This window comes from Rhamphochromis sp. 'chilingali', assembly GCF_963969265.1.
Source record: "Rhamphochromis sp. 'chilingali' genome assembly, chromosome: 13".
NCBI lineage: Eukaryota > Metazoa > Chordata > Actinopteri > Cichliformes > Cichlidae > Rhamphochromis > Rhamphochromis sp. 'chilingali'.
In genome coordinates this window covers 26,392,900-26,453,847 of record NC_137940.1, presented here as the reverse complement: position 1 = coordinate 26,453,847, position 60,948 = coordinate 26,392,900, and the positions used below count along the sequence as shown (strand labels likewise).

Sequence of the window (60,948 nt, the reverse complement as noted above, 5' to 3'; positions counted from 1 at the left end):
CATTTATTGACAAACCAGCAAGGCTCTACTTTATTGCATCATTAGCTAGCTGACTCTTTAAGCACCTCTGGAATATGTAACACAGAACATGTCAGACAATGCCTTTTTGCGTTTTTTGTAATTTTATTTATTTAGATGAAAACACACAAATAGAAATACTGAAATTGTCTTCTTTGAATGACAATAGAAGCAGACATATAGATTAAAAGCAACAATCTTTTACCCCGTTTAGGAATCCATTGTTTGGAAAAGCACAACTCTTAATGCATTGTATATACAGCAGCAATACTGGAAAGCATTCAATATATAGAATCCACCTAATGTTCCCTTTGTAATGCAACTTCTTATCTCAAAATACTGATTTTTTTCATGAACCGAGATAATAACAATATATGTCTATATTACAATATTAAAATTGTCAGATGGCTCAACATGTAGATTTTTTCATATTTTGATTTGAATATTTTTATGTGCAAGAATATTTGTGTTGCTGTTAGGCTACTGTGTAACTCCAACAAAACCAAAGTCTATTGCAGTTGTGAGAGAAGGTTCCTGCAGTCCCTGAGCTGGTCCAGGTCCTCCACCACTTCAATCAGCCGCTCGACCTTCTCTGAGGGAAGCACCACCTCTGCGTTGCTCCTGAACTTCTTCCTCAGGCTGTCGTTGGACAGTGGATTGCGCCAGTGACCGTAGAAGGTGTTGCAGCGTCCCTTCACAGTGTCGCCCCCAACCAGGGTTAGCTGGACTTCACCGTACATGCGGTTGAAATTAGCGGGGTTGTCATTGGGATGCTCCAGGCGAACACGGCTCAGCAGAGCGTGCAGGTCAGGGCGGTTCATGGCAGCGGGGGTGAAGGACTGCACAGTCACTTCTCCATCCAGGAGAGCAGTGCAAGCATTGAACTGGAAGGAGTGGCGTGCCTCGTGCTCAGACTCTGGAAAAGGTCTGTTTATGTACTTCGATTTGGGGACTCTGAGCAGGATGTCCTCCACCTGAGCTGGGGAGACAGTGCCAGGGCCAACTCCAACGAGAATCTTATGGACTGAGGCTGCAGCATCTGCCACCCAGTGCATCCCCAGATGAGCAGGGAAGCGTTTGAAGCCTATGTCCTGTTCCTCCAGCAGGAACATATGGCTGTCATTACCGGGCGATTGTAAAGGCTGTGGTACATAATCTTCATAAAAAGCACTGAAGCCGGCTACCCCTGCAACAGCATCTAGGACCAAAGGACTTGCCTCTAAGCCTCTGGAGGCCAGCAGAGCTGCTTCTAGGCCCAAACGGGAGGCATTGCCAATGTGGAGGGGTTTGGACTGAGTGGCAGCATTAGCCATTGGGGCTCCTGCTAGAGAAGCAGCTATAGCCAATGCATGACTGCTCTGGATGGGGTCCAGAGATAAGAGGCGTGCACACGCAGCAGCACTTCCCATGGTGCCTACCACACTAGGAGGGTGGAACCTGTTGGGAAATTCATCAGAAAGAAACAGAAACGTTGGTTAGATGTTTTTAAATTTTAAATGGGTGCTACATATCGTAATGGTCATAATAGAGCTCCTGTGTGAAAGCTTGTTTTTCCAAACAGCCTCTCACTTGTGTAACTCAGCTCATTTCATGAGTGGTAAGAGGTTTTTAGTGATTTTAGTCATCAACAAGCACATAATGTGGTGACACATTTGAGGGTGTAAGCACATGGCAAAAAGAGTCCTCTGTCATATTCTGCTCCACATGGCTAAGCAGTGCTAAAACTACACACAGAGTCTCAGCTGTCCCCGCATGAGCATGAAAAGACGCCTTTTAGAGCTTGTTGACACAATTCATAGAGCATGCATTACACCTCCGCAGCCTGCTTGGAAATTGCAGGGTAGAGATCAGCAGAGCCAGAGTCATTTATGCAGAATCGTCAATGAGAAACTAACCTAATATCAATGATGCAATCAGTTAAGGGTAGCATACTGTAATGTAGCTATAGAGCTCTAAAGCACTCACCTCTTGGGGATATTGTGGGCCTCATTAGAGAACCTCAGTAGTCGGCCTTGAATCTCAATGCCAACATTGAAAGCCAGTAAGAAGTCCAGGCCACTGGGCTTATTGTTAGCTGGCATCATGTCACTGAGAGCTAACACAGCAGGAAGGACAGCTCCGGAGGGGTGAGTGGCAGGGTGCCACGTATCATCAAAGTCCATGGAGTGAGTCTGAACCAAAAAGATTTTAATGATCAAATGATAGGACATCAAAGCCCAGCACAGCATTAGTTTAATGTTAAAATTAATTAGATGGCTACTGATACATTTCCTGAGCTGATGGCAAAAACAGGTGCTTGCTGTTAGAGATATGACCCAGTACCAAGCATCGTGTTTGTGCTTAAATGATGTAATTTAGCTCTCTACACCCAAATTATTATTTTTAGTGCGCATACTCTTCCTGGCTAAACTCAGTCACAGGCGGTTTTTCATTAGAAAATCCTCTCACTTTACAATCTTTTACTGTCTGAGACTAACACAGGCTATAGAAATGAGCTTGGCACCCTGATGGCATCTTTAAAAAGCAATGTTTGCAGATGTCCTGATGTAATGATGGAAATTTTTGGGATTTTCCACCAAGTCCTGCTTTTGTTTACCGTCCAGGATTGGACCAAAAACTGAGCTCACACACAGGCAACTTTTTAGGAGTGGTACGGGTTTCTGTGCACGTGAAATTGTCTGGTGCATGCTGACACATCTGTTCCACTTATTCATACTCACCGCCACTCCGTTGACAAAAGCTGCCAGTATCGGGGAGAGTCTGATGCCCCTGTGTCCATACACAGAGCTACTGTCACCAGGAGCGTACATGTTCTGAGGGGAAGCGACGGAGACAGGTAAGCACAATGCAACATTTGACACTCTCAGTGTACACAGTCACACACACAAACACACACAAACTAAACGTTTAAAAGCTTTAAATAACGATGGGACCTCAACAGGTTTCTTTGTAAGTTATATGACAAACACCTAAACTAAAAAAAATCATCAGAAAGAAAATAAAAAATAATAAAATAAAAGGTGAGGCTTCTGCTTTCACCTGTCTCACTGCCTTATATGGGAGGAAACATTAATAAGAAACCTTTATTTTTAATCCCTTTCCCCAACTCACCTGGCAGTGCTGGAGGGCCAGTTCAAACACATCTGTTGTGCTTCCGATCAGCCCAACTCCAATGCTGTCCAGCACCATTCTTTTACTGCGGTGCAGCACTACAGGGGATAGATGCTGGGGCTTAATTTCACTGATAAACTTCCCAAAACTGGCTGTGACTGTGTCCTCGGGCGCTGGCTGCTTCAAGACTGCAGAGAGGAATGAATGAATGAAAGAAGAATGCAATGGGGGAAAAAAAAAAACACGGTCTGGACTAAGCAAAAGGAAAATGTGAAACAGAGAAATATGTTTCCTGGTGAACTGACAGAATGAAACACAACAAAGGTTTTACCTTCCACTGCAGATTTATGAATTGCTCTGGCAGCCCACACAGGTCTAATGGCTTTCTACAGGACAAAGAGCGCAGAATATTATTAGCAAAACCCATGCTGAAATTAACACGCATTGTACTTTCTTTTTAAAACATCTCAGATCTATTACACGCTCTAGAGACAGTTATTTTCTACTCTGGCTTTGTTAAAGTCTCAGTGGACATCGGCATTACTGCAATGAGTAGAACTCAGCCCGTGTGACTTTTTTTTTGAGCTGTTGTGCTGACACGATGCTGCTGTAACAGGTGTAAGACAGCATGACTAACCTGCTGAAAATTTACCAAGAGCTCATTTAAGTATCACTCTGCTGTCTACTCAGAGAAACAACTACTCACTGCAAAAATATGACATTAGGATTTATGTTTTTCTTATTTACTAGACTGAATTAAGTCTGCCAGACAATTTTAAATTAAGACTTAACTTAATTAAATTAAGTTGATTGGACTTATGACTATAATGTTTTCTACTAAAAATAGTAATACAAAAATAACTTTTAACTTTTACCTTTACAGTTGAAATCATGGTTCCAGTCTGGTGTTTCTGTCAAGTTGACTGTCCTTCTTTCTCTTTCTTCTCAATGCAGCAGTTTTACCAGCAGCACTTTGTCAGGGATGCTGATGCTTCTAAGTGTGAGACGATACCTGCCTTATATAGTCTAATCTTATACCTGACTCAAAGGAACAGGGAAGGGCATATCCATAACAAAGACTTATCATTAAAAAAAGGAATTTCCACTGTGGGCAACGTCTTCAACGTCACCATCGTCACAGCAGGAGGAGGAGGAAAGGTTTACTTTACTGTCACAGTGCAAAGATGATGTCACATCTAAGGGCTTTGGGACAGGGGAAATTACAGCAACTCCTCCTACATGTAGCAAAGCCTTATTTATGTCAAACTGTCATTCCTGCTTCAGAAGAGTTTGCCTGTTCATCTTTCTAAGATTCTCTGCCAGGTATGACTTTATTTTCACTTTCTTTATTACTTTATTATTTAGAGGAGCATGTAACCCAGCTACAACTTAAAAAGCTGTACTGATTAAGATGATGTTTTTACATGAGCTAAATAGCTTTACTTGGTTAAGAATATGTAACCATTTAAAGTTAAATATGAGCAAAATCACACTATCTAATTGATCTAACAGATCCATGTTTTCTGTTAAATATTCAGTAAATGTTTTTCATTAGATATGAATAAAATTCCCCGTTAGTGCTCAGTGACAATTTTCCAGTTACTGGAGCAGGAAAGTTAAATACGAGTTCTCTGTGTGTCTCTGCTGCCTTTAGGAGAGCTTGTAATGACAGTCCCTCAGCCTTAAATGTTTAGTGAGTTACATATTGTTTTAGCCTAACTATAGTTAATTAACAAGATGTAAGTGAAGTTGTGTGATTCAGTATGCTTTGTAGTGTATTTTTGGAATATTTCTAATCATTATAATTTACTTTTCTTTCTATTTTTATAAATTATAAATGTGAAAATGACTCACTATTAATAATTATTTAGAATTTTTATTCATTTATGTGTTTTTCCACAATGTTTAAGTTGTTTTAACACTACATTACATTAGCCAGATAAAAAGAAGATTAAGACAGATTCTGAAATGTATTTTGAATGATTTGCATTGTTTGCCTCATTTGCTTCGTTGCACATCTGTAGATTGACAGCAAAAATATCATGGCAACACTAGAAGGGTTTCCTGCCAGTTTCTATGGGGAACCAGGAGTACTGGGCATGCTAGCCAATGGGATCAGTGCATTCCTTGTACTTCTGCAGAATTTCAATACAGCCCACACTGGCAAAGAAGCATATGGGGTGGAGAACATACTTGCAGGTACATATTTTTGACAATCAGCTATAATAATGTAAAAAAGAAAAAAGGAAGAGTTAGCTAAGTCATTTTTATTTTATTTAACAGGTGTTCATCTCATCCTGATTGGAGGTATATGCCAACTTATTGCCGGGCTACTTTCCTTTAGAAAATACGATCACCTGAGTGGCACTGCCTTTATTGGCTATGCTGCTCTTTGGGCTAGTTATGGGGCGACCCGAATCTACTCTGGTGTCTCTGACAATCAAACAACAAATCAGACAAGCAATTTATCTCTGTCCACTGACCTCATGACCAACATATCTCTGAATGGCTCCGCAGAGATACCAGGTGGCTATTTCTTCCTGTCCATAAAAGAGTCAGCCATTGCGGGTCTGATCCCCTACATTTTACTGTCCTTTCTCCTGGCATTTTGCTCTGCCACAGTCAACTACATCATGCCTTTTGTTTTTGGGGCCATCACTGCCACTTTAATCTTTGAAGCAGTGGGTATAGTAGCAAGCTCCTGGGCTCTCATAGTATCCGGGGTCCTGGAGTTGCTCATTTTGATCTTTGCCATCTACGGTTCAGCTGTACTGCTCCTCAAAGGTTTGACCCAACGTCTAGCCCTCAAAGGCTTTGGGACCCCCCTCTTTAATGTTCTTCTCTTAGGAATCGGAAACTCAGCAAGTGCACAGAGCATTGGCCAAGAGAAGAAGAAAAACACCAAATATGCTGAACCCATGGCGTTGGGTTTCTTCTGTGACTCTGTAGCTCCTTTCATCTTTGCTTTCTACAGCTTCGGGTACATGAAGTCATTTGGTTTAGGAGCTGCCTGGGTCTCAATCATCTCATTCGCCCAATTGTTCTCTAGCTACTATGCCCATCTGCGCCAAGACTGCTACCACACTACAAAGTTTGGATTTCATGCCACATATTGGCTGATTAAGGCTTGGAGTGAGTTTGTGGCGTCTACTCTGATCGGAAATAAGAGCGAAGTAGGCTCTGCTAGAGAAGCAATGGTGGGAAACTGGTTCTTTGTGGTGGCAGGCTTGATTCTGTGTGTGGGAAGTCTGAATATGGACATCCTAGAACTGATCCACAACATGCTTTTTGTCCTAGTCACAGTTTCAACAGTACCCCAGATTCCACTTGAGGGTTACTACATCTTCTTTGGTGTAGCTTGTGCTCTGTTTACCGCAGTCTCCATCTATGGCACCTTTGCACGTCTCGTCAACAGTATAGCAGAAAAGTTACTAATCCCTGTAGGGAAGCAGCCTGTCTCCACTGCAAATATGAAGAAGGCTTTGAAGTGGGGCAAGTCCCAACAAGTAGGCAGCGAGATGGTGCCCCACACTGACCAGACCTCCGATGTTCTGTTTTACTTTTTAAATGGGGTCGCAGCTCTGTCAGCTATTCATTCTAAGTTGTCCAGTATGAATCCCACGTTCCTTCATCTGACCATCCCTTGGGTCCTGATCTCTGGAGCGATCATCCAGGCTTACGTCAGCAGGTTGCAAGTCACAGGTGGTGGTCGGTTTGGGTCAGTCATCTCGTCCATCTATGTGGGAGTATGGGCGACATGGACCTGGTTTCGATTCGCAGGTATGCCAGTACAAACACTAGTGTGGACATTTCTCTTTCTGATTTAGAAAAGATTCTTAACCCAAGTTTTTTTTTTTTCTAGGTACCCTGCTTCAGCTCTCCACAGGGGCAGCTTATGCTTTCACAGCAGGAGCCATTGCCCTCCTGGTCATTAATGGTTTCCTCATGTTGATTGGTAAGATTAAAATTCCCTGTTAGTCTCAATAGAAGATTTGTTGATTGGATTATTTGTTTCAAGAAGGATTTTTTTACGTGTCTGTGTGTGTTAGCTGCCTATAAGAACCTGGTTTTGCTGCTTCTGACGACTGTGATGGAAGTTGCTCTTGTCTGTTTCCTGCTCTCCACCCTCCAGCGACTGCCATATAGGCTGGAAAGTAAGTATTGATAAAGCCTCATTTTTAAACATAGGATTCACTTTTGATTAAAAATGATATAAAATGTTATAGAGACTCTCAAGCTGATTATTTCTAAAACTGGCTTTTCTTTTTTCTTTTTTCTTTTTTACAGTTGCTATGCTTGCACTGGTGGCAATAATTTGTGTATATGGCATTCTGGCAACACTGGTGAGCGGCATCTTCTTAGAGAGACTCATACCTATGGGTCCTCCCTTACTAAAGGTAAGCAGAGATGAAACTGACTTTGTGCTCCTTCTCAAAGTCAGCTTTTTTAAACATGCCCTTTCCACTGTGTCCTGTCTTAGGAGGTAAAGAAGCAGGAAACATCGCCAGAGCTGCCATGTCCGATAGCCAGCTCACGACTAACCAGCGGTCTCTTGAAGATCGCTGGAATTCTGGAGGAAGGAGGAGTATGCGGCATTCCGACAGACACCGTGTACGCCTTAGCTGCATCCTGCAAAAATCCTCAGGCCATTGAAAAAATATACAATATTAAAGTAAGAGTCATTAAAAGATTGGCAAATTAATTCAATATTCACGTGTCTGTGATGTATAAAGCTTATTAATCTGCAATCTATAACCTGTTCCAGGACAGACCAGCCGAGAAGCCCATATGTGTTTGCATTTCTAGCGTGGAACAGCTGGTGGCAGCCAAGCCTCCTTTCAGTCCTCTGCTCTGGGAGTTTATGAGGAATGTGTATCCCGGAGGCATCAGCTGCATTGTCAAGAAAGGAGACTGGCTGTTCCAACTCGGTAAACTTTGTAGTGCAGCGTAAATATGGTGTTACTGGAATCTGTGTCATTTATCAGCACTCACCTCAGCTCAATCTGTCTGTGTAGGAGTGGGACCAGCTTATGACCGTGTTGGGACTCGGGACAGCATCATGATTCGTGTCCCTGACCACACAGTTACCGGCCACTTGTGTAATATTACTGGACCGCTTGCTATCACCTCAGCCAATCCAAGTGGAGAGGCAGACAGCACCCACCACAGCATGGTCATTGAGTAAGAGCTTGCAAACAGCTTACAAAGTAGTAGACTGATCTAACCTGTGACAGTATGTGTAACCCCCTTACAGCAAATGTTTCTGTAGAAAAGTGACAAATTATTTATTTTACGATGTGGAGTATTAGTAATAGATGATTGCTGACCGCTCATTTACCCTCCCTTTTCTGGCACAGTCGACTCGGACACAAGATCCAAGGAGTTCTCTGTGATGGAGACTCTAATGAAGTTGTTGCTTCCACTGTGGTTAACTGCTTGAAGATTGATGAAGGTGAACACAAAAGAAGTCACATAAAATTCAAATTTGGGTGTTTTATGAAGCACCATCTAACTTATCTCACTCTTTCTGCAGGCACCATCACCATTGTGAGAGAAGGCTGTGTCCCTGCAGTTAAAGTTTGCCAGATCTTTGAGCGAATAAAAAGCACTATGTTGTGATTGTTACGATTCTTTTCTTTAAGGGAGCACATGCTTGAATGGTTGCCTTCAGGATCAGCAGCTTTATCTGTCATTCTGTCTCTTTCTTTTCAATACTCTCAATGCTCTTATTCAAGCTTTTTTTTATTGTAATTGTGGATGTATGGGTATATGTTACAATAAAAACTCCATCTGTACCATCTATTAGCTGTAGTAGGAACTTTATCTTGAAATTGTATGCGGATGAAGAATCTGCTGTGATACTACAGCTTCATGAAGATAACATGTCTCGGATGTGCCTCTATAAAAATTATTTATATGCTAACTACAGTTATAGTAACACACATATATGTAAAATTGTTGTTTGCCTAATAATTTTAAACCTGTATATATGTATTTAAACTATATTCTTTTCTTGGGTATGTATATGTATTTAAGTTCTTTATGTTTAATTAATTATGCTGAAATAAATAAATACATAAACTGATGTTGTCTTCATGCTATTGTTAATATTCCATAGTCATATATTATTATATATATATTTAAAGCATTTTGACCTGTTTTTATTATTCAGCATTAAGAGAAAACAAACAGATTTTTAGAAAGATCCTTTACTGAAGCAGAGACTGAACCGATATGCACCAAGTTTTACTTCTCGATACAGAAATAGTCATGAATATAAATGAACACTTTGCAAAAGTCTTGAGCCACCCTCATTTCCTTATATTTTGCTTCCAATGAGCAAGGCTTTCCGGCCACTGTCTTTAAAGCGGTCCTAAGTGACCAGTTTTTAGTTCTCCAGGCTGTCTGAAGGTCTTCCAATGTTTTTCTTTGGACATTAGCTGCCTTTTCACTCATTTTCAGTTCAGCTCTTGTACCTGACTATGTTCAAAGGAATTACTTTTTGTCTGTGAATGAATCACTCCAGCATTTAAAAAGTCATCTAACTGGATGAACCAGTGTTGCCTCTACACATAACAGACAACTTTCCAAAGAATCCATTCTACTTTGGGCAGTTTGTTGCTAGAGTAGCAGTTGGAAATTAGTTGGAAAAACATATCATTTGCCCTCTTTTTTTTTCAGTTAAATGCTATGAAAAATGCTAATGATAACATAGCCTAGAAGGCAGGAAATTGTATCTTATGTGTCAATAAAGTGATTTCTAAAGAGCTATTAGTAGAAAACTACAACAGATGAGCAACATCTGAAAGTTACATCCTTAAAAAATAAGAAAGAAAATCCAGCAATGACCTGACACAGGACCTGAGATATAGATCTGGCCCTGCAGTGGATCTATCTAACGTTGACTGAAGCCTCATCAGTAATGGTACAATGGTGTCATTTGAAAGGAGGCTGAAAAGAAACCGTTCAAGCGTTCAACAAGCTGACAGTTTTCCAAAAACATGTCAAGACAGCTTGTGTAAAACATTTGGGCACTTGTCTATAGAATATACATTATTATGTTCATTGCTTCAAGCAAGCTGTCACTTTTTGCTTTCTCTTGATCAAAAACATGAATTGTGCAGCTATGGTAGTGTATGCAAAAGCCTCATTTTCTTATCTCTTTATATTTTGCTTCCAAAGAGAGAAAATTTATTGTCATTTTTTAAATTGCTCTTGAGCAATATTTTTCTTTTGAAGGTCTTTCAAAGTTTGTCTTTGTACATTGTCTGGTTTTTCCGAGGTTAGAGGTTAGGAGGCTTTTGTACTTGACCATATACAGAGGAATATTTTCTTTTATTCGTTAAGCCACTTAACACTGACCTGTGAATCATACGTCATCATGCAGTCTTATTGGAAGATTGTCTTTCAGGAAATCATTTTTTAAAAAGGGAAGGAGGAGAATATGGAAAGAGGAGAGAGCTACAACATTGAATGTCTACAGTCACCTGTTAAACACAATGGAGGCCGTATCATGATGGTTGTCAGTTGGAGATCTTTGTCAGTGATCCACAACACACTGCAGTAAAAACATACCTGAACAGAACACAGACCACATAACTATTAGTCATAGACTGGCCTCCCCAGTGCCCAGACCTCAACATTATTGAAGAAGTGTGGGATCATCTTGACAGAGAAGGGACAAAAAGACTGCCAACATCCAGAGAAGAGCTTTGAATGTCCTTCAAGAAGCCCAGAGAACTATTCCTGAAGACAACATGAAGATAGCAAGAAACAAGAGAGCCTGCCTGAGTGAGTTCAGGCTTTGCTGAACAATAAAGATGTTCAAAGCAAATATTGACTTTCAAGCTTGTTAGAATTTTACAAATTCTATTTTTGGCTTACATACTACATTTCCATTTATTTTTCAATAAATTGCTGCACCTGCTGCTTATTTTTCAGAAAAAATAAAAATAAATGAAGGCTAGTTCATGACACAGTAGTACAAACATAAACATGTTTAAAATTGAAACCGTCCGACTGGGGTCTGGAATGTGGGGCCTCCCTGCTGCTGTGGCGTCGGGGCGGTCTGCTTTTTTCCACCCCAGGGAAGAGGGTAACACTACCTGGGTCTGGGTGCAGTTTCCCCCTCCAGGGGCAAGGGTACCTAGACCTGGGGTATAGAGTACGCTTGGGGAGTGTGATTCTGTGTACAGTGTCTGTTTATCTCTGTCTCCACGTTGGGTGAGTGTTGAGTAATTGCATATGAGAGCATGAGGGTGGGAATGGATGTTTGTATCTGTATGTGCCTGTTTTTCTGTGTCTATATGTCATGTCAGGTATCAGACGCCACCTCTCTAGGGACATCTCAGGCCCTCCTGGCTTCTGCTCCGCGGCTGCTGAGTGACCCCTCATTCTGGGACTCTCCTCAGCTCTTTCCGGGACAGTGGCACGGCTGCCCCTCCGTTGGTCTTCCTTGGTCTCTTGTGCTCTGAGGGTCTCTGGATGTCTGGAGCCTGGATCTCCTCCATACCTGCTTCATGCCCTGGAGGATGGGGCTATGGCCCCCCACACCCTCTAGCAGATCATTACATGAAGGAACCTTTTAAATACAAGCGCGTTCATGCTCACAGGTGTACACACGAGTGCTCACAGACACAAACTACACTCTTTTTGGCTCCTACCTCAAAGCACACTGTGCGCTGTTGATCCTGTGCTGCACAATAATGTTTAATATTTAGTATTTACTGTTATATTCACATAGATCATCGCGATGATGTTGTTTATTATATTGCTCTTTTTTTCCTGCTTGTTTTCTCTTTTTTCTTTTTCAACAGGTGATCCAGGTGATTGATATATGTATTTTTTGTCTGTAAAAAAAAAAGGTATACTATCCACACAAACATATTATAATATAATTAAGTATAAAATTATATATTATATATTATAATAATATAATTGTATACAATGTAAGGCCAGAAAAGACAAATACATTAAACCAACCTTAATAACAGGTTGGAAATGCGACACTGTCCAAATAAAGGGTCAATATCTTTGTTAAAGATGCAAAGAAAATAAAAGAAAGATTGTTTTAAAAGTCGAAATACGCCAAAGAAAATGTGATTAACACCATAAATCCAAGCAATCCAAAGAAAAGCATTTTAAATCTATTTTTTTCTTCAAATTTTTTCCTTCACTATTTTATTAATGAAGTGTGTTATACTTTTACTCTAGGTTCACTAGAGTTTAAGCTGAGGACAAAGGCATCGAGTCATTTTCGGATGCACCTTATGTAAACAATGCCTTCATGCATGCAGTCATTGTACACTTTTCTTGTCTTTTGTGGAAGCTCATCTTTCAGAAATTCCCTTGAAGGTATGCGCGTGCTGAAGATTGCATACCACACCTCGTTTTAAAACACAATTCTTCTTTTGTTCACTGTATTGTGCGAACTTCCTTGCGGGTAGTTGAACAGCCTCAGTTACTTAAATTTTCCTCACCTGTTGCTTAATGAAGGCTGAATAACAATTTAAATGTAGGTGACTGAAAATAGCTTTTACGTATTATCAGTAAACGTCATGTAATTTCTTAATTTAATCAAAAAGTTATTTATGTAATATTTGGCTTTGTGCTCTTTCAAAGAACACAAAGGTGCATTGTGCAGTCCCACAGTCTTCCTCTAAAGGAAATTTAGAACCTTGTTTTTGTTGAAGTAAAGTGTTGTTTTTATTCACGTCAAATAATCTTTCGGATACTGTGTCTCATCTTTGTATCTACGAGGAAACACTTGTCAAGGAAGGAGTGTACATACTCATGTCATCTCCTCTATCATTATCTCAAACATTCATTGAGCAAAGCATCTTTTTGTTTAGAAAAAGAATGCAGACTCACAAAGAACAAAGACACTGTTGTACTAAATGAGTAAATTTGTTACCAGGAACTTACCAGGAACAGTTACTGTGAAATTCTTTCGCAGCTGTCACATCGCCATGGCCTGCAGTGCATCCGAACAGTATTCACGGCACTTCACTTGTTGTCAACTGTGTTTGTTATACATCTTCTCAAAGTCCTTGGGCCACAGGGATATCAGTGACAGTAAAGAACATCACTGGATTTCCTGTTGTCAGCATGTACTCACCAGCCAGTTCATTAGGTACACCACTACAGTTATAATAATAATAATGGATTGCATTTATATAGCGCATTTCGAGACCCTCAAAGTGCTTTACAATTCATTCACTCTCACGTACTGGTGGAGGCAAGCTACAGTTGTAGCCACAGCTGCCCTGGGGCAGACTGACAGAAGTGAGGCTGCCATATCGTGCCATCAGCCCCTCTGGCCAACACCAGTAGGCCATCACAAGACGAATTGCCAACTCTTGAGCCACGATCGCCTGATAGGCTGGTCTGAGTATTTCAGAAAGTGCTGATTTAGTGGGATTTTCCTACACAGTCACCTTTAACGCTAACAGGGAGCAGTCTGAAAAGGAAAAATATCCAGAGGCGAAAGTTCTCTGCATGAAAAAGCCTCGTTGATAGCGGAGATTAAAGGAGAATGGCCAAACTGCTTTGAGCTGATAGGAAGGCAACAGAAAATTTAATATATGTATATATATATATATATATATATATATATATATATATATATATATATATATATATATATATATATAGCTGAGGTTTGTCTTTATGGCCTCATAGTCTTTGTACATTCCAGTATTCTCTTTTATGGTGCTGTTACTTCAGCTGCTGTTTTGTCTCATAATTTTTTATTGTAGGGAGAGATTCATAGATCATTATTTTTGAGCCATATGTGACTATTTTTTTAGCCATGTTATGATACATATATCCGTGTCGCCTCACACTATATTTTTCCTCATTTAGGGAGAACTTTTATTGAAAGAATCAAAAAGGTATTTCCCAAAATACACTGCGATCTGCAAAACCTGTGGAAAATGTTGTACAGAGGCTTATCTGGTCACCACTTCTGGCAGCGTTGCACAGGAAACTGAGGTTACAGTTCACACAGACTTAAAAAAGGATGACAGAAGATTGGAAAATGTTGCCTTATCTGATGAGTTTCAACTTTTATGAAGACAAAGTAACAATCAGATGACTTGTGAAAAAAGACACATCACTGGCTTTTTTACAGTGCAATTACAAATAATCATGTAATGGTCAGTATAGTGGTTAGTTAAGAGAACGTGTCATATACAACAATTATCAGCATAACCAGTTACTGTTAATCGAAAACATTGCACCACACCAAGAAGAAATATTGTCCCGATACGAGTTTGACAGCAAGCCAAAGCTAACCACAAAATATGATAAGAAAATATTCTCAAGTGTCCCTTCCTTAGAAAGAAATGTAAAGTCTTGTTTTTATTCACGTCAAAGAATTAACCTCATCTCATCTCTGTATCTTCGAGGAAACACTTGTCAAGCTTGCTGTAAGGAGTGTTCATAAGGAGTCATCTCCTCCATCATTATCTCAAATACAGAAAATGAATGCAGACATACAATGAACAAAAGAAACTGTTGTAATAAATGAGTCAATTTCTTACCAGGAAGGAGCAGTTACATTAAAAAGCTTTCTGTTTCTGCTTTCTGTCTTTTTGTTAAAAATGTGACATCAAATTCATTCTACAAACAATACTACATAATCGTGAACGAGAATGAGTCTTTTTGCGTCAAATTCTTTCCAATAACCTATACGTTATTATATTGCATTGCGTTGCACAGGATTGTTTGTAGTTTTAGGTGAAAAATGATTTTAATCCAATTTGGAATAAGGCTGTTACATGACAAACTGTGGAACATGTTACAGTACACATTTTGGATGCACAGTTTCTCTTTTCCACAGTTTCATTAGATAACATTACAGGAAATTACATCAAAATATATATTTTTAAATGCTGTTTTGGATGGTCTTCGTTTCAGACCCCCCCCCCCTCCCCTATTAGAATACAGCTTAAAAAACAGAAAAGCTGGTAAGGCAGTGAAACAAAGATACATATTGAGCAGAATATTACGAATGTTTGCACATGCACATATAAATAGTTTGACACGATTACTGCTGTGTCTACACCTAGAGGTATCTGAGACTTTGGGTGGGAGCTTGCTCTCACTCTGCACTACAAATTTCCCATCATAAAACGAGTCAAGAGGGAGTGTTGCTGCTCAAACAAGGAGGAAAGTACTGTACGTTTCCTGGTTCCTTACCCCAAATTAGGTAACTGGTTGATTGTACAGTCACAAAGTTCCTATAGAGAGTAGATCACCGAGTATCGCTTGAGTTATTGTGCTAGGTAATTATTTACAAGTAAGGAAGTATTTAAAACAATTCTGATTTGATCTAAATTGCTGAGAAGCATTCAGGAAACAGCCGTGTTTTCCTCTAAACAACTACAACAGCTGGTTTCATTTCGTCATGTTTTTTCTTTGTGCTTCTTCGAGCACTTTCTTAGTTACATAATTTATGTTTTTATCTACATGACATAACAAATGCATTGCTAATCATAATAGCGAAACTGCCGAATTTCCCGCCAAACCTTAGCTTAACATTTTCCTCATTCCAAGGGCATCAAAGGTTATTGCAGAGCATCCAGAAATCATTGGCAACACTTCCCTTATTCTACATTTTATCATGTTACAGCCTTATTCGAAAACACGATTAGTCATAATATTATTCATTTTTTACATCAAAATTCTACGAAAGATTGCTTGACATTTTTTAAAATGCATTAAAAAAAAAGGACACTTATGACACTCAGAACCAAGCTCAGGTGCAGCCTGTTTCTACTGAACATCTATCAGATGTTTCTACAGGGGATTGGAGTCCAGCTGTGGTAAATTCATTGGATACGACATGATTTGAAAAGGCACACATGTCTATGTTAAGTCTCATAGTTGACAGTACATGTCAAAGAATAAAGCCCAAGAAAGTCCAAGGAATATGAACTCTTTGGCCCGAAAGGCAAGTGTCATGGCTGAAACCAGGCACCACTCATCACCTGGCCAATACATCCCTACAGTGAAGCATGGTGGTGGCACCATCATGCTGTGGAGATGTTGTTTAGCAGAAGGACCTGGTAGACCTGTCAGGGTCGAGGGAAAGACAAATACTGCAACATACAGAGACATCCTTGTTGATAACCTGCACCAGAAAGCGCTGGACCTCAGACTGGTGAGAAGGTTTATCTTCCTAAAGGACGATGCCCCTAAACAATCAGCCAAGATAACAAAGGAGTGGCTTCAGGACCACTGTGAATATCTTTGAGTGTCCCAGCCAGAACCCCGTCTTGAACCTGATTGAACATCTCTGGAGAGATCTGAAAATGGGGAGGAAATGGACGTTCGCCATCCACCTGTTGAAGCTCGAGAGGTTCTTCAAAGAAGAATAGGAGAAACTGCCCAAAAATATGTGTGCCAGGCTTGTAGCATCATACTCAGAAAATAAAATGCAATTGCTGCCAAAGGTTCCCCTCAAAATATTGAGTAAATGTTTTCACTACATGTTTTTGTATAAATGTTTTTTTTTATAATAATAAATAATAAACTTGGAGGAATTTCAAGCAAACTGTTTTTTTTTTTCATTTTGTCATTATGGGGTATTGTGTGTAAAAAAATGAATGTAATGCATTATGGATGAAGGCTGTAACACCATTTTACATCAGTGGTGTTACTCATGAGGATATGGAAATAATGCTTTACAACAGCTACTGCTCTCAGCTTGCCATACTGAGTGTGACAAAGTATGCACGGTTGCTTATTCATGGAAGAGTATCACTTGACTTATTGCACAAGTCAGGAAGTATTAAAACATCAGATTGCCTCTAAACAAAACAAACTAGAACAAAAAACTTCGTGCACTTTCTTAGTTACATAATTTATATTTTTATCTACATGACATAACAAATGCATTGCTAATCATAATAGCGAAACTGCCGAATTTCCCGCCAAACCTTAGCTTAACATTTTCCTCATTCCAAGGGCATCAAAGGTTATTGCAGAGCATCCAGAAATCATTGGCAACACTTCCCTTATTCTACATTTTATCATGTTACAGCCTTATTGAAAAACTGATTAGACTTAGTATTATTATTATTATTATTTTTTTACATCAAAACTCTACAAGAGATTGCTTGACATTCTTTCAAATGCATTAAAAAAAAACAAAAAACCCCCCAAAAAAACCCCCGATTCCTGTAACTGCCAGTGAGACTTCTGCTCCGCTCAGCAAGTATTTTGGCCCACTCCTCATAAGCAAACTGGCCCAGTTGTTTCCGGTTTGAGGGGCGCCTTTTCCAGACTGCATGTTTCAGCTCCTTCCAAAAATGCTCAATAGGATTGAGGTCAGGGCTCATAGAAGGCCACTTTAAAATAGTCCAATGTTTCCCTCTTAGCCATCCTTCGGTGTTTTTTTTCGCTGTGTGTTTTGCGTCATTGTCCTTTTGTAAGACCCATGACCTGCGACTTAGACCAAGCTTTCTGACACTGGCCAGCACATTTCTCTCTAGAATCCCTTGATAGTCTTGAGATTTCATTGTACCCTGCACAGATTCAAGACACCCTGTTCCAGATGCAGCAAAGCAGCCCTAGAACATAACCGAGCTTCCCCCATTTTCACAGTTAAGACAGTGTTCTTTTCTTGATATGCTTCATTTTTCCGTCGGTGAACATAGAGCTGATGTGCCTTGGCAAAAAGTTCAATTTTTGTCTCATCTGTCCACAGGACATTTTCCCAGAAGCTTTGTGGCTTGTCAACATGTAGTTTGGCATATTCCAGTCTGGCTTTTTTATGATTTGTTTTCAACAATAGTGTCCTTGGTCGTCTCCCATGTAGGCCACTGTGGCTGAAACAACGACGGATGGTGCGATCTGACACTGATGTTCCATGAGCATGAAGTTCAGCTTGGATTTCTTTCTGGGCTCTTTTGTTACCATTCGGAATATCCGTCTCTTTGATCTGTTGTCAATTTTCCTCCTGCAGCCACATCCAGGGAGGTTGGCTACAGTCCCATGGATCTTAAATTTCTGAATGACATGTGCAACTGTAGTCACAGGAACATCTAGCTGCTTGGAGATGGTCTTATAGCCTTTACTTTCAACATGCTTGTCTATGATTTTCTTTCTAATCTCCTGAGACAACTCTTTCATTTGCTTCCTCTGGTCCATGTTGAGTGTGGTACACACCATGTCACCAAACAACACAGTGACTACCTGGAGTCCTATAGGCCCACTGACTGATTACAAGATTGCAGACACCTGTGATGCTGATTAGTGGACACACCTTGGATTAACATGTCCCTTTGGTCACATTATTTTCATTCTTTTCTAGGGGTACCATCATTTTTGTCCAGGCCTGTTTCATGCATTTACTTTTTAAATAATTCAGTTGAAGCATGGTTGGAAAGCAATGTCAAACTTTCATTGGTTAAGATTGGAATTTTTTGTTTATTATTACTTTTGTCAAATTAAAGTTATTTCTGTGACCATTGTGAGTTTTTCTTTCACTGACTGAAGGGTACCAACAATTTAGTCCACGTCTGTATATATTGAACTGTTGTTGTTGTTGTTACCTTTGCTTCACTGTAAATAAATCCACTGTCTTCTTCTTCAAAGGAGCCCTGCATACGAGTCCTGTCTTTCCACATCAGCCCTGACAATCAGCTTAACATTTTACCCATTCTCAGAAGACTTCTCAAAGGCTACTATTTCCTCTCGTACATGCAATATGTTTCTTTGGTTTCTTTTGTGTCAGTGATGTTAGTCACCAGATACAGAAACACTATAAAGTCACTGCATTAAATTTAAATCATTAGATTTATGTTGCAAAACGACATATTTAACACAAAACACAAAACTTCCTAAACCTAACAAAGCAGTTTTCAGTGACTAAATAAGGCCATCACTTCATCTTTTTTTTTTTTAACAAAGTAAAAGACTTTGAGTGTCCAAGCCGGAGGCCAGACTTGAACTGATCGTACATCTCTGGTAAGATCTGAAAATGGGTGAAAAGCTATGCTCCCCATCCACCTGTTGGAGCTCGAGTTTTCTAAGACTTTGGGTGGGAGCTTGTGCTCACTCTGAGCTACAAAATTTCCCATCATAAAATGAGTCCAGGGGGAGTGTTGCTGCTCAAACTAGGAGGAAAGTGTAGTGAGGGAAAAGCCCGCTGACACGTTTCCTGGTTCTTTTTTGGTAACTCGTTGATTATTCAGTCACAAAGTTCACATAAATATTAGATCACTGAGAATCACTTGAGTTAGTGTGCTAGTTAATTATTCACAATTAAGGAAGTATTTAAAACAATTCTGACTATCTAAATTGCTTAGAAACATTCAGGAAACAGCCGTGTTTTGAAGCACCTGAGCTTCAAAACTGAGCTCAGGTTCACCCTGTTTCCACTGATCGTCTATCAGATGTTTCTACGGGGACTGGAGTCCATTTGTGCTAAATTCAGTGGATACGACATGATTTGAAAAGGCACACACCTGTCTATGTAAGTTCTCATAGCTGACAGTGTATGTCAAAGCACAAACCAAGCCATGACGTCCAAGACAGGATTGTATTGAGGCACCGATCTAGAGAAAGGTACAGAAATACCAATCTAAGCAATCAGGGTAGAAGGGTCTAAGTCAGGGAGGGACAAAGGAGAACCTTCCAGAAGGACAACCATTTCTGGAACACTCAGGCCTGTATGTATAAAGTATGTATAAAGAGTTGCTTAGTAATACACAAGTACACTTGAATTGCATTGCACTATTCTGAAAGTAGCATGTCCATACCTCTGTAAAAGAGGATACACATGCCGAGCTGGAACACGCCAGCTGTCCACAGCCAGGGGACATGACCGACAGAGAGCTCAGGGACCACACCTAGCAGGGGACAGGCTAATACAGACGCAGATAATAAATTCATCGCCAAACTCACTGACACGGCATCATTACACCCCTGGTTCTGCTCTGCTTTCAGCTCAGCTTTCTTCTTCGCACCTGTTCCAGGAAGTTCCACTTTACCGTGAGTGATCACAGACAGCAGACGTCCTGAACCAAAGTAAAGACACACCAGACAGACAAGGAAGTAGTTAGCAGCTGTGGCATACAGGCCAAAACCTACCGCTGTCAGACCTGCGATCTGATGGGCGGAAGCTAAGGAGATACCAACAGCTATGAGAAAGAGAACTGCTTTCTTTGCTACAACAGCAGCAATGCCTATGATGAGCAAGGCCAATATAAATGCTGCAAGGCCTGGAACAAAAGCGAATCTCAGCTGTGTGGGCTGTATGACCCTCTGCCCTCCCAGGATATACATCAGACCAGAGCCACACCACAGAGCAGAAACAGTGAGACACAGGGTGGAAAACAGGCGGCCGTGGGACAGACTGTGATGGATTCCTAAGAAAAAACAGGGCAGGGTCAGGAGAAACACTTACAGCTACATGACAACATGCAATAATAAAACTCAAACCTAAACAAACCTGAGTAAGCCAGAAGCGCTGCAGTGATGAGAAGCAGAATTCCCAGTGCAGTGTGGGGGACCAAGTCTTTTTCGGGAGTGCTGCCATAACCATTCACCAAAAGCAGGAGTGAACCTGTAGGATAAAATCACTGGCTTTATCTTTATTTCTCATCTTTACCGCTTTATTTATTTATTTTTTTACTTAAAAAAAAATCTGTTTATTTTTGGTTAAGTAAAATGTTTTTTTTTCACATCTATTTTTTTAGTTTGTTTTTTAAAGTTAACTTAACCTTAAAAGGATCGTCATAAAATATTGTTTTATTATTATAAAACAATATTTTATGTTTATATAGCTTCAAAACTGAGCTCAGGTTCACCCTGTTTCCACTGATCGTCTATTAGATTTCTACGGGGGACTGGAGTCCATTTGTGCTAAATTCAGTGGATACGACATGATTTGAAAAGGCACACACCTGTCTATGTAAGTTCTCATAGCTGACAGTGTATGTCAAAGCACAAACAAAGCCATGACATCCGAGGAATTGTCTATAGACCTCCGAGACAGGATTGTAAGGATTGTATTGAGGCACCGACCTAGAGAAAGGTACAGAAATACCAATCTGAGGAATCAGGGTAGAAGGGTCTAAGTCAGGGAGGTAAGCAAGAACCCAGTGGTCACTCTGACAGCTCCTGCACTGCTCTGTGGACAAAGGGGAACCTTCCAGAAGGACAACCATTTCTGGAACACTCAGGCCTGTATGGTAAAGTGGCCAGATGAAGCCACTCCTCAGTAAAAAGCACATGACAACCCACGTAGACTTTGTCAAAGGGCACCATGAGAAACAAAGACTGAACTCTTTGGCCCAAAAGGCAAGCGTCATGTCTGGATGAAACCTGGCACCACTCATCACCTGGCCAATACCACCTCGACAGTGATGGTGGCAGCACCATGCTGTGGGGATGTTTCTGACATATTTAACCAAAAACACAATACTTCCTCCTTCCACAAATTTCACCAGCAGGGCACAACCTGCTGTCTCGTGATTGATAATCTATGCACTCTTAATGCAGTTTTATATGATGAGTGTCTTTTAGTGTCACAATATTACTGCTGCATCATAGCACTGAGGTTTTTTTTTTTTTGAGACTTTAGGGCCATCCACTCACTGTGTTTAAAAAGCCGTCCATCATCAAATAAATCCAGAGTGCCTGTTGATGCTCAGAAAAAGTGACCTGTATATTTCCTGGTTCCAGTATCAGGTAATAGGCTGTTTACATGGTGACAAAGTATGTATAAAGAGTTGCTTATTAATACACAAGTATCACTTGAATTGCATTGCACTATTCTAAAAGTATTTTAAAAAGAGATTTTATTTAGAATTTGCTTAGAAACAGGAGTGAGCTGTGTTTACCTCTAAACAAAAAACGGTTTCGTTTCTTCACGCTTCTTCTCATAAGACTATATTAGATGCATCATGACATTTTTTCCATTCCCAGGTTGACAATGAGTATTGTTTTGTTTCTTTCATGCAATGCATTCTTTTGTGTCAGTGATGTTTTTCAGCTACTGTCACCACGTTATGCTTATGAAAGACTGCTTGGCATTGAATATATAAATCATGAAGTTAATGTGAAACATTAGTATTGGGAAGGGAAATATTTGAACCAAAACTACAAAATCTTTGTAGTTTTTAGTGCCTAAATGTAACCAGGTAGATTTTGATGCCTTGACTTGATCAAGTTTGCGAACAGACAAACATTTCTCATGCAGAACACAGTCTGCTGTCTCCTGACTGATAACCTGGTGACTATGCACCCTTAATACCTTTTTAAAATATTTAAATATTTCTAATATTGTGTCCAGCTTTTAATTAAGGAGTAAAAACAGTGGTATACTTGGAACAGTTAACACGTTGATGTTTTCACTTCATTTAATTGACTGGATAAAATCAGCTTTTACAGACAGAAAACAATTTCACAAATGGTTGGATCCTCTTTTTTTTTGAATGTCTGAAATCCGTCCACCTACTCTAACTTGCCAGATGTTTGCTGATTATATATATTTATCTGTATACATTTGGATGCTAAAACAAAGAAGCTGCAGAATAACTTTAGGCACAATCGCAAAGTCACAATTTGTATTTAAAATACAAATCAAGTAAGCTGTGCCTTGAGTCAAAGCTTGTTTGGTAGATTTTAGACATATTAAGTGCAAGTTAACTACAGGTTAACTACAAGTTGTACCAAATTAAGATCTGAGGACTCTCTTTATACCTTTAAAGATAAGCTTAAACAGAAGAGCTACCTGTGCAGGCTTGCTTCTGTTTAGTTTCATCCATTCATGCCATTTTTATTTGTTGTATTTTATTTTATTTTGTAATTTACTTTGTGACTTTTAGTCTTCAAAACTGCAATGTAAATGAACTTTACATGTATCAAGCTTATTTTATTATCACAAACAAAAAATTTGGCTTGTGTGGCGTTCCATATATGTGATTCTGTGTTTGGTGACTCTCAAGGTTATTATAATTATTTAAAACTGTCCCCTGCTAAAGACTAAAATTAGCACTGAAACGAATAAAAACAAAAGTATAACTATACATTTTCAAACAATAAAAACTAAACTGAAACAAGCAAACTGCTCTGGAAACTGATAGTAAACCAACTTGAAAACAAAAAGCTAAAACGAAATAAAAATTCAAGCTGATTAGAAGTTCAAAACTCTAATAATTCTGATGGCTTCAACTTACCGAATTTCCCAGAGGAACACACCCGAGGGATTAATAAAGTTTTATCTTATCTTATCTTTATCTTATCTTAAATTCTCCCTTGGAAAAAACATTTGGTGACTGTTAAACGTTATGTAGTTATAAGTTATGTACGTTGCAGATGTAATAAATGCAAACAAACGTAACATTGCATTTGCAGGGGAATTGTGAAATGCATGGAATTTATATAAAAATCCACAGTATTCAGATTAGCCCTGTTAAGGACATACAGACATGCATACATGGCATATACACCATTATAGTAAGATTAGATATTTGTTACTCATTTCATTACTTATTGTTATGCTTTTTGTTATTTTTAATGATGCACATTAAAAATAGAATATTGATGAAATCTCATGACACAATCAGCTACTTTCATTATGAGCAAAAACCTACATGTCATTTTGAACATTATGACCTTTCAAAGAATAAAAGAAAACACAACTTTTTTCAAATAGTATTTTATGATCAGGGACATATGCATTTAGAATCAATCAAATGCAGTTTTATATTTCAACATGAAAAGTTAAAAGGTGCATTATTGTAATTTTGTAATTTTCAGACAAAAGGGAAACATAATAAATAACACTTTATTAAGTACATTACAAATCACCCAGTTAGTTCCACAATGTGATTTCCCTCATTTAATAACAGCTTTACACATCAGGTTTATTAGAAATGGCAGCATATTTTAAGCAAATGCATAGAAACTACGATCCATTCCCGAGGACTGGATTTTCTTCAAGTGAAGGCGGGGAGGGTGTTGAGTTTTCAGACTCTCTTCCCGAATCTTCGGTGCTTCCCACTTCTGAAATGTCTCTTTCTGTAAGTGGTAGCTCCATATCATACTGAAAGGCAGGATTGGTCTGCCCTTGTCTGTGCCGCCTCTGAACCTCCTCAAAGATTTGAAGAACCTTGAAAGCAGACAGAAATAGCAGGTTTCAAAGTAAACAACCACCAAATTACTACAACAGAGAGAATGACTGTGTCATCTTTATATTACCTTTGATTTTGGAATGAGACCGACTCTAAAGAAACCAATTTGTCCAGTTTCAATCTTGGTGCAGTCAACCACAGTAGATGCAGTGTTCTCTGGGGAGGGTCCATCACATAACACTCCATCCACCTAAGAAACAAAACCACGTCCAGTTCAGTAAAAACAAAATAAAACTGAAAAAAATTAGGAATCAGCAGCTTGTTTAGTCTTCATTAACTAAATTATCATGATTACCTTGTTTCCCAGTTTGGCATACACTTGATTGTGGTGAGTTGTATCAGCTTCACCTGTGGGGTTGGCTGATGTTACTGCAATGGGCCCCACCTATAGGAATAAGTATTAGAAGTTTATATTCACTGATTTTGGTTCATTTTTGGACATGCAATGATCAATATTGATGTCCCTTACCAAACCAATGAGATGTGTGGCTACAGAACAGTCGGGGTTTCTGATAGCAATGCTTTGTGGAGTCCCAATGTGTTTGGCAGCATCTCCCAAACCAAAGATTTCCATCCACGGGCCTGTGTGAGAAAGCAAGAAACAAAAAATGATGATAATAAGAAAAATCCCACCAGCACACAGACACACTCACGCACAGTCTTACACTCACCTCTTGGTATAACCATGCTAATGGAAGATGGCCACGCAGCCTCCATGAAGTCCAGAAGCAGAGGGCTCAGCAGGTGTCGCACCGGCTCCAGCTGCTTGACAGAGGAGATCCACATGGACATGGGACGGTCCTCTGCCTGCTTCTTCACCCTGAAGCCAAACAAAATAGCGAGATTTAACAGGAATTAGACAGCTATAAATACACTTAGGGACAAGTGAAATACATGAAATAGGAAACTCACTTGTAAGCTTTGATTACAGCATCAGGTCTGTTGCAAGCAGCCACCAGCACATAGACGGTGTCAGTAGGCATTCCACATATGCCGCCATTTTTCATGATTTCTGCATGAAGAAAGAAGAGGGGGTGATAGTAAAATGAAACCCACGTCCAGCATACTAACATCTGCTTATTTGAGAACTCAGCATCAGTGTATTCTATGTCTTACCTGCAATCTGTAGGACAGATGTGGCTTTACGGGCTGGTAAATGTGGACAGACAGCTGCCCCTCCCCCTGCTCCAGTCAGCTTGATAATAGGGTTTCCTAAGGGGATCTGAGGAGACTTGAAGGTGCTGTTGAAAATGTGTGCCAAGAAAAAATAAAAACTGACAAGGCCAAAGATGATTGTGACTCCTATGTCATAGCCATAAGGCAGCGAGCCCATGGCGTCCAGCAGGAAGCTGATGAGTATGAGATGGAAGGTAAATGCGTAGACAAACCATGCGACGTTCATAAACAACGCTGCAGCTGTCACTAAAATGTTGAACACAAGGAAGGTAATGATCCCAACAGCAATGTTAAGACCTCTGGTCTCCCCATACAGGCCGCCATATCGTGTCAGCCCCCACACCGTCCACATCACCCCATAGAGAATAAAGACTGTGCTCTCAAAGGTTTTACCACGAGCAAAGGCTACTGCGCCGCACAGCAGCTCCAGTGCTCCGCCAGCCATGACCACCCAGGGTAGAATCAGCACAAAGAGAGGATTTTGGCTACCTACTGTGGCTGTGATTGCGAAAGTAGCCAGCACATTGGATGCATGGCCTAACACCTCTGCATCTGCATATTTAGAGTAGCCCAGGTAAGGTGTGTGCAATTCTTTGTCATGTGCCCTGAGAGTAACGCTCTGCATCCTGCCAACTAAAGCCTTGAAACAGCTCTGCCCTGTGGGAATCTTGGTACTAGAGGCCATGTTAAAGGTGGTAATCAAAAGCATGCAAGCAGAAGCCACAAATATAGCTGCCTGGACACCTTGAGTGCCTGCTTGGAAAAAGCCTTGAGGCTGGGCTGCAAGAGCAATAGAATAGGCGACAAAGAATAGCTGGTAGAAGCCCTCCAGCAGGTCCTTCTGAGTACTGAACAGAGCCAGTATGAAGAAAAGAACTGAGAAGACAACAGGAAAGGGAACAGGTGAGTAAGGCCGAATGGAATAAAATGACAGCAGGGCACTGTAACCCTCTGCAAACGCAAAGAGGGAAGTGAAGCCATAAAAAGTGGCAGCAAGCATGTCCATACCTCTGTAAAAGAGGATACACATGCCGAGCTGGAACACGCCAGCTGTCCACAGCCAGGGGACATGACCGACAGAGAGCTCAGGGACCACACCTAGCAGGGGGCAGGCTAATACAGACGCAGATAATAAATTCATCGCCAAACTCACTGACACGGCATCATTACACCCCTGGTTCTGCTCTGCTTTCAGCTCAGCTTTCTTCTTCGCACCTGTTCCAGGAAGTTCCACTTTACCGTGAGTGATCACAGACAGCAGACGTCCAGAACCAAAGTAAAGACACACCAGACAGACAAGGAAGTAGTTAGCAGCTGTGGCATACAGGCCAAAACCTACCGCTGTCAGACCTGCGATCTGATGGGCGGAAGCTAAGGAGATACCAACAGCTATGAGAAAGAGAACTGCTTTCTTTGCTACAACAGCAGCAATGCCTATGATGAGCAAGGCCAAGATAAATGCCGCAAGGCCTGGGACAAATGCGAATCTCAGCTGTGTGGGCTGTATGACCCTTTGCCCTCCCAGGATATACACCAGACCAGAGCCACACCACAGAGCAGAAACAGTGAGACACAGGGTGGAAAACAGGCGGCCGTGGGACAGACTGTGACGGATTCCTAAGAAAAAACAGGGCAGGGTCAGGAGAAACACTTACAGCTACATGACAACATGCAATAATAAAACTCAAACCTAAACAAACCTGAGTAAGCCAGAAGCGCTGCAGTGATGAGAAGCAGAATTCCCAGTGCAGTGTGGGGGACCAAGTCTTTTTCGGGAGTGCTGCCATAACCATTCACCGAAAGCAGGAGTGAACCTGTAGGATAAAATCACTGGCTTTATCTTTATTTCTCATCTTTACCGCTTTATTTTATTTATTTTTTTTTGCTTAAAAAAAAATCTGTTTATTTTTGGTTAACAAAAATGTGTTTTTTTTTTCACATCTATTTTTAGTTTGTTTTTTAAAGTTAACTTAACAACCTTAAAAGGATCGTCATGAAATATTATTTTATTATTATTTATATTATTCTTTAATTATTAAATCATAATTAATAATGAATTCGTTTTTTATCATTATGAACTCTTATTTATTTACAGCAGACTGGATAGTTTAAAAAATAATGCTAAAAGTGATTTTCAGCTTTTCTAAGTGTGTGTAGTTGTTATTTCATCTAATATTTTTACTTACTTTGGTAAATAGGCTGTATTCAACAAGATTCTCAAAGAGGTTACATAGAATATAAAGACATAACATCTTTGCAAGTATCCTTGTGACTGAATTATTGTACCCACCTACTCTGTCTTCTGCACTATACTAACACTACTCCTTTTTCAGCCGTTCTTTCTGGCTTAAAATGTCTTGATATCGTTCACGACAGGCGGCTGTTCGAGGTCACTTACAGCAGTTTAAATAAATCACTTTATTAAAATGTCTTTTCACCTCATGTTAATGTGACAATATGAGTTATGATTAATATGAGCGCGCATTTCGCCATGATAGTCTACATGAAAAAAACAAAACAAACACAAAGCTGGTAACACTTCGGAAAGCAAATCACAAGCTTACCACCGCCGATGCTCAGGATGCCGACGGATATGTGCAGAGAGCCGCTTAGAGCCATGGCTGTAGTGTCTCCCTCTGTCGACATGAGGCTGTTTTATACACGTGGGCGTAACATCAGCAGACACTTGAGAGGACGAACCGTGTCTCACCGGGAAATAACACGGGCAGCGTCCATGGAATATCCAACAGGCATCTGTTGTGTGTCTAAAATGAATCACTTAGGTTACATTGCATAAAAATGTAAACATGTCATTATTTGGAAGTTTGCGCATGTAAAATACACAGATAAATACATAAGTTAACCTGAATCATCGAAAAGAGTATTATTAATAAATTAATAATTATTAACCATTCCCCCGCTGCAAAAAATCCAAATCAGGATAAGACAGATATTCCTATCACAACTCACACACTTCTTCCATTCCCGGTGGCTTTAATATGCCACTTTTTTCAAAAGTTAGGCCAAAGAAGTTAACTTTAATGTCAATGCGGTAGTTTCGTGGCTTATCTTAACGTTTTCTTTTCATAGCTCAACATTTTATTACAACTTTATAACAACGCGGAATGACTCGGCGTTTTCCTCGTTGTCGGTAACGCGGATGATGTCAGTCTGTCGGGTTACAGAGTTATTGGGGGAGGAGACAGCGGGAGGGATTATAAAGAGTCTGCTTCTGAGTTCAGTCATCACACCTCTATTGGAAAACTCGACTCCGCACAGCTGAAGAACTAGCCGACCGAGAGCCGTTCAAGGTGAGAAAATCTTTGCTTGTACTGCCTAAGTTACGTTTTAGAGACAAACATTGATGAATGAAGGATAATTCCAAGTGATAGATTTCGTTTTGTCAGCCATTTGCTTTCAGTTTTCTTTTCAGACAACAAAGGCATTAATTCATTCATTCATTCATGACATGCAAAAAAGAAAAACTGTGTACAGACGAAACTAGCCTTTGATACAACTTCATTATTCATCAGATTAAACACCCGATTCTGTAACTCCAGTTTACTGGTGTCACAAGTGTTTACTGGCAGCAGCAGCAGCAGCACACCTGGGACTTATGTCTCACCTGCTCATGTAAATATTTTATGTTAAGGCAGAACAGGTGGCACAGAAGCAGTAATTAGCCAACTAACTGGTTATTATATCAGACTGGGAAAGAAATAGTCCATAGTCCATGCTGACTGGTGTTCAGTTAAAGGAAGATTGTTTTGTGTGTGTTTTTATAGGAATCATGGCCAAGCGTGTTGCAGTCATTCTGTCAGGTTGTGGAGTGTATGACGGCACAGAGGTCCACGAGGCCTCTGCCGTCCTTGTCCACCTGAGTCGTGCAGGAGCAAAAGTAAGGACGAGAAAAGGCTTGTTACACATTCATCTGTGTGCTTATCTGAACCCTGTCACATTTGGAAGTATTTGAACTCCTACAACATCCCTCAGTCTTGCAGAGGCTAACCTCTTATTTCATGTGTATGCAGGTGCAGATGTTTGCTCCAAATGCAGATCAGATGCATGTTGTAAACCACTGCGAGGGGAAACCCACAGAAGAGAAGAGAAACATCCTGCAGGAAAGCGCCCGTATCGCCAGGGGTGAGGTGACTGATCTGGCAGAGCTAGATGTCTCAGCACTTGATGCTGCCATCATCCCAGGTGAGACACCACAGAATAAAACACACAAGCTGTTTCTTTCTGTTGTGCTAGTTGCACTTTTGTGATGTTCTCTTGTACCCATTTAGGGGGCTTCGGTGTGGCTAAGAACCTGAGTGACTGGGCAGTGAAGAATAAGGACTGTGCCATCCAGCCAAATGTAGAGAAGGTCATCAAGGCCTTCCACAAAGCTGGAAAGCCGCTGGGTATGTGCTGCATCGCGCCCATCCTGGCTGCAAAAATCCTGCCGGGCTGCGAGCTCACCGTGGGGCAGGACAAAGAGTGTGACAAGTGGGTGAAGTATTTTATTATCAGATGTTAATGTGGGTGCAAAACTACATCAGTCAGCCGCTCTGACAGTCCCTTTTCTTCCTGTCATCAGGTGGCCATATGCTCAGACAGCAGGCAGCCTGAAGGATTTGGGCTGCAAACACGTGAACAAAGATGTGGAAGAAGTTCATGTTGATGCCAAAAACAAGCTGGTGACCACCTCTGCCTTCATGTGCAACGCTCCCATTCACAAAGTCTATGATGGAATAGGTGTCATGGTTAAAGAAACGCTGAAACTGGCTTAACAAGAGGTTAATCACATTATTGATCCATGAGGTGCTTTCTTCTTTCCTTTTTTCTATCAAGCTTATCAAGCTCTTTTACCTATTTCCTACTTTTGTTTTGACCTGATGTGAAACTTTGAATGCAATAAAATTTCAATAAAAGATTATCTAACAAAGACAACACAATTCAGTTGTTTTTCCTTATTTATACGTCATTCAATAATGTCCTGACATACACATAATACAATAATCCATAATGTTCAAACCTATTGTGTTAGAAACTGTCTGGTTTATTACACCAAGGGGTTTACTGGATGAAAACATTGGAGATTTGCATTTGTAGGCAAAAGTCTGTCCGTACCTTTAAGCAAAATAACAGATAAGTAACTATTTTCGTGGCCAGCTAAACCTTTTTTGTTATTTTGTTGGAATTATTCACGCACTTTTTCTGTGTTGTTTCAATTGGCTTGTTTGCTCGAGGTTCCCCATACAACCTTTTTCATACGACTACACATGGAGTAAGAAATATGTATACCTACCAAAATCCTTGCATTGTTTAATGATGATTTAGTTAATGGAAAGGAGCCCTCTGTCACCAGTAACATTTTAACAGTATTGTCTCACTGCCTGTCAAATATCCGGTTCAACTGTTGTCGCTGGGAAACACTGGGGAACTGAAATGGGGTGTAATGGGTTGAATGCTGGCGGGTGTGTAGACTGCCACCTGCCATCTTTCCTAGAGTGAGTTAGACTGCTTTACACACTTGTCTATTTGCTTCTGGGTCTGGCAAACTAACTGGACTTTTATCATTTATTGTTCATTCAATCCATTTTCCTAATCTCTCATTATACTTTGCATCTCCAAGAGCTGGAGCTCATGTGAGCAGATATGTGACAAAAGACAGTTTGCACCCTGGACAGGTTGCCGGGGAAACTTCATGTGTCAACATGGTTATTTAAACTGCCCTGACTTCCTCATGCAGAACCACAGTTCCTCTCTTGATATCCTATCGTATGCTTTCTCTAGATCTATAAAGACTTCTCATTCTCTAAGATTGCATAAAACAGTCTGGTTAAAACGCCATTACCTCCACAGGTATCATCTGGACCAGCCACCTTTCCACTCTTTATCCTCTTCATAGCTGCTAGAATTCCTCATTATCAGTCCTCTGCACTTCCTGATTCACTGTCTTCCACTTGTCCTCCTCTCTTTATCATTTACTTCATTCGTGAGCTGCTCAGAGCACTCCTCTGATCTTCTCAACACACTCTCTTCATCTGCAATGAGGTTTTACCTGTAACTGGTAACTGTGTGTTGTTGTCACTGCAGTGTCAAATATTCTGACAGATCTCCAAAAATATCTCAGAACGACTTGTGTGGAACATTTAGGAAAACAATTAAACACTTCCTTACAATATTTACAATATTAGCATCAGTTCTTGTCATTTTAAGAAGAGGATATTTCATGCAAGAATGTTGATAAAGGCAAAGTTAGCGGTCTACACTGTCATCGTGATCTCTCAGGGTGATCTCATTTAGTAGCCAACGGTCTGCGCCCAGCATGAGCTGCTTTCTGAGTTTACCAGAGAGACACGGGGTCTTGTCTGTCACTGAAAGCTGTGTGGCAAATTAGCGAGATGATGCGTTGGCAAAAATGGGCTCATGGGAATTAAAAGTTCTTTGGGTGCTCTAACAGTGCCCCAATGAATAAACGAGGATGCAGTCGGTTCATTTCGAGTTACCTACCAAGAACGGCACAAATTAGCGGCTCAGAAACGAGCACTGAGCGAGGGAGGGAAAGGATGAGATTGATGTAAACTAAAATAATACAGTGTAAGCCCGTGATTCTATCAGGCAGATGAACGAGAGGAGGATGGAGAAGAGTCAACGTGTCGTCTGTTAGAAACTTCTTGGGACTGTGAGACTGAGGGCTAGTGCAGAATTTATCCAAATTTATCCTTCATTACAAATTATTTCACCTTGTATACCTGAAATCTGTGTTTAACAGTGACTTGCATTTTGTAAGAGCAGCAAATTATTATTTGCTGTTAGATCTCAACCCCTCCCTGTGTTAATAAAGATTACTGTGCCACCTGCGTAAATGCGCGCATTGTTCGTTTTTTCGGTGAGGTTGCAGGTACTTATTAAACTCGGACACACTAACAAAGTCACATTCATTTAAGTGCTTTAGAAATGTTAGTATGGTGTTAGTGTGTGGCTCTGGTAGAAATGAAACCACGAAAATCGAGAAAAGACGCACAAACACGTTGTAATTGTGCACCGATTTCCGAGCGGACATGCAACTCGAAAAACTGCAAATGTTTAGTTTTGTTCAGTTGTGCTCGGCAGTAGTAAAACAGTATCAATACTGAGAAAGGGACTCAACTCTAAACACTCTGTGAAGAGTTACAGGACAGAGTCAAGGTTTTAGCACTGCGCTCACAGCTTCGAGCCATCCACCCATCACGTTACCCACTTTTTATTGGAAACATGTCCTCATATATATATATATTTTTGTTTGTTTCACACATGGTACAGCAGTAATGCATTCCCATACATAACCTTCCTTTCAATTAAAGTAACACTGTTTCCATGCATGAAAAGGAGCAGGAAGAAGAATAAATTCTTATTGATACCTGCCCCCTATCTGTGATAATACAAGTAGGCAACCAAAATTACACTATGACAATTTTCTGCACATTACAAAACAAAACAAAGCAAACAGAACAATATACTCAACAATGAGCAATACCACTAAATATCAAACTAAAAGGATCATTTTTCTACAATTAAATTCTATTCTTTTCAACTTCTTCATATTGGTTTATCATTTTATTCTTATAGCAGATTTTAAATTGAGAAACATTTATACAACACTTAAGATGATCAGTGAGAGAATTCCAGTTTCTTATGCCTATGACTGTTGGACACATTTGCCTTTGTGTGGTTCGAGCAAACCGGTGCTTAAAATAAAACTTCCTTCTGCCGTCCCCATTTTCTGAACACAATACAAATAAACTTTGTAACTTAAGAGGTAGTTTATATATATATATATATATATATATATATATATATATATATATATATATATATATATATATATATATATATATATAAATTTGGACCACATTAGGGAAAAAATTGAAATTGAAAATTGAAAAATTGAAAAATGTAGTGATCACGTTGTGCAGATGAGTCAGAGAAATAACTCGATCTGCTGGTTTATTGTGTCATTGTGTTGTATTGTGTCACAACATACCCTCCCTTTACTGCAAGAGGGTGTAGTGTAACCATCGGTATCCTTGCGCGGGTACTTCCAGCTCTGCCCGAAGCTTCGTAAAACAGCTTCAACAGGGAAGTCAACACAATTACAGTCTAACTTCGATACGAGGAAGGGTCAGGAGCTGACGGTAAATACTGGTCAGGTCAACGGTTACACTGTTACACAGATTTCACGGGTTTGTAACAAAACTATTCTGGATGAATCCTGCGCTGGACCTGCGTCAGATATTTCTCTAACTCTGACATTAACTCTGTGAAAAGCGCTACAAAACAGAATTCACCAAGAAGAGAGAGACAGTGTCAGACTTAGAGAGAGCTGAGTTCCACCCCACAGGAACGAATAAAAAAGAAAGATTCATGCAGGGAGGAGTGAGGTGTATTGTACGAAGATGGTCAGATAGACCACTTTATGCACAGTTGTAGTTAATAATGTGAACTACTGTAGTGAAATAATGTTTGAAACAAATTAAAACTCAAACATACCGTACCTGCTCACAAACAACACTGCACTTCTGCAGATTACACAAGAACTGGACTGAGCATCAACCACTACAGGTGCAGTGATGAGTCCAAATTTGAAGTTTTGGATAAAGCTGTCAGTAATGTGTACAGAGGAGGTTATGAAAGAGGTACAACAGTGAGAGTCTACAGCCATCTGTAAAACACGGTGGAGGCTCTGTCATGGTTTGGGTTGCATTTCAGCCAGTAGTGCTGGAGATCTTGCAAAACACTGATTCATTTTTCAGTATGAAAATGATCCCAAATACACAGCTGTAAAAGGGTACCCGGAAAAGCCCTATGCAACACTATCATCAGCCATGGATTGACAGAGAATGGAACAAAAAGGCAGCCGACATTCAGAGAAGAGCTTTGAGTGTCCTTCAAGAAATCTAGATAGCTATTCCTGAAAACTACTTAAAGAATTTACAAGAAATCTGCCTACAAGAGTTCAGGCTGTTTTGAAGAATAAAGGTGATCACACCAAATATTTAGTTTCAAGCTTGTTAGAATATAAAATATAATTCCATTTGTATTACCTATTAGCCATTTTGCTAGGAAAATATACAGAACCGAGGGTTGGCTCAAGCATTTTGCACAGTACTGTTTATAATAACAGCTGTATGAGCATCTCTGTTTATGATGAGAATTGAACAGGAAAATGCAAAAATTTAAGAGTCAATAAGTTTAATTTCACAAAGTAGACTTCACTCTGCTTTGTGCATTAAATAAGAATGTAACAGCGCTTTGTGTAAAAAAAAAAGAAAGAAAAGTTTTTACTGTTGAACTCGGTCTAAATTTATAACAAATCTGTTACACCAAGCAAACATCCTGAATTGGCTTTTGGCATATTGTAGATTTTTCGTCATTAATATGATATAAAGATTTTAGTTGGAAAGCAAAATCGCCGTGAGTCTCTTTTGTTTGTATGCAATTTGTCATTTATTTCAAATTTTACAAACCAGTTTATGGCACAAAACAGTTTCTACACATTCAATTATTTAATTAATTCATGATATAGAGTTAAAGGAATTTAAACACAGCAAGTTATGTCAAAAAATGACAGAAATGTGATAAATATATCAATAATCTGAAATTTGATTTGATTATAAAACTTAAACATTTGCTTTAACAACACATTATATTTCTGTAACATATATTAACTCCTGGTCTTGCAAATTGGACTGTAGTCACATGAATACTTATATTCATGTGCTTTTGTTGGAGAAATGATTGAATGCGTCTGTCCCGCTGACCAACTTTGTTGCATGAAACTTCCTTGGACGATCAGGATCCTAAGAAACAGAAGTAAAATAAGTAAGTAAAACAGTAAAACAGAAAAATACAAGAGGAAACTCTGATTCTTTCAAAACAGGGAAAAACGTCGGCCTTACCTCTGTGGGGTAAGCACAGGTGGGAACGTAACGGATCACAAACCCACAGCGTCTCTTTTGTGATGTGTTGGCATCACTTGCATGCACAAGGAGTCCATCATGAATCTATATGTTAAAGAAACAAAAGGTCATTCATTCAACATACAATGTCTTTATCCTCATTTACAGCCTTTTAAGTTAAGAATAAAACCGAACTCACAGACATCTGTCCAGCTAACAGAGGGCATAACACAGCTTCCTCCACCTGCACCAGCTCCTCTGGGATCTCCTGGTTCACTGACAGCATGTTCCCAGGGCGGAGGGCTTGGCGATGGGGCAACATGCCTGAGCAGTGGCTGCCTACAGGAGGCAAAGCTCAACACTGTGAGTAAGACTGCTGATTTTAGAAAGCACATTTTATAGCAAGTTGTATAAAAGAAAAACAAAACACTAAAGCAGATGAAATACCTGGGATAACCCGCAGGGCACCGTTTTCTTTTAGTGAGTCATCCAAAGCAAGCCACACAGAAAGAACAGGGCCGCCAGTGATACCCCAGTACCTGAACAAACAATTAGAGTTAGGCATAGGAAAGCAAAACAAACACGTGTTTGCTTCTTTGTCTGTTGAGTAAAATTTACCTCATGTCCTGATGCCAGGCCACGTATGGAAGTTCATCTTTTTCAGCGTGCCCATTGCTTTGGGCAATTGTTTCCTCCTTGGCTGGTTTGACCGATGCTGGGTATTTGCAGATGAAGCGGGAATCCAGCAGGATCACATCTGGGCCCAAGACGGCTGTGATCACTTGCAGGATGTGAGGGTGCTTGGTCAGGTTCATCACCCATGGATACTGGAGGTGAGCATTGTGAAGGCTGTACTGCGTGTACTCAGTACCTGGATATATGTATAAACATAACACAGCTTTCCTTAGAAAAAACAGGGCAAAATTTAGTCTACTAGTTTTAATTACTTTTATGCATATTCGTACTTTTAGAAGATAAATTCAACTCATTAATGATCTGTTGCTACTTTTTCCTCAACTGTCTTTTCTGCACTAGCATTGTCTTGTTACCCATCTCTCTTCATCGCTGTGTGCTACTTACCAAATTCCATCTCCAACTTAGAAAAGACATCTCTTGCTTCCCTCAGCTCTGTCTCATTCAGCACAGGCAGTGCCGAGAGGAAGCCCTGCTGGTTGTAGCTCTCTCGCAGTTTCTCTGTGGATGCAGTCATCTCTGCAGGACTTGTCTCACAGACGATGGCTAAGGCTTTTTCAGAATTTATAATGTAGAAGCTGTTTGTTGAGGTGGTATTTAAGGGGTAGAGAAGATATAGAAAAGTTGGTAAGGCAAAACAGTTCCTGTTTTCCTTCGTGTTTTCAGCGACATAAAAATAAAAAAGTCCTGCCCACTTGCCATGATGGGTGAAAATAAACCATATAAACAATGTTTGTTCTGTGGACTAAAGCAAATTAAGAAAACACCCTACAGAGATGCAAAACTGACTTATTTTTCTGGAGTGGCAAAACCACAGTAAAAAACAAGTAAAATAAGAAATGTATAACTTGGTGAAATGTGGAGAATATACCACAGGGAATACAGCTGTTATTATTAACCATAACTGCTGGAGTAAATGTGTTAATAGCATCACACCTGTGCACTGTTCAGTCTTCAGTTGGTGTCTCTCCAAGTCTGGATCCTGGATGCTCTCCAATGCTTCTGCTGCACAGATTTATATAGTGTACAACCCACCTTCCAAGGACCTCCTCTCTGTGTCATCGTAAAACGTCTTTGATTTGAAATTGTGCCACACAATGATTGTCACATTCCATCCTTTTGAGGTCAATGAATACCAGAGCAGTGAACGATTTTACCATCAGGAAAAAGAAATTGTATCTTAAAGGTGTGACATGTTGTGAAACAAAAACCTTTCAAGCAACATGAATTCATTGACTAAATGCCCTCGCTCATCACAACCTTTTGTTCAACACGTTCTTTTCCTTGTCAGGAATTTACAGAATGAGGAACCGATGAGAAAAAGACATACTTCATATTGTGCATAATGATGGTGTGAAGATGTTTTATTTTTCTCTGTCCTTTCCTATTATATCAGTGGTGCTGTGTAAAAGTTTTGAACCAAGCCTCTTCCGTCCTTAAACAATAGGTAAAAATCCATGAAAGACTTGAGACAAGATTTCAAGAATACATCTGGTGCTTCAGTTAAACCATCTGCTCTTCACTGAAGCCTCATCAGAAATGGTCTCTGTGAAGGGTGGCTGTCAAGAAGCTATTCATAATGAAGGGAAAGAGGGAGAAAAGGGTAAGATATCCCGAATTATATAAGAACTGGACTGACAGCTATGCCCATATGTAAACTTCTGAGCACATCTGTGGGCAGCAGGTCAAGATAGACGTAAAACAGTGAGTTTCTACAGCAATCTGTAACACACGGTGAAGGCTCCGTCATGGTTTGGGGCTGCATTTCAGCCACTGGTGTTTGGGCTCTTGTCCAGATTGATGTCAGTACCTCTTTTGATCCACCGTAAAACACCATCTGGAAAGCACCTGGTTGCGAACGGCTTAATTATTCACCATGGCAAAAAATCCCAAACATAGTGCCAATGCAATAAAAGCATAACCTTGTAACCATAACCATAACTTGTGTCATTATATTTCAATGATAAAAGCTGATAAAAAGACCAAACTAGAGTCAAGGTCTTGTGGGAAAATTAATAACAATATATTTTATTCATAAACTGGAAAACAGGGATAAATGAGCAGCGTAGAAGCAACCCATCAGTTTGAGGATGCAGATCGGTTTCAGTGTGACAAAGAGCAGCTTCCACAGTGACTTCCTTCTATCACTTTGGTGCTGACAAGCAATTGTCCTTTTAAATATATCTGTGAAAATCAATTAATCAGTGACCAAATAAACGTAACGACCCTTTAATACAAAGACAGGCAACCTTTCACAGTCTGTTACAAAAACCTAGAAGTATGCAGTGGAAAATCTTGTTTAGGAAAACCCCTCCAGTCACTCTTTCTGGTTTCAGTGACGACAAAGACCACTTAGCAGTAAAAACGTGCAGCAGCCCTAACTGCTTCCTTCAGACTGCAAAGATATTAATCTCTGAGGAAAAAAACCCACTCAACCTTCCTTGTACAACTTTCTGAAATTGCAAATAGGTTTGATGGTTCAGTGCAATGCGTCCACTGAAGAACCACATAAACGGCACAGCTGTGTTGGTATTCTGAATCAATGCGAATACATGTATTAAAATTGATCATCAAATCATGCTTTATTTTATAATGTTTACTAATTGGCTAATAACTGCTTTGTATATTAGCCAATTAGTATCTATGAACATTACACAGATAGCTTAATAAAGCCACAACTGTCATTTATGAATCCATATGAGAATAAATAATTTGTAATGCATATATAAGCATTATTATGATGACTAGTATGACGCTAAACCTTATGTTAATAACATAACATAACACCTTGTCTGTGTTTGTGAGATGTCAGGAATGATCATTGATCAGTAAAAGCATGAATGTACTACAAAACCACCAACACCATGGTATATGCAATATATGCCATTTAAACAATCTTTAATTACACAAACTAATAAAAATATAATTGTTAGTGATATTAATTATCTGTATCTTTAATTAAACATTATAGATATTAAATGACCTTTTACAAAAAAGGGTTACACAAAAGTGTTGCAATGAAGTGAAAGATTCAAAAGGCAACTTAAATATGTTAATCCTAATAAAAGCATATTTACACTTTATCGGAAACATGAAACGATGCAAGTGTGATGAACTACACTCATAAATCATGCCTGATTTTGACTAAACTATCTATACAGGCACATCTTCAATCAATATCAGTCCCGCATTGCTAAATTATTAAGTTATAAGTTAAGTTATGTGGGTAAGTGATCGAGTTAGCACAGCTGAAAACTGTCATGTTAAGTAACAACGTCATTATAGTTTCAAAATATTCCTTAAAAATAAAAGAAAGAACCTTCTTCTGAAACTTGTCTGGTTATGTTTGTTCTAAGTGATGATGTCATATGTACAGCAGTGTGTAGATACTTCCTTTCACAAACCAGCACATTCGTGCACAAACAGTGAAGCTGTCAGCTGAGGATCTGTGAGGTGTTTGTTTAGCTCAAACTACAGTTTTTGGTTCACTCATCTTCTCGCTCAGTTCTGGTCTCCTACTTCTCTTTCTGTTCTTTTTGTTTCAGTTTCTCTTCGGCTGTGAAGGGAATATTTCATAAGGTTGTTCTTTTTACACTATAAGGAAACTTCAAACTTGCAGCAGTGAGAGTTATGTACACACTGGCAAATGTTTGTGCTGAAGTGCTTAAAAAATTACATGAAGAGTTTTACTTTGTCTAATGATGCTTTTCCAGACGAGACTTAGTACTCAAGATCCTTTGCGAGCTGCTGACACATTTAGTGAGTCTGATGTTACCAGGCACTCATTTTCTGTAAACATGGCTCACTTTCCCTCTAAGTGTCACACTGACTCTTTGTCCCTGTTTGGGTGCTTTGGGCAGAGTGGGTGGTGCTGTTTCCTTTTCTCTCCATTTTGTGGTCTCTTGTCGCCCCCTAGCAGCTGCTGCTCATTATTACAGCGGTGGATGAGCACAGGGTTTTTGTTTTCAGACGTCTTCTGTAACAGCAGCCTCTGCAGCATCTGTTTGTCCGACCGCTCCCGTCTGAAGTCATCCTCATATATCTTAAGCTGATGAGAAAAACACACGAGATTCCAGTGACAAACACATCTTTAAGACATTCAGGTCGAAGCTGAAAGGGGTTTAATCCGTATATTGTTTTATTTGGAGCAGCTGTGGATTAATCATATATGCCTACTACAATATGTTTAAACATATTACATAAATAAAAATATGGCATTAAAGTCTCTAGTTTGACACTATAAGCCAAAAGAAATAACCAGTCACTGCATGAATTTTCTGTTTGTTCACATTTATTTTGCAAGGTTTGCATCAAGATCAGAAAGCAGGCAGGTTTCATAATCTTTGCTTAAGGGATTTAAGTATGAATGTGGGTGTGTTCGCCTGTGTGAGTGTGTACTCTTGTGCATAGACAAAAACACTACCTGTTCTTGCAGTAGTGCCACCTGTTGGCGCATCTCCTCTCTCTTCTTCCTCAGCCTTCGGTTCTCCTGCAGCGTGTGCTTGTGGTCGTTGTGCTCTGTCTGATATTCTGCCTCATATATCTCAGTCTGCTGACACAAGACAAAAACACGGCAGCGAGCCATCGTTAAAGCCGTATTTTGCAATCTGCGGACGCTTATTATTATGAATGTCTGCGCGGCACAGAGCCACCACTTGGTGGTGCCGTTCACCGCTTCATTGAAGTCTCTTTCAGCATTAAGCAAATCTTTCCCTGGCAACAGTGAGTCGACATCAATTCTGCTCTCCTCTCATTAGAAACAGACACATTTCTGGAAGCTGTGCAGAAGAGAGCAGCCCACCTGACATCTCAGTGCCTCCAGCTGCTCTTTTAAATCATGCACTTCTTGCTTGGAGTTTTCCAGCACTCCCAGTGGGGAACTGCTGGCCTGGCCTTTTCGCTGATACTCAGCCTCTGGGCTGGTAGAAGCTGGGAAAAAGGAGGGTGAAGGGTTTTGTGCAGAGCCGCAAGACAGGTCAGGATGACTTCCGGGGCCCAGAGCTGGACCTCGCATCACAGTAGTAAAGCTTCCCTTTGATGGAAAAAAAAAAAGACAAAGAGATGATCATACAACTGAAAAAAAGAAAAGAAAATGCACAATGCGATCAGGTACAGGTGAGACCCTCTGACAGGAGCAATACCGGTTTGGCAGGTGTGAAGTCTCTCCCTGGGTGGTGCAACCTGCTCTCCAGCAGCCTGATATATTCTTGCAGCTCTTGGTTCTTCTTTAGCTCCTGCATCAATGCTTGCTCATAGTACTCCTTTGCACTCTGCAATCCCAAATATAGCAATAAATATCACACATGCAAACCACATCTATTATCGATGGCTATTTAAAACAGCTGCAAGATAACTGTTTAGGAATCCCCTCGTCTACGACACCCACTTCTCAGTATATAAGCAAATGCCCGGAATAAGTTGTGCGGTGGTGGTGTGTTAGCGCTTGCATTTACCTGCTGATGTTCAACTTTGAGGAGCAGTCTGTTGTTTAGCTGTTTGATTGCGCTGTTCTCCAGCTCCAAAGCCTCCAGCCTGTGCTGTAGACGCAGCGTGGCACTGCGGTACACCTGGTCCCAGTCCTCGTTCAGCTTCATCAGCTGTGACACATCATCATGACCATCATCATCACACAACAGTCATTACTGCCAAGGCCTCCACTGCAGTAATCAATAGCTTCGTTCATTTAATCTTTACTGCCGTCACTCTGTCTGTCGTCACAACAATGCTGGCATCACAAACTGAAGCCGGGCACTTCATTCTTACTCTAAATGCATTAGTTACCCCCCCCCCTCGGTTTCCTTTTTTTTATTAAGAAGCAACTAATTAAAATCAGGAAGCTCTGGTTGTATAATAGTGAAAAATTGAACTCAAATGATGGTTCTTCACAGCTTTGCAGCAATTTTCACACAACACCCACAGTTCTCCTCTGGTTTTCAGAGAGAACTAAATGTAATTGCCAACATCAGCAATAAAATGCGGGCCAGTGGAGAATATGTGCCGGTTTTAATGCGATGCTGTACCTCCTTGTTGACTCTGCGGAGCTCAGTGTTCTTGTTGAGCAGCAGCAGCTTTTCCTGGTCAGTCGAGGTGACTGTCAGACTCTCTGTGATCAGAGTCACCTGCTCCTCTGTGGACAGCAGCCTGTCAGCCACGGGACTCTCCTCCTGCACCCTGCACACCGACACACAGATGCTGTTTACACATGCATACATACCAGAGGAGGATATGGAGTTTGCCTTAAATAAAATCACGATCAAGAACATCAGAAAAGGATTTCCATTAATAAGCCAGCACATGTACACTTAAAAAAAAGTCAAGGTACTTTTGAACGCCCACTCCCGTAGAGTGCACTTACAGGGAATCGAATAGGAGCCATTATGCACACCCACGCACACGCACACACACACACACACACACACACACACACACACACACACACACACACACACAAATGCATAGTCACATTATGTACTCAAAATACTCAGGCACACACACACAGAGCGATGTTCTTCTCAGTGTCTCTCCTGGCATATCAAAGTTTGTTTACTATCCGATGTATCTGCGCATTGATAGCCCATGGAAACAACGTGGGTGATGATCCCTGGAAAATGCACTTTTCTATTGAACTGCACGCAGGAACGAAAAATATTTGCAAGGTCTAATTAGTCAAACTAGCTTCCTTTCTACCAGCTCTGATAGGAGCTCTACTTAAAAAGAAACAGCTAAGCAGTCAAAAGGGGGAGAAGAAGCCCGAGGGTGGGGAGGTGGGGTATCTGCTCACAGAGGAACACACAAAACAGTGAACGCAGGCCACAGGGCTTCTTAACACAAAAATACTGCCGCAACCTCACAGAGCTAAGTACTACAAAGAATAACAATTTGCGATCATACCTCATTCCCCTCAAGGCTAAACTCCTCCGCAAACACATGCTTTCATCCACTTATGTTCAGTGTCCTGCTATGTGAAAATCTGTGTTACACAATTTCAGAAAGCAGCAAGGCAATAGCCACAAATAGGAACATGGAAGTCTAAACATGAGCAAAATGGCACAATGGGTTAACTTTTGAAGCTATTACTATTATTACTATTGCTACAAAGACTCTTTTTATATATAAATGTGATGTAATCTGTTAAAATAAATAAATCTAACCATACATCCATTTTCTTCCATTATCCATTTCAGGGTTGCTGAAGCTAGTGCTGTGCAATACTGCACACATGGTATCAATCTGATACCAAGTAAATACAGGGCCAGTGTTGCTGATACAGTACTGATACCTGTGAAGACGGCGTATGCAGGAGAGAGCAGTGTAGTTCTCTTCTCGTGTCTAGTCTGTTCCTTGGTTTCGTCTCTGCCTTGTCATCAGTGCCTCTTGTTTTCGTCTGTCTCCGAGTTTTGTTATCCTTTATCTCCCTGGTCATGTCCCCGTGTTTGTCTGATTTCCCTCTGCTTTCATGTTTATTCATCTGTGGTCCAGTACTATGTGAAATTCATGTGTCTCGGTCTTGATCGAGTGTGCTGTTTCCTGTTTTACTTTGGTAGCCTCCTGCCTGTGTACTGTCTCCCTTTGTTCTTTGCCGTGTTCTCCCTCATGATGTATGAGTTTACATCCATGCGTACATCCCTACAGTAGTTTAGTTAGTCGTTGTTTTTTAAGTGTTGAGTAAAGCTATGATTTTTACTTTACTTTTGTCTTCCTAGTTCTGCATTTGGGTGACAGAAACTGGGATTTCTGGAGATTTTGGTGATCTGGAATGCAAATGTACCTTTCTCTAAAGCACTTTGGGTTGGCTTCTCTTGTTTAAAGCTGTAAATCTGCTATAGGCCATAAATAACATGTGTTATGTTTGTGGTATATTTCTTTTAATTTCCAAAAAATGATTATCTGGTTCGATCTGCCCACCTCTAGCTGAAGCCTATCTCAGCTGTCAGAGGTTGAGAGGGCGTAGTCAGGGCTGATAGAGATAGGACAGTGGGAATCCCCCCAAACCTGGCTACCAGGAAGTCAAAGTACATGTAAAAAGGCCCCAGCTACCAGATTCAAACCCTACTTGGACCTACTACTAACCTTTATTTAAATAGATAACTTTGCTGTCAGGTAAATCAGCTTCTCTAATGGGACTATACATTCTGTGTCCTCTCGTGATTATAGGAACAGTATTAAGGGAAGTTTTTTTTTTTTTTTATTATTTTCATTCTATGTCCAGTGTTACTAATTTTGGGCACCAGCAACATTTTAGTTTAGCTTAGCAACGACAAAACAAACCTCAAAAGTTCCTCCAAATACACCAGTGCCCTGTATAACCTCTCTTAGTAACCAAAGTTCATTTAAAAACTATGCTTTTCTAAGAACTGCTGAAAGCTCTGGATAACAAAATAAATGTTGTTAACAACACTCAGAACAGTGACTTTTCCCTTGTTCTCTGAAAAGGTGATATTTTCAAAAAACATTGAGGAAATTCTGCAAAAGTTCCTTTGGTACGTTTAAAATGCTCAAAGCCTGTTCTGAGATTTGAAACGGTTATTATACAAAAAGCAAGTGTATCCATGGTTAAAACTGCTTGTCTAATTTTACACTGTGCCATCTGTCATATTTCTGGGCTCAACGAGAGCACAAAGGGCTTTAGCACAGACTGTTTATGGTCACTAATAGGGAAATCAGCTACAATGAACCCTCTGCTCTGCAGTTTGGGAGGTGCAGTATGAGGGCAGAAGCTGTAAAGAAACACAATGAAATGAAACAGAGCCTAACTTTAGTGGCCACTGCGGCATTAAATACAAATGCACCCATGTCAAAAACCCTGTCTTGGCAAGCTAACACTGTGTATTCAGCCATCCCACTGAAGCAACTATGCTCCATGTCTCCCTGATATAGAGCTTTTTCTCTTCCAGCTTTGACAGTCGATACACACTCCGTGACCCAGTTTCACTAAGTTTTCAATCATATGCCATCTCGGAAGGACACCAAAATGCTACTGCCTTCTGCGGCAATATGGTAATTTACTGTCATGGCATATAATAAAGAGGTAGACAGAAAAAAATCTTTCCTTCTTGCTGGTAACCCTGACAAATATCACTCTACTTGTGCGTGGGGTGGCCACAGTTAAAGCCCCACAGGAGGAGGCGGACGAGGCTGATTTTAAGACTCATCATATGGGTAAATACTGTGATAAAGTGTACCCACCCCCCATTGAGAAGAAAGAATATTAGTCACACGCATATGTTTTATATGTACCATGAAATAAGTGTAAGAAACATAAAAGACACTTAAATGATACTTTTTTAAAGTTTGATTTCTTGACATTAAGCAAGAAATGACATTTTGGTGGTATTTCTATTTAAACCAAGTCTTGCGAAACAGTGAACTGAAGCCTACGTTTTTTTGGTGATCTCATGGGAAACTCCGCAGTTACTCTTTATTCCTCCTCTCGCTGAGGGGAACTTCCTCGTAAAACTACACAAATATCTTTAAAAACATGTCACTTAAAAGGTTTTTATCTACAATGGGACTTTGAGTCTTTTTAAAGCATTTCTAAAATTTATTGTATACCTCGGGGTCTGAAACTATGTACTTTTTTTAGGTGGACAGAAACTCAGCACCCCTTGGACACTATAGGTAGCCATCTATGCAATCCTGCCTACATAAATCTTACCATGAGTGGATTTGAGGCTGTGATTGATAAGATAAGATAAGATAAGATAACCTTTATTAGTCCCACATGTGGGAAATTTGTTGATTATGATTTACCGCATATTTTCCTGTTTTTGTTTCTATTTCATAAGTAGAAATACACACACACGCACTCACACACACTTACACACTCACCATAACTCTTCTTCAGCTGATTTGGGTTCCTGTTGGCTCTGAGGAAGGCTGCTGTCACTTTTAGGTGAAGCATCTTTCTGTCCTCCTGTTGGTTCTCCTTCTGCTGCTGAAGATGATAACGAGGAGGAAGATGACAAAGACAGCAGATCTCCATCCATTATAAATCGAATATGTAAATCGTCATGAAGTCCTCAAACTAGTTGTTCTTCATACAGCCTCCCCGGCGCGTGTGGTGGAAAGTAAATACTGTCGTCTAGTATTGATACGTAGTGAAAAGAGGAAGTAGCCGAGACCATGAGCCACATGATGCAACGAATAGGAAGTGACAAGCTGTTCCAGCTCTTTGCTGAGGAGGGTCTGTCCCACCGTACTTTAGCTGTTGAAAGTATTGTAACCCCCCACATGTGACCACACATTATTCAAATGTTTTCTCAGTTGGCCTTTTTGGTTTAGATCATTTGGAGAATTTGGGAAACTCCAGTTAGTGTCGATTGTGTGAGTCTGTGCATGTGGGTCAGTGTTGGGGACTGCGTGCCCGTTAGCTGAGCTGTTTCTGAATAAGCAATTCAGAAAAGAGCTAATAGGTGAGGAGCTGAATAGATATGCATAATTTATGCATGATTATGTATTGTAGGACATGTAATTGATAATAATGGTAATGCATACATTTATTCATAACGCATAATGACAGAGTCAGGCTGATTGCATTCACCAGTCTGCTCATTACTGGGACTGAGGGAAATTGGCTGCAACAGGTTAATTAGTAAATCACAAGTTCATCCAAGGGACAATCAAGTAAATGAAAGGATTTTTGTTAATTATGTTCCTCTTAGTCAGGCTAAGCTGTCTTTTATTAACACTAAGGAAATTAATTTGACAACCTAGTTTGCTACACACTGTTTCCCATCATGTCCGAGAGATTCGAGGCCAGTCGTGGTAAAAAAATGAATTCCTGAGAAACATTTTACGTACATACCAAACTGCAAATATAGTATTTTAGCATTTTAAGCATTCAAAGGTCAATGGAAATAAATCTCCTGATCTTTTACCGTTAACTCATTAACTGATGACTACTTCCCAACTTCCTTTTTCCTTGTGACCAATAAATATTTTGTAACCACAAGAACAGTAGTGGCTCAAAGAGAGGCAGTTTCAGACTGTTTGTGTGACATTTTGGTCAAAGGCAATAAATCTCAGCAGCAACTTTTTGGCTAGAATGGGTCCCCCAAACATTTCATACACACACACCGTGGTTCAGTATGAAAACTGTAAACTACTCTTTAAGATAATTTGGATACATTTAGATGAGTCTGTGCTTGAATAACTGCACAGCTCGTGGGATTCTCACTCAGTGTTTGTTTAGAGCTAGATATAGAGATATATATATACACATACAACACATGCCAGATCTGTGCCAGCTTGCTCGAGGATTCTGACTATAGTGTCTGACCCGTTTGTACACAGATTGCCTTCCTGTCCACACGGTAAGTTATTTCCTTGTAAAGCATGACTTTATAGCTGATGGTTAAGGTCTGGGCGCCTGATAACTCTTTAATGTTTTTAATACCTTTTCAAATGTCAATTTCCGGTCTCATTAGTACTCATTTCAACTCATTTCAAAAAACAGAAAAAAGTTTAACACGGGACCCAACCACTTTGCGTCACCAGTAGTTATTTTGGCCATTGTCACTCGAATGTTGTGGCTGTAGACCGCTGATAGCCGTTTCCATGGTGAATACCCCATAACTTCTGTGGCATTTTTTATTGTTGCACTTAAAAAAAATACCAAAACCAGGAAACAGGAAATAACACTTCATACATCACAAGTTATTGTTCAACATTTTACTGTTACAAACATCTGTCTTTGTATATGTCGCAGTAAGTAATTCTGTTTAGCTGACTTTACGTTTAGTGACTATGCTGACATGAACCTAAACTATTGTTTCATTCCTAAACCTTTTAAACTACTTGTCTTAGTGTTACTTTGGTTTTAGTCATTACACGTGTAACTCAACCTAAGTATGGACCGGAATACTTAATTGTGTGATATGACCAAAATCTCATATCCCGATATAAGACATCTATCGTCCTGATAACGATATAAATCACAAAAATTTTACATTTTCTGTACATTCTGAGAATCGCGGGCAGCTCGACTTGCGTAAAGTGTTTCCAGCTGGGCGTCGTGTATCTGGAGTCGAGTGTTTTAACCAAAGCATGAAACTATACATTTTTAGACATAAGTTGTAACGGCCGCCGTTTTCTTTGTGAGTATTTATTACACGGCGTGCTGCGGGGAAAAGCCTGTTCTAACGTTTGAATCTAAGGTTTATTTTTTAGCACCTGGCAGCTCTTTTTTGCTTCTCATCCGTAAGTACTCTGCATACTCTTTTACATGATTACGTTTATTTTGAAAAGTCTCAACAGGATCTTGAGCTTTATTGTGAAAGGTTTATGTGGAAGATAAACAAGCGGACACGCGATAGATTTTGGTAGCCCGACTGGAAAAATTTGCAAGCCCTGTGTTACAGGCATGGCCCTTTAAGGATGAAGCCTGATGGGAAATGTATTCGGGATGTGTGTAGCGGGACTGCCTGGTGTGTGTGTGTGTGAAGAGAGAGAGCGGAGATGGGGAAAAAGTAACGGTTAGCTACAGAAGAGACGACAAGAAAATAAATAAAAGGAATATAATAACTCCCTCGACAGCCAGAGTTGTGTCGGCGATGCTCGCTGTGAGTAAACTGTTTCAGCCCACTGTACGCGGTGTTCGTGCCTTAGAGAAGAAATAAAGTTCGGTGAAGCAGTTTCCTACGCCTCCTTCGATCTTTTTGCTAGCGGAGTTGACCTGTATAGTAAGCTGTTGCCGGTGTTGTGCCAAAAAGTGATTGTCTGCCAAAAAGTGATTTCCGGTATTTGCCAAAAATTGATTGCTTGTATTTAAACTGCTATAAGTAACTTGTTGGGCTATAATATATGAAACAGATGTCAAATGCACCCCTCATGGATTACATATAGTCATCTTGAGCCACAAACAACATCCGTGTAACAAGGTAGAAGCCACAATCAGTTTTTGGCAGTGACTTTTATATAACCTTTATTTTTGCAGTTAAAAACAATCTCATTAACATTAAAAATGTCTTTCTATATATAACCCCTTTGTAAACCCTGTTCACCGAAGTCTATTTACGAACATACGTAAAGATATTACACATAAAAAAAATACACGGAAACATTGGAAATCAGTTTTTGGCAGACAATCACTTTTTGGCCTACGAGTCAGTTACGGAACCTTCAAGTAACTGCCAGAGGTTTCCTTACTACGGTTCGGGGCCGCGGATCTGGCGCGGTAACACCTGTATCTGATTGAGGAATCACTCATCTTCTTCTGGGCTATATTCTCAGCAGCATATTGTAGCGGGTCAGGGCTGTTCGGGGTTCTGTTTGTACAGTTATGTTTTGTTTATGTTGCCATAGTGACGGGTGACGCCTTCTCGCTGCGACGGTGTGTCCTTCCGGGGTCAGAGGGTGTCCTGTGTGGTGTTGTTGTTGTTGCTGTGCGGTTGCCGCGCTGAGCAGTTAGCTAGCGGCAGTGTTCTTCTGCAGATGTCAATAAACGGCTGTGCTCCCTGGCTAGCTCACGGGAAGCGAGACCAAACGATACCTCCGTCTCCTCCTTGTCTGAGCTCGCCACAATATTAAACATATCAGGTCCCCATAAGGAGAATCATGTGCTAACGGCTGTCTAAATGACTCGGGTAAAGTTTGTAGCAAGCATGCTTGTTGTTTTTGTCTGCTTCCACTTGTCTTTGCACTAGGATGATGTCGGCGTAAATGTGCAGTCATATTCGTTGTGTTCCCACTAGTGCTGTCAGCGTTAATCTCGTTGAAATGACGTTAACGCCACAACACGGCAAATCTCCGTTAACGAGCTACCCCTGCGTGGGGCTAGACGGCCAACACGTCAACGAGCTAACTGCGCTAACACACTAGTTCCCACCCATGTAATTGAGCATTGCGTGGCACATCCAACATACTGTTTTACTTTAGTCCATGACGCGCTTACCTTCAGGGTCATACCTCACATGAAAACCAAAATAATTCCAAACGCCAGATCTGAATGAGGGTGGGGGAGGTTCAATTTGCCATGTTGCCAGGAGAGCTTAACTTCTGTCTCGCTAGCTTGCCCTGCGCTCTTCCTTCTGCTGTTTGTGTTGAACGCTCAGTGGATCTGCGCTCGACAGTGCAGCCTAGGCGGAGTAGTCGAACGCAGATTCACTGAGCGCTCAACACAGACAGCATCGTCAGAAGGAAAGTTGATAAAATAAATTACACATTTTGTATTGTTCGATACATATGCGTACCGAACCGAAAGCACTGTATCGAACGGTTCAATATCGATACGAGTATTGTTGCACCCCTAACACATATGTATACATATATACACACATTTGGAGGTAAACACCCTATAATTATTGAAGGAAACGGCAAAAATCATACTACTTGCTAAGCAAGCCCTTGGTTTCAGCAGAAAGGAAAAACTCCCCTTTAACAGGAACTTCTTATTAAAAAGGAAAGTTTTAAGCCTAATCCTGAGAGTACAGAGTGTCAGTCTCCAGAATCCAAACTGGGAGCTGGTTATTCTCTTGTGTAGCAACCCGTGTATTCCTAGAGGGTAACAAAAGCCCCTGCAAACAGCTTTTGGGTGGTTTACAGTATAAGCAGCCCTTTTAGCATTTGATGTGTTACCCTGATATAAAAGGGGGAGAGCAAGAAAATATGTCAGTGGTGCCCAGTAGCTCTGATTTGCTCCAGTGATTCCATTCACATGTCTGTGCCATCTATCATGAACTCCAGTCAGAGTATTGCTGTGCCAAGCAGAGGTTTCGCTGGGAGGCCAAACGAGGGAGAAGCGGTGCGGTGCCATTTATTGACCCACGCCACTATCAAAGCCAAGGACAAATGGGCTGCTACTCCACGATGGGATTGATTTTTAGTCTAACAAGAGATCGTAGAGAGGAACAGAGAGTGTCCCATAGAGTGAGGACGACCGAGGAGTGGATAGTTCTCCTGCTATGCGGCGGCCTCTATATGCATGTATGTGTGGGCTGAATTCTTTATAACCTGTAGAAAAAAGTCTGGCTCTAAAAATGGACTGGAACGAATTGGGCTCTTTAGCAATATGTCTCTCTAAAATATCCACTTTATAACCATATCAATTGCTTCACCTGTTTAATCACTCATTTAGTCTCCAGCTATCAAAATAAATGAGCTCTGATGTGTATGTCTCAGCAGCATGACTCTGGGGAGTGGAAAGGCTAAAAGTCCAGGAGAACTTCTGCTTAAATGTGGCAATTTGGTGTTGTCACAGTTCAATAGAAGGGGGAATGACACGTTGGGACGACGTCCCCCAGGCTGCCTGTTATTTATTTATTTTTCTTGGTTTTGTGTTGGAGGTGGGAGGAGCGGTATCGGAGAGTCCAGGGAGAAGAGAGACCTGACATCACTTCTGTGATTGCTATGGCAGGGTTCCGTCTTTAGTTCCCTCCTCACTATTTTCTAAATTATTTTATTTACATATTTTTTAATTACTAAGCTCCTTTGTGTTGTTCTTTATCTATTTTTTTCCAATTTATTGAGCTCCCCTCTTGTCTGCATTTTTCTTACCTTATTTAAATATTTGTTTTGTTATATAGCATTTTAATTACTGAGCAAACTGTCAAGGTTGTGTTTAATATCTTGTTTGCTGTTAAAGAAATGTCCAAACATTGGAAAACAAAAAGTATATCTTATCTCATCTTGCCAAGCATGAGCACTGCTTAGTATGTGGTTCCACTTTGCGTTGTATTATTTTATCTTTATTATCCTGTATAAATTTTTCCTTAACTTACCTTATCAAAGCACTCACAACACTACTTTCCCCCCTCCTTATATTTTTTCACAGTAATATTATTTTAATTAATTAGGGCCCGAGCACTGATAGTGCGAAGGCCCTATTGTAATTGCTCTGTTTATTATTATTATTATTATTATTATTAGGGCCCGAGCACTGATAGTGCGAAGGCCCTATTGTAATTGCTCTGTTTATTATTATTATTATTATTATTATTATTATTATTATTATTTCGGCAAATGAATTGGCCGTTTGAGGGCCTAAACATGCTCGAAAACTCATGAAATTTTGCACACGCGTCAGGTCTGGTGAAAATTTACGTATTTTAATGTTCTCAGACATGGCCAGGGAAAATTAGCTCAGTAGCGCCACCTAGAAAAATGAAAAACGCGAGCCCCCGGTATGGGTATGACCTACATGTTTGAAAGTCGGTACACCTATATAATGTTCAGAGTCGAACAAAAAAGTCTATTATGGCAATGTCCTAAACCCAACAGGAAGTCCGCCATTTTGGATTGAAGGTGACATTTTGGCTCTGATTTTACCATTTCCATGCCTCGAACTTTGACGAACTCCTCCTTGGGGTTTGATTTCATAACCTTCATATTTGGTCAGTGCCAACTACACCCTTGTGCCATGTTAAATTGCGGAGCTTTTGAGTTTTCACAATACTATGAGGCCGTGGCGCCATGGCGAATTTCGATGACTCGCCATGAAAATCATATTGCCTCTCATTTTGTCATACATGTTCCGATCTGGACCAAAGAGCACACATATGATAAGGCTCCACCCCTGAACATATTTCAACTGCCATATTTGACATCAAGGACAGCGCCACCTAGTGGGAACAGGAAATGTCATGTTTTACACTTTGGGGTACAGTATAGTGATGGGTGACATCTGCAGCCTCAAATTTCTCCAGGAAAGCCTTAAGGAGTTGGTCTTGGGTTACAGTGAAAACTGTGACTTTTCGCAAAAGGGTGTGACCCCAGCAGCATGGCGAACTTTGATGTCACGCCATGAATAAACAAATTAGTATAACTCAATGAAATCCAGTCTGATCAGTACCAGACTTTACAGGCATGATGGCAGACCCGCCCTGAACAGATTGATGTGCCCATTGTCGGAAATACGGACAGCGCCACCTAATGGCAACAGGAAATGTCATGGCTTTAATTTTGTTGTACTGATTTTCACAGGTTCATCGTGGCCACCTCAAAAGCGGTGAATATCAACATCAGTCCCTCGTGATGCTTCAGTGCAAAAATTGTGACTTTAAACTGAACGGCGCACCCTGGTGGCAACGCGGTTCACCATGAAAGATGAAGTGGCTTTTGAGGGGCTTGGAAAGTTTATAGAGGCTTGAAATTTGGCACACACCTCCAAATGGATGAAGGCATTGTTGTTATGTAACCATTTTCCTTGAATAGCGCAAAATGGCTCCACAGCGCCCCCTACAATATTTCAAAACATCAGCCCCTGCTCTGTGTTTCATCTATGAGTCTGACACTTGGTAAGCTTGTGTAAGATATCAAGATGTACAAAAAAGTCTCTTGGAGCAATATCCCAAATCCAACAGGAAGTCAGCCATTTTAAAATTAATGTGTAATTTTGATGACATTTTCCCCCCTTTTCAGGCCTCATACTTTGACGAACTCCTCCAAGGGATTTCATCATATTGAAGCATTCTTCAGTGTGTAGAATCTAAAGACCTTTGTGATGTTAAATTGCGAAGCTTTTTCCGTTCAGGGAAACGGGGTGGTCATGGCGGCACGTAGAGTTTCAATCACTCGCAAAAAGCAGTAATCTGCTGTCACTAAAAAACACAATGTCCAATCTCTCCCAAAGGTCGCAGGTGTGATGAGACTCGAGCTTGGAAATGTTTGTTATGCCATTTGTCAATAATGGTTAGAGCGCCACCTAGTGGCATGACTATAATCCTGGTTGAATAAGATGAAATGTTAGCTGGTGATTAAAAGCATGAAATCCATCAATGTGACATCACATCGGACGTGCCGGTTTGAGGTGTTGGCAGTGGCTCGACGTGCCGGGGGTGCGAGGGCCCTCATAACGCTGCTTGCAGCTTTAATTATTATTATTATTATTATTATTTCGGCAAATGAATTGGCCGTTTGAGGGCCTAAACATGCTCGAAAACTCATGAAATTTTGCACACGCGTCAGGTCTGGTGAAAATTTACGTATTTTAATGTTCTCAGACATGGCCAGGGAAAATTAGCTCAGTAGCGCCACCTAGAAAAATGAAAAACGCGAGCCCCCGATATGGGTATGACCTACATGTTTGAAAGTCGGTACACCTATATAACGTTCAGAGTCGAACAAAAAAGTCTATTATGGCAATGTCCTAAACCCAACAGGAAGTCCGCCATTTTGGATTGAAGGTGACATTTTGGGTCTGATTTTACCGTTTCCATGCCTCGAACTTTAACGAACTCCTCCTTGGGGTTTGATTTCATAACCTTCATATTTGGTCAGTGCCAACTACACCCTTGTGCCATGTTAAATTGCGGAGCTTTTGAGTTTTCACAATACCATGAGGCCGTGGCGCCATGGCGAATTTCGATGACTCGCCATGAAAATCTTATTGCCTCTCATTTTGTCATACATCTTCTGAGCTTGACCAAAGTGAACACATATGATAAGGCTCCACCCCTGAACATATTTCAACTGCCATATTTGACATCAAGGACAGCGCCACCTAGTGGGAACAGGAAATGTCATGTTTTACACTTTGGGGTACAGTATAGTGATGGGTGACATCTGCAGCCTCAAATTTCTCCAGGAAAGCCTTAAGGAGTTGGTCTTGGGGTACAGTGAAAACTGTGGCTTTTCACGAAAGGGTGTGACCTCAGCAGCATGGCGAACTTTGATATCTCGCCATGAAGAAACAAATTAGTATAACTCCATGAAATCCAGTCTGATCAGTACCAGACTTTACAGGCATGATGTCACACCCGCCCTGAACAGATTGATGTGCCCATTGTCAGGAATATGAAGAGCGCCACCTAGTGGCAACAGGAAATGTCATGTCTTACACTTTGTTGTACTGATTTTCACAGGTTCATAGTGGCCACCTCAAAAGCGGTGAATATCACCATCAGTCCTTGATGATGCTTTAGTGCAAAAATTGTGACTTTAAACTGAACGGCGCACCCTGGTGGCAACGCTGTTCACCATGAAAAATGAAGTGGCTTTTGAGGGGCTTGGCAAGTTTATAGAGGCTTGAAATTTGGCGCACACCTCCATTGTGCTTAAGGCTTTGTTGTTATGTGATCATTTTCATTGAATAGCGCAAAATGGCTCCACAGCGCCCCCTACAAAATTTCAAAACATCAGCCCCAGCTCTGTGTTTTATGTATGAGTCTGAAACCTGGTAAGCTTATAGGAGATATCAAGATTTACAAAAAAGTCTCTTGGAGCAATATCCCAAATCCAACAGGAAGTCAGCCATTTTAAAATTAATGTGTAATTTTTGTGACATTTTCCCCTCTTTCCAGGCACCGTTCTTTGACGAACTCCTCCAAGGGATTTCATCATATTGAACCAATCTCCAGTGTGTGGAATCTAAAGACCTTTGTGATGTTAAATTGCGAAGGTTTTTACGTTCAGGGAAACGGGGTGGTCATGGCGGCATGTGGAGTTTCAGTCACTCGCCAAAAAGCAGTAATCTGCTGTCACTCAAAATCAAAATGTCCAATATGTCCCAAAGGTCGCAGGCGTGATGAGACTCGAGCTCGGAAATGTTTGTTATGCCAATTGTCAGTAATGGTTAGAGCGCCACCTAGTGGGACGACTATAATCATGATTGAATGAGATGAAATGTTAGCTGGTGGTTGAATGCATGAATGTCATTAATGTGACATCAGATCGGAGGTGCTGGTTGTAGGTGTTGGGCGTAGCTCGACGCGATGGGGTGCGAGGGCCCTCATAACGCTGCTTGCAGCTTTAATTCAATTTGAATTCAATTTAAGATTATCAGTGTGGTATTCATTATTTGACTGAACTATGAGCCAGTTCCAGTTCAACCTGGAATACTGCATTCACTCACACTGATGCACACTCATTAAATGAACCAAAACAATGATTAATGAGTTTGGTCTACTGGCTTTGTGATGCAACCATAAGGTAGCTCTTAAATATTGAGAGTGAATTCTTTACAGAGCCACAAAAAACAGTTTTATCTAACAAAGTTACTTCATATGGGCGACACAATGTCACATCAATTTCATTTGCAACACAGAAAGCATTACCACTGATTAATGTGCTTCCCATTAAAACCGAAAGAAGCAACGGCAGACGGGGATATGGCATAAATCATTTGGATTCATCAAAGAAAAAGACATGTTAGCATGCCGATTTGAAACAGTTTAGGGTCATAATACAAATGGCTTTTTAATTAGGCATCAGATGCATCGCATGCTAGCTTTTCCCCGTTTATTACGCAGACGTGAAAAGAAAACCTCGCAAATGGGAAAGAAGTCGACGTTTAAAAGCTCCAGCCAAATTTTCCTCTGTTATGATTTTCAAAAACTCTTCTCTAATGCCAGGGTAACAATCTCCTGCAGAGGGTTGCATCAGCAAACACAAACCGGCGCCGTCATTCTGAACTGATATCGATCACACAGATTGATGCACCTTGCGTTAAACAGTCCGCACAGGCCTTTGAAGAGTTACAGACGTGAAAAAATAACAAACGGCTGCAGGGTCAGAGACGAAAGAAATCAAGTGTTGTTGTTAAAGATAAAGCTTGAGGTTTGAATCGGGTGGGCAGGACATCGCTCTCTGTCAGTCTAACAGCTGACAGAGAGAAATTGGCTCTTGTGTGTTTTGTGCTCTCTACTTTGCAGAACAATGAAGGTTGAATTTAAAATTTTAAAACACCAACGGTAACAGAAAAAAAGCTCTATTTTCACCTGTTTGAGTCAAAGTTTGTGAGAATGAACTATAAAGGTGTCAATCTCCTCAGCACAACCTGACAGACTTCCTGTTGAGCCACACACAGAGCAGGAAAATTGGACAGTATTGAGAGGTGGACTATGAATGATTGCTTATGGGTTGTTTTTTCTTTCTACACTTTTCATGGTAAAAAGCCGAATGACACCATTCTCTCCCTGCAAAGCCTTCGAGTTGTTTGTTTTCTCTTGGGGATTTTCTTACTGCAGATCCAGAATACACTCTGATGCAATTCGCAAAGCCCTGCTCGCTACAGAAAGGCCGGCACACAGAGTTCAGCAAAGTTTAAATGTGACACTTGCTATTAATTTGGCCAGTTAATCACAAATGCTCACTATTCTCCATTAACTAAGCTTTTAATGCCCCCATTAAGAATTAATGTCAGCCTATTTTGCACTTCAACATGGGTGAGCTCATTAGAGACAATCGCTGAACATGGCTCTTCTCTGGCTGGCCATGACATAATACATTAAAGCCCTGCGTTCACAGTCTAGATTATAGTGTTGGCGAGTAAATCTAATCTGGTTCATTTAAGTCTGTAGCACAGGCAGGTCTATCGTTATATCCCTGTGCAGTTTAGCCCTCGGTTTCAGCTTCCACCATGCTCTTTTCTTTCCTTTCATTTGTCCTCTCTCTGTCCTCTCTTTTCTTTTTCTCCTCCAGCACGACAGAGCACTTTACATATCTAGTCTAGACCAATTCTAGGTAGCCTTGACCCCTATTTATCAGCTGCAGGAATTATAACAGGTGTCAAAATTAGAGATGGACCGATCCGATATTACGTATCGGTATCGGTCCGATACTGACCTAAATTACTGGATCGGATATCGGAGAAAAATAAAAAATGTAATCCGATCCATTAAATATCACGAAAGCACCTCACAAAACTTGCAACACGCCGTAACTCGCCTCAGAACGACGTTAGCACGTCGGAGCAGTATGCATCACGTGATAGAGCAGCTGTGGCATGCGGGACCGGTCTGGATAGCATGTGGAGCTTCGCTAGCAACCTGGCATTTCATCTCCGACAAAGTTATCCCCGAGAGAAGTAAAGCAAGTGTGTAAGTCCATCTCTGAATGTTTGTAAAGCATTCCCACGTTAAGCTTAACGAGCGACTGCCTCTCGCTCTCCGGCTGCTACTTCAATCGTGAAACTGCTAATGATCAGCTGATCGGCTTTTCTGTGGCGAGTCCATCTCTCTTGTTTGTTTTTGGCCCACTTTGCACCAGAAAGAGGAAACCAGCGGCGGAACAACAGCAGCACGTTTAAGCTTGATAAGCTGTTGTTAGAATTTATTTAATATTACTTTCTACACCAGGATCTTTTTCTATGTAGCTGACGGCTGGTAACTGTGCAGGGGCAGATCTAGCAAAGTTTAGCCAGGGGGGCCGATAGGGCATTAACTGGGAAAAGGGGGCACAAAGACATACTTTTCTTTCTTATTCTCATTTAAAATGTCGAGCTTTTAATAAATAATTATCTGACACCCAAAGTTTTAATTTGATGTAAAATGAATAGAAGTCAATTACTGTATATAGTGACTATTAAGTCTAATATATATACCCTAGTAAGCTATAGTACTTTTTACTTTGGGAAGGTACCATCTGTGCAGTCTGCAATTTTGTTGAAGAAAGATGTTGAATCTATTTAATATTTCTTGAAAAATAATTGATTTCTGTGCATTTTTTTTTTTTACACTGCATCAAATTAAGGTTGATTATGTCGATTAAGCATCATGAGGTGGCGCGTGAGGGGTGGTTCCCTATTTTTTATTTATTTATTTTTGTTGTTGCTGGGAGTTGGAACCCTATTAGTTAGGTTGCTTAATATTTACGCTAAGTACTCTTTAAAATACCAGAATAGGGAGGATGGTGTAGGTTTAAGTTTATTAGATTGATCAGTATTGCTGAACTATGAAATATTTTTTTTGTATACAGGTATAACAGAATAGCTTTAGTGTAGTTGTTGTTTTAAACTTGAGTATGAACTTGCAGACTTGCAAAATGCAGCAAGATATTTTAAAAAACAGTTTTGTTGATTAAAAAAACACTATATCGGATTCATATCGGTATCGGCAGATATCCAAATTTATGATATCGGTATCGGTATCGGACATAAAAAAGTGGTATCGTGCCATCTCTAGTCAAAATGATAGGGCAGTGCGGAGTTCCTCGGTTGCTTACACTGTGAATCACAATCACAGCACGATCTGAGAATTACAGAGAAATGCTGCCTGGATCTCTTTTCGTTTAATTAGAAATGCTTGGGAGCCGAAGTCGAGCTGCCTATCATGCCGACTTGTGATTGGAGAGGAAGGCAGCCCTCAGTCACAACATCCATCAGCGCTAGAAAGTGTCGAGTGTGTGCTTACAATAAATATTGTAAAGGTGAAAGGGTGTGCATAGGTGTGAGGGCAGCAGAACTTTGCAATATCACAGCAGGCTGCTTCCAAAAGATTTCATTTTCCACATCTCCCAGCACCCTAATCTAGGCGCAGGGTAGAGCTGCAGAGCCGAATTCACCGAGAGAAAGAAGGATTATATGGAACATGCAAAACGTTGTACCTGAAAGGATGTCAGGGGAAGGAATCTAGCAGAAATAGACTTTTGTAAAGATGAATTGCTGCACCACGAGGTACATTTGGCCCATTTCACTCCACCGCGTTCTGCTATACTCTGCCATTTAGAAAGTATGGTGATAAAACACTCCAATCATGATCTCATGCAAATTTGAGCTTTAATTCTGTACTTCCCCTGTAATACTTGTACGGGGAGCGGGGGGGTGTCAAAGAACACAGCTGATCTGACTCAGACAGTTTGAATCTAACACCAGGCGATAATAAGCCCGGCTGGGACAATCAGTCACTGTCACTCACGTGCTTATAACTGGACCATAATGTGACCGAGCCAAGACAGTAAGTACTCTCATAACTCTATACTGCTGTTGCTTCTGCTTAGCCAATCTCACAGCACTGTGAGGTGACTGTATATGACATTTCATACATCTTGGCCAGCCCCTTATTGTATTACAATTGCTTAGCTGTATGAATGAGCATACAGAGCAGCACATACTTGCTGAGAAAACAGAAATTCTCATTATAGTTATTTCAAAACAGCATGTGGTCATTACGGGGCCGGAGAGAAGCAAATAGAAATTCCACGACCTGTGAAATATGTATTCATAAGCCACACCTTGATTATGCGAAAAGCTCTGTGTGTACGTGCGTGTTGGCTAACGGAAAATGAACTGAGGTGAAATGTGTGCTGAAGGGGGCGGGGAGGCAGAGAGTCTGTAGGCTCTGGATCGGCCTGACAGAATCAATGGGGTCAATTAACATAAGGAGAGTACAGAAAGCAAACACAATATCAGATCTATCTGCAATCCACTGCGTGTTTCTTCTTTGTGTGTATGTGTGTGTGTGTGCGTGCTCTGACAGGCACATCAGAATGCAGCAACAGTCTGCATAACATATGCACTGGAGGAGAAAGTGAAAAAAGGTCATTTCCCCTTACTGGCTTAGAACAAGTCTGAGGTGAAATGTAAAAGAAAAAAAAAAAAAGAAAAAGAAAGAAAGAAAGAAAGAAAGTATTTCTAAAACTCATAATGCTGAGCTTGTGGAAAAAAGAAGAAGAGTTTTTTTCTTGTTGAAATAATTTATTATCTGCATCTTTATGTGGTGGACTGAAATCCAGATTGGTAGATGATAAAGAGATTAAGAAAAAACACATTACTTTATATAAGACTAAAAAAGGTGAATAAAGCCCTGATTGTTCAGTGCTAATTTTACTTCATAATCATTCTGTATTTTGCTTTTTGACTTCCCTAGGAATTCTTGTTTTTTCCTGTTCCCCAGTAGCTCCATGTCAACGCACCATTCAACTACCAACCCTGCTTATCCCGCTAACTGAACTCAAAGTGCCCGCCAGGCTTTCTGCTGTACAAGCCTCCTTCAGCTCATCCTATCCTTCCTAGCCTCACTACCTCTACTAGCCCCAGCTCACCATGAGCTGCCAGCTAGCTTAATATTGTTGAAAGTTCTTCTAAAAGCAAGAAGTTGTTGTATTTAGGCACTCTGTTTTAAACATGTGTCTAGAGCACATGTGTCAAAGTCAAGGCCCGCGGGCCACATCCGGCCCGGCGTACATTTATATCCGGCCCGCGAGATCATTTTATATAGATT

General features: G+C 40.5%; 6 protein-coding genes across 7 annotated transcripts; 2 read left to right on the top strand and 4 right to left on the bottom strand.

The window, feature by feature from the left end:
• Positions 1-228: 228 nt before the first annotated feature.
• Positions 229-5,121, bottom strand: irg1l (immunoresponsive gene 1, like). The gene is made up of 6 exons (XM_080901141.1): positions 4,005-5,121; positions 3,461-3,515; positions 3,130-3,317; positions 2,739-2,831; positions 1,984-2,189; positions 229-1,455 (listed from the first exon to the last, which is right to left on the bottom strand). Exons 1-6 carry the CDS (start codon positions 4,020-4,022, stop codon positions 528-530), a joined length of 1,488 nt encoding a protein of 495 aa, XP_080757267.1. The 5' UTR covers positions 4,023-5,121; the 3' UTR covers positions 229-527.
• LOC308408734 (uncharacterized protein) lies at positions 4,443-9,090 on the top strand. The gene is made up of 11 exons (XM_080901140.1): positions 4,443-4,452; positions 5,154-5,328; positions 5,413-6,909; positions 6,992-7,084; positions 7,179-7,283; positions 7,417-7,526; positions 7,610-7,801; positions 7,895-8,057; positions 8,145-8,310; positions 8,487-8,581; positions 8,663-9,090. The coding sequence occupies exons 2-11, from the start codon at positions 5,172-5,174 to the stop codon at positions 8,746-8,748; spliced, it is 2,664 nt and encodes an 887-aa protein (XP_080757266.1). The 5' UTR covers positions 4,443-4,452; positions 5,154-5,171; the 3' UTR covers positions 8,749-9,090.
• Positions 9,091-23,581: 14,491 nt separating this feature from the next.
• On the bottom strand, positions 23,582-28,551 carry LOC308408663 (uncharacterized protein). Of its 2 annotated transcripts, XM_080901031.1 has the most exons (10): positions 28,425-28,551; positions 28,019-28,219; positions 27,155-27,268; positions 25,395-27,071; positions 25,191-25,290; positions 24,950-25,098; positions 24,748-24,860; positions 24,574-24,663; positions 24,346-24,468; positions 23,582-24,256 (listed from the first exon to the last, which is right to left on the bottom strand). In XM_080901031.1, exons 2-10 carry the CDS (start codon positions 28,098-28,100, stop codon positions 24,053-24,055), a joined length of 2,652 nt encoding a protein of 883 aa, XP_080757157.1. In that variant the 5' UTR covers positions 28,101-28,219; positions 28,425-28,551; the 3' UTR covers positions 23,582-24,052. The 2 variants fall into 2 exon arrangements, with proteins under 2 accessions (XP_080757157.1, XP_080757156.1); XM_080901030.1 differs by having other exon boundaries at positions 28,019-28,549.
• A 102-nt stretch (positions 28,552-28,653) lies between these two features.
• Positions 28,654-30,384, top strand: LOC308408545 (glutamine amidotransferase-like class 1 domain-containing protein 3, mitochondrial). The gene is made up of 5 exons (XM_080900878.1): positions 28,654-28,765; positions 29,240-29,352; positions 29,486-29,657; positions 29,744-29,945; positions 30,037-30,384. The coding sequence occupies exons 2-5, from the start codon at positions 29,245-29,247 to the stop codon at positions 30,227-30,229; spliced, it is 675 nt and encodes a 224-aa protein (XP_080757004.1). The 5' UTR covers positions 28,654-28,765; positions 29,240-29,244; the 3' UTR covers positions 30,230-30,384.
• Positions 30,385-34,970: 4,586 nt separating this feature from the next.
• On the bottom strand, positions 34,971-37,062 carry LOC308409092 (L-threonyl-[L-threonyl-carrier protein] 4-chlorinase). Its single transcript, XM_080901622.1, has 7 exons — positions 37,013-37,062; positions 36,464-36,654; positions 36,002-36,254; positions 35,831-35,922; positions 35,583-35,722; positions 35,384-35,488; positions 34,971-35,284 (listed from the first exon to the last, which is right to left on the bottom strand). The coding sequence occupies exons 2-7, from the start codon at positions 36,591-36,593 to the stop codon at positions 35,198-35,200; spliced, it is 807 nt and encodes a 268-aa protein (XP_080757748.1). The 5' UTR covers positions 36,594-36,654; positions 37,013-37,062; the 3' UTR covers positions 34,971-35,197.
• Positions 37,063-39,064: 2,002 nt separating this feature from the next.
• LOC308409094 (uncharacterized protein) lies at positions 39,065-46,132 on the bottom strand. The gene is made up of 7 exons (XM_080901623.1): positions 45,905-46,132; positions 42,097-42,247; positions 41,530-41,673; positions 41,218-41,346; positions 40,878-41,108; positions 40,500-40,625; positions 39,065-40,124 (listed from the first exon to the last, which is right to left on the bottom strand). The coding sequence occupies exons 1-7, from the start codon at positions 46,060-46,062 to the stop codon at positions 39,897-39,899; spliced, it is 1,167 nt and encodes a 388-aa protein (XP_080757749.1). The 5' UTR covers positions 46,063-46,132; the 3' UTR covers positions 39,065-39,896.
• Positions 46,133-60,948: the final 14,816 nt, after the last annotated feature.

Excerpts from the sequence above, each read along its gene's own strand:
- LOC308408663 (XM_080901031.1), bottom strand. The coding sequence starts at position 28,100 with ATGTCGACAGAGGGAGACACTACAGCCATGGCTCTAAGCGGCTCTCTG. Across the intron at positions 24,469-24,573 it reads ATGCCAAACTGGGAAACAAG|GTGGATGGAGTGTTATGTGA; the intron begins GTAATCATGATA and ends TTTGTTTCTTAG. Across the intron at positions 24,257-24,345 it reads GTCTCATTCCAAAATCAAAG|GTTCTTCAAATCTTTGAGGA; the intron begins GTAATATAAAGA and ends TCTGCTTTCAAG.
- LOC308408545 (XM_080900878.1), top strand. The coding sequence starts at position 29,245 with ATGGCCAAGCGTGTTGCAGTCATTCTGTCAGGTTGTGGAGTGTATGAC. Across the intron at positions 29,353-29,485 it reads TGAGTCGTGCAGGAGCAAAA|GTGCAGATGTTTGCTCCAAA; the intron begins GTAAGGACGAGA and ends ATGTGTATGCAG. Across the intron at positions 29,946-30,036 it reads CAGGACAAAGAGTGTGACAA|GTGGCCATATGCTCAGACAG; the intron begins GTGGGTGAAGTA and ends TCCTGTCATCAG.
- irg1l (XM_080901141.1), bottom strand. Across the intron at positions 2,832-3,129 it reads TGGCCCTCCAGCACTGCCAG|AACATGTACGCTCCTGGTGA; the intron begins GTGAGTTGGGGA and ends GCTTCCCCTCAG. Across the intron at positions 2,190-2,738 it reads CTTTTGTCAACGGAGTGGCG|ACTCACTCCATGGACTTTGA; the intron begins GTGAGTATGAAT and ends TTTTTGGTTCAG.
- LOC308409092 (XM_080901622.1), bottom strand. The coding sequence starts at position 36,593 with ATGACTGCATCCACAGAGAAACTGCGAGAGAGCTACAACCAGCAGGGC. Across the intron at positions 36,255-36,463 it reads TAAGTTGGAGATGGAATTTG|GTACTGAGTACACGCAGTAC; the intron begins GTAAGTAGCACA and ends ACATATATCCAG. Across the intron at positions 35,285-35,383 it reads CCTGTGCTTACCCCACAGAG|GATCCTGATCGTCCAAGGAA; the intron begins GTAAGGCCGACG and ends TCTGTTTCTTAG.
- LOC308409094 (XM_080901623.1), bottom strand. The coding sequence starts at position 46,062 with ATGGATGGAGATCTGCTGTCTTTGTCATCTTCCTCCTCGTTATCATCT. Across the intron at positions 41,347-41,529 it reads TCAAAGTTGAACATCAGCAG|AGTGCAAAGGAGTACTATGA; the intron begins GTAAATGCAAGC and ends TTGGGATTGCAG. Across the intron at positions 40,626-40,877 it reads TGGAGGCACTGAGATGTCAG|ACTGAGATATATGAGGCAGA; the intron begins GTGGGCTGCTCT and ends TTGTGTCAGCAG.
- LOC308408734 (XM_080901140.1), top strand. The coding sequence starts at position 5,172 with ATGGCAACACTAGAAGGGTTTCCTGCCAGTTTCTATGGGGAACCAGGA. Across the intron at positions 8,058-8,144 it reads AGACTGGCTGTTCCAACTCG|GAGTGGGACCAGCTTATGAC; the intron begins GTAAACTTTGTA and ends CTGTCTGTGTAG. Across the intron at positions 8,311-8,486 it reads CACCACAGCATGGTCATTGA|TCGACTCGGACACAAGATCC; the intron begins GTAAGAGCTTGC and ends TTTCTGGCACAG.